This window comes from Ziziphus jujuba, chromosome 11 (genome assembly GCF_031755915.1).
Source record: "Ziziphus jujuba cultivar Dongzao chromosome 11, ASM3175591v1".
Taxonomy (NCBI): Eukaryota; Viridiplantae; Streptophyta; class Magnoliopsida; order Rosales; family Rhamnaceae; genus Ziziphus; species Ziziphus jujuba.
The window spans coordinates 5,767,714-5,836,149 of record NC_083389.1 but is presented as its reverse complement, the minus strand read 5'-3'; the positions used below and the strand labels follow the sequence as shown (position 1 = coordinate 5,836,149).

Sequence of the window (68,436 nt, the reverse complement as noted above, 5' to 3'; positions counted from 1 at the left end):
TTTTGGTCCAAATCATTGGTGGTTCATTTCCTTTTCTGTATATGTAGAGAACATGCATATTGAAGGTAGATAGTGGGATCTAAAAAACATTTTTTCAACATCATATCATAGATAAGAGACTGTTATCAACCATATGCCAAAACACTAATCAAGCAATTGACTTTAATTTTGCTAACACCCAATTAATTGCATCAACTTTTGGTCGAAATCATTATTATTAACTTCCTTGTATTTTCACCAACCAATTTTCTAATATTTCTGTTTGAATCTATGGATGTATTTATCATTGCTGAAAGGAATATAATAAGATCATACGAAAATTAAACATATATTGATCCATGGGGAGGGTTTATTTAATATATGGTGCTTGCCTTTTGTTGTTTTTGTTTTCGTTTTTGGTAAATTGGTGCTTGCTTGCGTTCACTGAATCGAGTCACTGCATTTTCTTTAGTGCCTTAGTGGGTCTATGATTATTGATCACCTCAAATTTATGGGTTTTATGTACTACTGAAATAGCCTCAATATATGGACCCCCAGCTATTTATGTAATCCATGAGAAATGAAGCCATCTTTTGCCAATCTTCAAACCTATCTATATCATTTCAATAGATGCATATATTAGTTGCTTTTCCATGATATTCAAAGCTTTAATATAATCAGAGGCACATAAGGTAATATATATAAAGGATATTTCTCAAGAATATTGCTTGAAGTTGATATTTTAATTTTATAAAGTTAGGATGTTTTAACCTTAATACTTTTATATGGATGTATTATATAATTTCGTTCTTCTTGTTCTTTAATGATTATTTGCTATTAATTTGATCAAAAATGGGTAAAAGGTATCTAAATTAGGTGACCAAAAAGGGGTGGCCTATCTAGGCTTGTTTGATGAGCTTCTTCCTCCTGAGATAGGATAAGATGTTATAGATGGTGTCATTATTAGCCAAGTCATGTGCCTGCTACCATCATTCTTATTTGGTACTAGAATGAGCAAAAGTCAATGATGCTAGGAGGTTTTGGTATACCATAGCTTAGGTTTTATCTTTTCTAGTAGATCTTAGTTCAGTGCACAATAGAGGAGAGGCATGCTTGCCTGGTCATCATTCTCTTTGAAAATTCCCAAATCAGTTAAAAAAAAAGAAGGAAAGGAAAAAATAGCTAAGCAGCATTTACTTCCATGAACATAGCTTTCCTACTATCATAGGTTTACTTTTATGCATTGTAGATTAGGGAAATTTTGGTCATTTTTTTCTTTTATGGATAAAACGGTGTAGGAGGGGTGTTTATCAAAAAAATAAAAAAATAAAAAAAAGAAGGTGTAGGAGGGGTCATCTCTGGTTTCCCAAAGTTATATCCATGGAGACAAAAACTCATATGGACTCTCCTTCCCCAAAGTACCATATTAGTTAATTAATAATGGTATATATAATTCAATCGTTTGCATGAAAACTGTATGGTTAGCGTATGGAAATATTTTTCAGTTTGATTGCATAACACAATAGAAGGAAGAAAATGAACAACATATATATATATATATATAAGTACTGCAGATTCCATGTACAGAACAACAAGTCAAAACAATTTGTAAGTAGATGATCTAATGGTATCTCGGAGATAGATTATTTTACTAATTATTATTAGTGACCTTTCAGCTGTTTGGTACTGATGAATACAAATCAAACAATAATGCTAATAAAATAGATTGGGGGGGGGGGGGGGGGGTGAGGTCCAGAAAGAGAATGTACTTGATTTAACAATCAGTAAAAAGCAAATAGGAACATGAAAAGACCTGGAAGTGTTAGTAGGGTTTTCTTCTCTCTCTCTCTCTCTCTCTCCTCCCCCCCACCCCAACTCTCCTTTTCTTTCCAGTTTCCACATCTAATTCCTTTGTGTATTAATAATGGTGATGATATGTCACTGTCTTATGGTACCATGATCAGCTGCATTAAGGGGGAAACCATCACCATGTGCTTGCCATTAGATACTGAAGAATTAGGTGCTGAGGCAATTACCAATTTTGGGAGATTGATAAGCAATTAAGCACTTTGAAAGTAACAACCATGATATGTAATAGAAACTTCTGGATCACTTGGGGAAAACTTTAATTTCAGCTGGGGGCTGGCTAGTAAAGGGGTCCTCTCATCCTGTAGCCAAAGGGATATCTGACTATCTACTCAATTTGATCAGCAAATGGGATATTATATTATATATATATACATGTGTGTGTGTGTGTGTGTGCGCGCGTGTGTGTGTGTGTGTTTGTGTATATTCTGAAGATGCTAAAGTACTATAATATATATATTGCCTTAGAAGTGTTAAGAAACTCAAGCATTGCATTAATATATAAATATCTCCGCCAACTCAATTTTGTTCTATATTTTTTTATCAGCATATCTTTTGCGTTTCAAGTACATATATGGGTTTCTTTTGATTGATATCAATCGCTTTTCTACAGGTTGTAAAGAGGAAATAGTACTGAATAGAGAGGAAAAGGGAGGGAAAATGAATGAATAAGCGTGTTCCAAGGTGTAAGCATTAACATGTTCCTCTCAACCATCAAGTAGTGGGCAAATGGCATATTAATTTGTTCTGCTCTTTTAACATCTTTCATCCACAAGTGGGCAAAGTGTGAGAGGGCCACTTTGAGAGATTATATCAAATTTTCTAGTCGTATGATTTGGTACGCGATTGTGATGTATATGAAAAGAGATTTATACATAACTAATAATATGTCTTATGATTCACCCAAAAAAAAAAAAAATATGTCTTATGCATTAGCAATATATATATTGAATATTAGAAAGTTTCTTGTACAGTACTGAAGCTCAATATATATATATATATATATACTAATACAGGTTTCATTTGAAAATGCTTTAGCTTAACCAGTAACATATATACTTTTCTATATACTTTGTGGGGATGTTCCCAAATTAATAATATTGGATCAACTCTTTATAACTTTTACCTTTAAACTACGTCTATAAATTTCTAAAGATTTCAAAATCTGTAACCATTACAGCTTTGAGGCAGAAGTATATATTTCAAGTAATGAAGAGACGAGAGAAGAAAATAACCATAAAATTATGACCTCATAGAAATTAAGCTGAAACTGATAATACTTGTTTCTTATATAACACTCATTTATGCAACTATATATAGTTAATATGATAATGAAGTCATGCATCAGAAGCTGCAGGAACAGTTGAGAAGATAAGTTTCAGTTTCACAAAGATATTATTATTTTTATTGATACTGGAGATGATGGAAGAATTCCAATTTAAATCATTGTTAGAGAGGCAGTAATTTTTACCACTGGGTTATGTTATTAGATGATGTTAATTAAGACCCACTAATCATGCTTCACTTTTCCGGCCCTTTCTTTTGAAGATCGATTCGACTTAATTGTGGCATGGTATAAATGTTCTAATTCACTCAACCCAAAGTTTGCCTTCACAAGTGGAAACATGAAAAGACCTCCCAAAAGTTGAAACTAAAAAGAGGAAAGAAGAAACAAATATATATGGGAATCTGATCAGCTTCCAAATATCATTTGAGTTTTATTTGAATGTTAATAACCAACAACTGCTTTAAAAAAATATGTTTGGGACTCTTATTAGCTTCCAAACCATATGAGTTTGTTTGAATGTTAATAACCAACAACAGCTTTCAATTTTCGAATATTTCCCCCCAAAAGAAGAAGAAGAAGAAGAAGAAGAAGAAGAAGAAGAAGAGAAAAAGGGAAAAATCTTTTCAATAATGAGCCAAGATCTGCCCACTTACTTCAAGATGGACCATACAAATCAATGCAACAAGGTTTTGAATAAAAAAGGTAATCCAGGCAGTAGAAATAAGTATCTAGTAGATAATTGTGGTCCATTCCACCTTCATGTGCAGATACTCACTTAGAAACCCTAAGAGAAGATACACGTGTCCAATTTCCAACTCTTGACTGGAAAAGGATTATAGGACCCCTCGTCCTTGAACTTGCCACATGGAAGTAAAAAATTTACGACCATTAGTTGGTGCCATTTCTCCATCACTTTTTATTTTTATTTTTTTTTCCCAATCTCTATAGAAAGAATGGCAATTACTGTCCCGTAATTGTTATTTAGTTGTTGTTTGCTTAGCCAAAGTTGGTCACTCTCTTTATGGAATATACAATGGAGGATGTTATAATACATAGCCATTCCCAAGTTTTTGAAAAGACAGACCCAGTCACTCTCTGTCTCTCATGCTATTAAATCATCTTAATTAGATATTAACATATAAGATGGTCAAGTTAGGCAGAGCGGATAACAAACTCTTCTACTTAGTAGCATAAATATGAATTAAGTAAATAAACATGTCACAGTAAAAAGTATTTAAAAAAAAAAACTGTTTTTTAATGGTAACATTTTGAATAAATATTAAATTGATGAATTTAAATATTATTAAAGTAAATATTTATTTTAAAAACTTTATAAATATTCTCTGTTTTCTATAAAAGTCATTATTATTTTTAGAAAAAAAATAACGTTAATAGAATTACAACTATTAATATCTATCAATAGCATTTTTTAACAATGTCATTAGAGAATAATTTTTAACTTTTAATTTTTAATTTTTAATTTTTAATTTAAAAAAAAAGAGATATCAACATTGTTTATATATATATTTCATATATAAAACAATTCATATGTGCACCATTAAAGATACTCTAAGCTTCTTCTTCTTCTTCTTCTTCTTTTTTTGTTGCCCCTAAGCTATTTGCAAGTGTTAACAGTGAAGTATTTTTTAACACTTGTGTTTAATTTGATTTTTTTTCTACGATTCGATTTTATATCTTGTGAACAACATTCTAATGCTGTGGAAATTAAGAAGGACGAATTGATGTCAAATCAGGTGGCATTTGCTAATGGGCCCATTAAAAAGTAATCTGTGAGTGTATAGGGAGGCCTATTTGAAGTCAAATCACATTGTTTCTCTGTCTTCCCCTACCCTCCATCATTACCTTCTCTGCTCACCAAATTGCGAAGGTCGTATCATATCACATGTCTTCCCATATATACACCCCCCACCACACCACCCCCCCGCCCCTCCTGAAGACTCCCCATTATTCTGTGTCTCCATGTCTCTTACATTTTTCTTCTCACTTTCTCACGAAGGGAAGGAAGGGGTTAATATGTAATTTGGCTTAAAGCAACAGAGGTGACACTTACAGATACCACTCCTGGAAAACCAAGGGGTGTTCAACTGATTGAATTTTTGGACAATGAACTTAGAAGCTGGCCCAATTCCCACGAGTCACCAGACCCAACTCAATTCTATCAACCATATGCCTGGGGCGTTGAAATCTTGGAGCAAGGAATTAATAAAAAAATTGGAATAATAAGAAGAGCTGAGGAGTGTTATGTTTTGTGAAGAGTAATTAATTAATTCAGTAGCCAGATTGGTAACAAATGCTTAGAGTTTCAAGCAGACTTTACGTCATTTTAGAGTGCATTGGGAAGGTTGGCAGGTGGGTTTAGTAGCTTGTAATACTTTTAAGTTGAATACGACAACTAATTACTACAGCATTTTGTATTTCCATGGCGCATCTGAAATTAGCCTTTATATTCTAAAATAGGAAGAATCATGATCTAAGAAAAACAAAATTTAGGACAATATTCTAGAGAATTTGTACTTATATCAGGGGGAAAAAAAAAAAAAAAAATCACAAAAAGAACCAACTTCATTGCTCACGGTCGTGTCTCAAAGGAGAGAGGGCATTGCGGAGAATGGAGAAAATGGAAATTATGGATCTTGAATTTGAGTGTAAGAGCTCCAAATGGAAAGGACCAAAGGGCAATTGCATTTATGATCCTGAATTTAGGTGGCAGAAGGTTCATTGTAAGCCAGAAAACATTCATCCATGGGATGCTTCTTCAACATATTTAGAAATATCTTCTAAAAAGTATTGGTAATTGAGGTTACGTGGAATTACAAACCTAATATAACTGTCTGGAAGCCAAGAAAAAAAAGAAAATAAAAGAAAATAACAAGCCAGATCCTCGCATATATTTTCCAATTCAATATCTATGACGAGGATGTTTCAAGGAAATACTTGTCCAATTGATAGCCATAGAGGCCAAATACAAGAGGGAAGTCATAAAAAACAAATATCCATCACTCTTCACAATCTAGTAGTCTTGTTTCTTTTACTACTTTAAACAGCCTTAAAAAACATGCTAACCACCAATTATGTCTCCACAAATTGGGGGACAATCTTCTAATCATAAAACAAGGTCGTCAAATTATCTCCACATGAGCTTAAGAATGCCCTTTTGCAATCAACCTCACTTGAACAAAAATACCAACGCTGATCCCTTGCAATTGTTCAGTCATAAATCTTAACACTCTAACCAAAACAGTTCAGACAACATGAATGACCCGATAAGTGTCTTTCCCAGAGAAAAATATTACCAGTCAAGGGCAAAAGAACCATACACCTCCCTCTCTAAGATTGGGAATATATCTAGTTTGAGAGATTAGTTGCATAGTTACCAAAACATTCATGGGAAATGAATGATTCAAGAATTAATAACAACATCGTGACAATAAAAGCCCAACAAGTTCACTGAATGATATACATAATTAAAAAGTCTGGTTTTGCCTATTCCAACAGTCTATAAAGCTTGGTTTTTCTCTTTTTTTATTTTTATTTTTTATTTTTTATTTATTTTTTAATAATTTAATAATTTTTAATTTTTTAATATAATATGTAGAAACGTGAGATATAAGGTCCAAAAGACTCTGACATGTATGCCATAATTTAAACTTCAAACTCCAGAAACTATGGAAGCCAAATATGTATATTGATGAACTCAAGATGAATGTAACTGATCCTTGTTCACGAGCATTGTCTTGAGTCATTAATGTAGACAAAGGGGGTTTATCTGAATGTGCCAGTCTTACCTAAGACTAAAATGAAACTAATTCATGAAACGAGAAGCAACAAGAAATAACGTTGGAGATGACAAATGACTTTCAATAATAAGATAAATTATGTCGTACAAATTTTGTTCAGTAAGGACTTTCTTCTCATAGCACAAAATAAAAGCCACATCCATCAAACTAGTAAAATTTCAATAGTGGCATTATTTCTACAGACAGCATGTCAAGAAGTAACAAGTTTCCAGCTGCTTCACCCACTTAAAAACATGATAAGATACAAAAATGACTCATACCTGTGTTTCCACTAAACATACTCCTTCATCTATCCATGACCTTAACTTAGGTCGTCTACAAGGCACGACCATTAAAAATTTTCATTTTTGAAATATAATCTGACCTTTATTCTTCCTATCAAGATGCAACACTTGGGGATGATTTCAACTTCTTTGGTGGCGGATTTCCTCCAGAAAGCAGCACATATGAGTAGAAGCACAGCATTGCAGCGCTGCAAGGAAAGAAGAAAACAACCAAAATGCAAACGATTAGATGGGCAAAAAAACTTAAAACACCAAGAGCAGAAAGCACCGGAAGCTATATTTCGACTACCTAATTGCAGCATAGAAGCCTGTTGGAAACACTTTTTTTGTCTGCATAGAAAACCCATAACACAGTTTAAACACAAGGAAGAAAATAAAACAAAAGCAACCATGAGTAAGAACAACTTTCTGCTAACAAAAGTAAGTGATGTTCTACCAATGAGTAGGTTTGAAAGTTCTTCCAGAGAAGGGCAGCCGCCAATGCTGCAAAATTGACAATATAAACAAAAACTTAAAAATAAATATATAAATGCAGAGCTCAAAGAAGGGTCATATTCAAGTTTTGAGAAAAAAATTGGGAATTACCTCCTTGTCCTAGAATAAATGGTAAACTGGATTTTCCTTGCCTCCATATCTTTAAGCTAAAAGTGCTGAGGGCCAACAAAGCTCCTCCATACAGCACACCAGAGCTCAGAGTAGAAAGATTTCTTGTAAAAATGAAACCAATAAGACCCCCACTTAAAACGATCCCACCTGCCACCATTCCCACCGCCATTGCAACAAGTATTAAGCTTTAATAAGAATACATCCATAACATATACATTAGTAGCAACTGGAAGCAAAACTCACCAAAGGGAATGCCAAAGCAAAAATCATGGATTTTGGCAGCTCTTTTCTGCTCAGCGACACCCAGTTCCAGCTGTGGCTCACTGGCAGTCCCAGAATTCCCAGCAGCAGCGTCCGAATGCAAATTCGCTGCTCTTTCAACATGGGGTGGTTTTGGCGCATCATCGGATGTGTAACTCAGAGTGGTATTGACATCAGAACTGCCTTCAAGGCTCATAACAACCCATGACTAGTGTAAAGAAAACGAAACTCCCCAGTTTAGCCCCATCAAACCGAACAATCAATAATAAAACAATAAAAAGCTCAAAACTTGGAAGTCAAACAGATAACCAAAAAAAAAAAAAAAAGGGTACCTGGGGAGGACGGGTTGTGCACAAAAGTGAGTGTCTGCGGTGGTGAAACTGCCGGTTGATTGCCGAGAAGCACGAGAGCTGCGAGGTCGTCGTCGCCGCCATTTCCGACGACCCTTTTCCCGGATCGGCGTTTTTGACTTCTTGGGAAAAAAAAACAAAAAAGGTCGGTACTTTGCGTGGGGTAGTTGGTGTGTATTCTGAATCCAAGAAGGAAGAAGATGAAGCATTGAGAGCGTGCTTGCCAGTCGACACAAACGACCGGGTCGTTTAACGGTCCGGAAAAGCCCAAAAATTAGTCCTCGTCATTGTTTGGGCTCAAGATTGGGTTGGATCGGTTTGTAATGGGCCTAGAGCTGTAGAATTAATATTATAGAACATTAGGGACGAAAACATAAAATCATAATAACAGGAACAGAGGGGCATCTTTTGCAAAAAAAAACAGAAAAGGACAAAAGAACACACGTGTGGGGGAGCAGTAACAGTGAAACATGGGAAACAGAAAACGACGACGTGGGAGACAAAAATATTATATTATATGTTGGTCAGAGAGGCAGAGATGGCGGAAATGGCGGTTTCTGTGTAGGAAATTCAAAAACCCTAAACGGAGTAACAGCAGAGGAGAACGGAAGGGAAGAGGTTTGGGGGGACAATATATTATCTGCCCAGTCCGAGAAACCGAGTTGTTGGCTGAAATGGCGGCTGTCATGTCCGTGTTGAAAATTAAAAAACCCTAAAACGAATAAGCAGTTTTGAATTCACAATTTGTTAACGTTGTGAAGAGAAAAACATGAAATTTTGGCTAAGACCTCCATTTGCTGTTAGTCAGCGTCTTCGTCATTGTCTGTTCCAAGGACCTCCACTTTCCTCTCTGCTTTGCTCCTCCTTATGCCAGGTCTCTCTCTCTGTCTCTCTTGCTTCCCTGGACTGTTTCTTTCTCTTTTATTTTTCTGTTTGCTTGATGCTTGTACTGGGGGGTTAATTTTTTTTTTTTTTTCAAGGTTTTGTCGATTTCTTCACCAACTGAATACATAAAACAACTGAAAAAACTGAGCTTGGGGTTAAAGTTGGTAGTTCTTAAGACAAAATGATTTTGGCAAGTGCTTAAGTTAGGTGATTGCTCAACTTTGGTTTTTAGGGACACGCATTTAGGAGTTAGCATTAGACCGGTTGGTGTTGGGACTGTAGTCCTATCTTGTTCCTTATTAGCTTTGGTTAATCACATCCTGTAAACTTCACTTTCGAGAACCCAAAATGAGCTTGTTTTCTTTTGGGGTTAAAGTTGTACTTTTTACTTTAGACAAAATGAGTTTTGCAAGTGCTTAAGTTAGCTGGTTTGCTTAACTTTGGTTTGAGAGGCGCGCACTTAGCTTCCAGGAGTTTTGTTGTCTCATTGTCGTGGATTAGACTGGTTGGAGTTGAGACTGTAGTTCTATCTTGTTCCTTTTCAGCTCTGGTTAATCACATTCTATAAACTTCACTTTCTGGAACCCAATAACCCGGTGGCTTGATTTTTGGGGTTTACATGGATCTATGCGGGACTGACTGTCTAAATTTATGTTGTTTAGTCGTACATCCAAAATGTATGCGAATTCTTACTGTGTTCTCACTCCTCAATTTCCCAATGGACTTGCAGAGTTATCACTTTTTTTCTTTCCCCATCTTCCCAATCCCTTTTTGCCACGATATTCAGACAACATGTAGTATTTGCTTTGCTTGCTATTGAACGACCCTCATCACTCAATAGCCAGGTGTTGCGCTGGTTTTCTTTTTCTATATAGCTTTTGGGAAAGCTTCCAGTATTTCGATGTTGTCGGTGACCTGCAACCAATTAGGTGTTGCAACTTCTGGACTTGTCAGCATAGAATATAATATACGGGCAAAGAGAATATATTATGAGGTCAATCTAAACTGAACCTATGCTCTAAGCAGATTTCATGTGAACCATAGCAAGGAATTTTACATGCTGTAATAATTTCATTTCCTCATTTAATCAATAATTGATCTCTGTGAAATCATTCTAAAAGAATATCTTCTTCTTCTTGTTTTCTTATTAATTTTATTCTTTTTTTTTTTTTTTTTCCTAGAAAGGAAGACAACGTGCAATCACCTTTTTTGGTAAGAACACCCATTGTTTTTCTTCCATAGGTAAAGAGTTCCTCGCTCTTGTCTCTGCTTTCCCATTCATTCTGAACTTCAAATCTTTAGGTCTATCACATTCTGTTTCTCTTTCATGGTCTATTTTCAGATTTAATTTTTTTTTTTTTTTCATTGCCAGTTGAAGTTTCAGAATTTGAACATGACGGCCTCCATGATGATGCCAGAGCAACAGAGAAAGATACTGCATTACGCTTGGCTCTTTCTCAGCTTGCCAGTGAATTTGGTGGAGATTCTATGTTGTCTTTGCAGCGTTTTTTTGGCTTCCGACGTGCACCTGTGATATCTACTGGATCATTAAAGCTTGATCTGGCTCTTGGAATTGGAGGATTACCAAGAGTGAGTACCATGCTAATTTGGCATCGTGAACTTTTTAACTTGGTATCTATTTACCAGTTAATTTTTAAATAATATTCATGTGGGTAATGTTTAGAAATATTGGAGTGTCCAATTCAGTTGTGTAATTTTAACTGCAAATAGATGAAAATATTAGCATACAGAACCTTGCTGATTATCTGCCTTGTCCTTTATAGGGAAGAGTTATTGAAATTTATGGGCAAGAAGCATCTGGCAAGACTACACTTGCACTTCACATCATTAAGGAAGCTCAAAAGCTTGGAGGTGTGTACTTATTTTGCTGTCTCATCCTTAGAGATGATAACTTAGAATAATTGGTTCAATTTCCGAATGAATGAAGTGTGGCAATTGCCTATTGATCCTTTAATTAATTTAGTAGGCTCATATTGCATGAGGTACTCGTGCCAGATGTCCTTGCTAGCCCAGTTATTTATTTCCAGTGTGGTGATTATAACGTTCTATATCCTGTCTCTTTATCAGTAGCCTTAATAAATTCTCCTTTCTGCAGGATATTGTGCATATTTTGATGTAGAGAATGCAATGGATCCTTCACTTGCTGAATCAATGGGTGTAAACACTGAAAATCTTCTTCTTTCACGGCCCAGTTCTGCTGAAAAGTTGCTCTGTGCAGTCAATACTCTGACTAAGAGTGGATCTGTAGATGTAATTGTGATTGATAGTGTAAGTAAATTGTTTATTTTAAAAGTCTTCTTTAAGAAGAAAAATTATATTTGGTGTCCTTAACTAGCTTGGGTACCCTTTTTGTCACAGATGTTATTATCCTCCAAGAGGGGTCTAGTCATTTGCATAGTTATTGAGAAAAGAAAGGCTATACATCATACATCATTTTGGATCAGAAAAGAAAGATGGACCTTTTATTCTCTTGTGCATATTATTGTTAGGAAATTCTCTTATTTAATGGTCATTAGATAGCCATTTATATTCATGGATATAATTGATCATAGATTGTCTCCAATCTGAATACCAAAAAAATTCATGTTCTTTTCTTGCATGTTGGCTTTTCAGGTAGCTGCACTTGTTCCTGAATGTGAGCTGGATGTTTTAATTGATGGTGCATATGGAGATGGACAATCACGAATCATGACCCAAGCCCTCCGTAAAATACATTATTCGTTGTGCAATTCTCAAACTCTTCTTGTTTTTATTAATCAGGTTGGAGTCAAGCTGCATGAACATTTCATTTAAAAACCTTTTAATATGGTGCAGAAAAGGATGAATGACTTGTACTAACTAATGATCTTTAACATCCAGGTTAGATCAGGTTCAAAATCTGGTAATGGTTTTGGACATATGGATGAGGTCACTTGTGGTGGAAATGCCTTGAACTTCTATGCAGCTGTGCGGCTGAGAATTAAAAGAACAGGATTGCTCAAAATTGGGAATGAGGTAAGCATATATTAGCTCTTAGGACATTTCAAGATATCCTTTCATATGGGCTAAGGAAATGGCACTTCAGTACCAGATGGAGGAAAATATCTGCTTCATTCATTCTTAATCATTTTCTTCAGTATCCTAGTTAGGGATTTTACTCCTTCAGTCTGCTATTGTGCCCTTTCCACAAGCTTTATCAAGCTGTTTAACCATTTTTGTTTCAGTCATCGAGTATTTTTTTTTTCCTTAAAAAAAAAAAAGAATTGTGAGAAAAGTCTTGTTCTTTTAGGTTACTGGGCTTGGGATTTGTGTGCAAGTGGTGAAAAATAAATTGGCACCAGCAATGAAAAAAGCTGAACTGCAGATAAGGTTTGGGAGAGGCCTTTGCTGTGAATCCGAGGTGTTGGACTTGGCTTGTGAACATGGAGTCATAGTGAAAGAAGGAAGCAACTACCTAATGGAAGGGAAAGTATTGAGTAATGAACATGAAGCAGAGCAGTATCTAGCTGAAAATCACGGGATTTTTGATGAGATAGTCGGCATCTTAAGAAGGCAGCTCTTTGAAGGAGATAGAATCTAAGGCAAATCCCATTACTTGTGTTTTTTTCAGCACTGATGGATGGACGGCTGCATTTCATGGCATGATGCTGATGAAGGATGAAGATCCATATTGCCGACAAAAGATGAAGTATATGTCAAGTTTGTGGATTTTCGTCTCCAGGTAGTAGTGTGGCTCATCTGATGTTCCCTTCATCATCGAACACCTTGCTAAGGGCCTCGTTGCATGTCAGAGATATATTTCTTCTCCTCAAGGTTTGTCAGTGAAATTGATTGTTCACTCATTCAACTTGTAAATGGAACCCGGATTGAGTTAGACTAAAGACCATTGTTATGCAAAGAGTAATGCCTCATGGCATAGAAGTCTTGCAGATAGGGATTTAATTGCTTCATGGCTCGGGATCTCTGTCTGTCTCTCATATTACTTTAGCCAAAACTGCATAAGATGGAGTGTTTCAAGTGTTGTGTGTAATCTGTGGTTTTGAATGTAAAAGAAGCAACTATTACCTAGTTATTAACATGGCAATTACATTGCTTTGCTATAATCATAAAGGGATACGATTTCCTTCCTGTACTTAATGTTTTTTTCATCTTTCTGTAGTGCAAAATATATTTTCATTTATTAAGAAATAATTAGATGTCAAGTAGAAGAGTAACCACAAAGAGAAATTGAAGCTTGTTACAATGCCAATGGGCCTCTACCTAGATTGATTTGGAATTTTAAAGTTCAAAAACTGACTGTAAATTTATTTCTGCTCTTCTACTCTTACAATAATTAGGATCAGAAAAAAAGTCTTGGAATGAACAGATTTGGTCATGTATTTGATTAAATATTAGGGTTCACAGAAATGCAAATATATCAATGAAGCATTATACACAAAAGCCTACCAAAACGTGACGCAATAATTGAATTAAATTGGTTTTAATGGGTCTTGCGTTTACTTCTACTTTTCCAAGTTGTAGAGAGAAAAGGCATGATTTACGCTTGTCATCCTGTGAAGTAGCCAAGTCAAGCAGCCTTAGCCATGCATGTCCAGACAACAACGAAATAAGATGATAAGTAGGACAAAGGAAGCATGCTGAAGAAAATAAAAAAATCTTTTAAATATGTGACAAAGGAAGCATGCTGAAGAAAAATAAAAAATTATTTTAAGCATGTCTTTAACTTTTACGAAAATTAACAGATATAATAAGTGGATTCAATACGGCTTTACAGATCTATTTTGGATGCATTAATTTGGCATATTCCTCTATCCTCACTAGAGATAAGGACTTTCTTTAGCTTCTTCCAGTCAATAACTTTCTGGTTATTTGCCATTTACTATTATTAACCATCATCAGTTTTTTGCAAGAATATTCACCATCTGATTTGGAGGGTACTTTTGCAGAAGAGCCGGTTAGCTTATGATATTATCAATTCAACAATTCTCTTTCCAATAACCCCATCTCAATAGATTTTTCGATCATATCTTTATGATTTCTCATGATTAGCCAGTAGAAATGTCACATGAAATAGAAAGATGTTTTTCTATTGAGGTTCAGAAAGTAAACTCAGAAACACATCCTGTACACTTCGTGATCTGCAAAGAATTTCCGAAAGTAGTGTCCAACTACCTCGGAAAACATAGTAAATTTTTTACAAGTTTCGCTCTCAATCGAGTGGAGTTACTAGATGCAATGCACATATATCTAATATCAAACAAAATCCATTATTAAAAAAGTCAATGTCTTATGTGGAGAAAAAGAAAGCAAGTTGATCCCTTAGATTGATTGCAGCCATCTTAGATATTCTTTGCAGAAATACAGGTGGGCTCCAGGAAACAACTAGCATGTTGGGAAATTAATGTTAGAGCAAACTAGTAAAAGTTTGTTTCATGGAATGACATACTGGCTATGTGAAGCCAAAATTGGTGCCTAGCTAAACAGTTCAATCACAACATTTACCCATTGGGTAGCAAACTTCTTTAGACCATTCAACCAAAGGTTTATGGTTAATTATGCAAGTTCTTGGAGCTTGTGGTGGAATTGTCTCGCTAAATGGCTCAAAATGTCTTTGTCGAGTTCTTTGACAAGCCTAATCTTGTATTCTAGTGTCCTTAAATTATTGAGTTCCCATACCTCTTTTTTCCCTATTAAAGGCCAGCTGCGTGAAAGCTTTTGAAGCAGAGTTTGCAATATCTAGCTCTTAGCTTTTTTCTATATTCTCTCAGCCATGGCTATGTCCTTATCAGTTGCCAAATCTCCTTCCATTTTTTCCACAATGCTGCTACTTGGCCTGCTCATGGCCACTAGCCTGGACAAAACTGGTCTGATATATTTCTCTCTAATCTCATTCTCATGCACAGACCATAACTGCATACGATCCAAAATTTGAATTAAAGTCAAATGGCATGACTTCTTGATCAGCCTGCCATGCAAATTAATATGTATATACAAGAAGTGCATTGCAAAGAATCATACATATAAATATATATATATATATATGTACATTTATCTATGGTATATTTTAGTATGACATAATTAACTGTATACTATATAGTTTGTCTTCCTTTACTAATGTATGTTTGTATATGCATGTATTAGTCAGCCAATTACATTAAATTAGCTTGTTGAATCTCATGAATGATTGGATCTAATATATGCAGATGCTCAAATTGGTGTATGTTATGGAATGCTTGGAGATGCGCTGCCACCACCAGGAGAAGTTGTAGCTCTCTACAACCAATACAGCATCAGAAGAATGAGACTCTATGATCCAAACCAAAATGCTCTCCGAGCACTTGGAGGTTCCAACATCGAGCTCATGCTTGGTCTTCCCAACCCTGACCTCCAAAGGATTGCCTCCAGCCAAGCCAACGCAGATTCTTGGGTCCAAAACAATGTCAGAAACTTTGGCAATGTAAAATTCAAATACATTGCAGTGGGAAACGAAGTGAAACCATCGGACCAGTTTGCACAGTTCCTCGTCCCTGCCATGCAAAACATCCAAAATGCTATTAACTCTGCCGGTCTTGGGAACCAAATCAAGGTCTCCACTTCCGTAGACACTGGAGTACTTGGAGAATCCTTTCCTCCATCAAAGGGAACCTTCAAGCAGGATCATAGAGCCCTTATTGATCCCATAATCCGGTTCTTGGTGAACAACAGATCTCCATTGCTGGTTAACGTGTACCCATATTTTAGTTACATTGGAAACACCAGAGACATCAGTCTTGATTATGCACTTTTCAGATCTCAATCAGTTGTGGTGCAAGATGGGCAACTTGGTTACCGAAATCTCTTTGACGCCATTCTTGATGCTGTTTATGCTGCCCTTGAGAAGTCTGGTGGAGGGTCTTTGGAGATTGTTATCTCTGAGAGCGGTTGGCCTTCAGCTGGAGGCACTGCAACCACAGTTGATAATGCAAGGACTTATAACTCCAACTTGGTTCAACATGTCAAGACAGGGACACCAAAGAAGCCAGGAAGGGCTATTGAGACTTACTTGTTTGCCTTGTTTGATGAGAATAGAAAGAATCCGGAGTATGAGAAGCACTGGGAGCTATTCTTCCCAAACAAGCAGCCAAAATATCCTATTAATCTAAATTAAGTAGTGAGTAAACTTGTGAGAATAAGGACACGTATACACCTTAAACAGTATATTTATATATATATATATATATATAGAAAATAAAGTGGAATTATGATCCTCCACATTCTCTAATGAATTGATTATCTTATGGTTATACTTGGTGTCACTTTAAGGTAAAGATTGGAGTTTATTGAATTATATATACCACAGGAAATGTTTTGCATAAGGCCTTTTTTTTTTTTTTTTTTTGGGTGCTATTGACTAAAATTAGTAGCTAATTATCCATTAACGAATTAAAACCTATATGAACTTCCTCAATGCACAATTTGGATTCAATTACTGGGAAATTGGATTCATTTAGAGCATGAAAGTGACTGAGGAAGAATGCTACGAGACCAATCCTCAATTTTTTCACTGTCCAACATAGTTCAGTAAAGCAGAGGTGCTATTGGGCAACTAAACTAATACTTCCAACCGCATTTATTGGTATGGTTTGCAGATCAAGTGGCGTATGGACTGTTTTGAGCCTCATTAGTTGACTACCACAAGTCTATAGTCTAAGCTCAGACAAACTAAGGCCCACTCTATTTATTTTGGCCCATCCAGTTTGTTTTAGGGAAGAAATGAATCTATGGAAATTAGTAAAATTGAAAAAGAAAAACCCAACTTTGACTTTTGATGATTTAGAAGTCTCAATTGCTGATTAGGTAGTGTGTAAATGAACGTACTTGAAAGGTTAATCATAGACATACATTTTATAAAGTACAAGCCTTGGAGTCGGAGGCCCTCCAATGTTATAACTTAAAAGCATATAAAAATCAAAGGCTTTTTAACACCTAGCTTCCAGCCCAGTCATTGAATATTCACAGGTCCAGAACACATTTTCATTTTTGTGTTTTAAAAATGTGGTACTGTTGCATTAGTGTGTTCCAACTCTTAACTTGGTAGCTTTTCACCAGTTAATTTCAAGTAATATTCATGTTGGTAATGGTTAAAATTAGAAACATTGGAGTATCCAATTCGGTTCTGTAATTTTAGCATCAAAGAAATGAAAATATCAATACACAGCAAAGATATTAAAATTTATGAGCAAGACCACACTTGCAGTTCACATCATTAGGGAAGCTCATAACCTTGGAGGTGAATACTAATTTTTCTGTCTCGTCCTTAGAGACGGGAACTTCACTAAATTTTTTCAATTTCCAAATGAATGGAGTCTGGTGATTTGATTGGCCACTGATCCTTCAACTAGAATTTTTTAGGCTCATATAGCATGAGATATAGCCATGTCAGATGTCTTTGCTGCCCTCAATAAACTGTTCTTTTTGCAGGATATTTTGCATAATCATCGAGAATCTTCGTTTCCTTAAAAGAACCATTACGAACAATCCTAATCTCTTAGGTTGCTGGGCTTGGGATTTGTATGCAAGAAAGTAAAAAAAAAAATAGCCGCCAGATATGAAAAAAAAGCTGAACTGCAGGTACGGTTAGGGAGAGGCTTTTGCTGTGAGTCTGTGGTGTTGGACTTGGCTTGCGAACATGGAGTCTTTATGAAAGGAGGAAGTAACTATCTCATAGAAGAGAAAGTTTTCAGAAATAAAAATAAGGCAGAGCAACACATTTGTAGCTGACAAATGATGGGATTTTTTTTTTTTTTTTTAAGACAATTCAAATGAGTTAGAATCTAAGGGAAATCTATGCTCATGGTTTTTTTAACACTAATGAATGGAGATGGCCGGATTCATGACCTGATAGGAAATGATTGAGAATAGATCTTCCTCTCCAGGTGGTTGTATTTCTCATCTGAAGTTTCATCCCTTATTGAACTCCTATATGTTATGAGGAGGGCTTCTGGCATGTCAGAGATATTTCAGCTCCTCAAGCTTTCTCTGGGAAACAAATAGTTCACTTATTCTACTTTGTGAATAAAACCTCGATAGAGCAGTGAAAATAGCAAAATGAAGTTTTTGCAGGCAAGGAATTAATTGCTTTATAAGTACTTAATTAAGATCTCTGTCTCATATATTAGTTTATCTAAACTGCATAAGATATCTGTAATGCAGATTTATTTTCATGTGTTAAGAAATATTTAGATCTTAACTATACACAGTACAGAAAAGGATTCGAACAAAACAAACAAAAAGAAGATAACAAAACGAAACAAATGAAGAAGCATGTTACCATATCAATTCTACCACTAATACATCATCGTGGCAACATCTTCGCACATTTACGTGACAATTTGGAATTTTAAATTTAACAAATTGATAATATTAATATTATGCTTCATTAGTCATCCATTAATTGAAGTAATCGAGTCTATGTCAAGCAACCAAAATACTGCAGGTCCAGATAACAATAAAAAAATTAGATCATGCGCATGACAAAGTCTTTTGAGTCTAAATTTTCCAAAAGAAGCATATACATAAATGGATTAGAGGAGGCGAGGACTAATACCATTTCAACACGACTTTTAAAGCACTATTTTGGATGCCTCAAAGATATTTATTCCTCAAGCCTCACTTAAGACAAGGATTTGAGCTTCTTCCGGTCAATATACTGGTTATTTGCCATTTACCGTTATTAACATCATTAGTTTCTTTGGAAGAATATTCACCATCCATCTGATTTGGCAGGTCATGATTAACTTATATTATCATTTTGATAGTTTTTTATTTCCCAATAACCCAATTCAATAGATTTTTCTGTCATCTTTATGATCTCCTATGATTAGCCAGAGGAAATGTCACATGAAATAGAAAGATATTTTCTACATTGTGGTTCAGAAACTGAAAGTGAACTAAGAAAAATATCCTCTGCACTTGGTAATTATCTGCATATCTATGAATTATGTCATTGCTATTCAAAAAGTCATTGTTTTTTTTCTTTTTTTCTTTTGGAGTAATAACAAATCGATATCCTATGGAAAATTGCAGCCAGCCATCTTAGATATGTTTGCAGAAAAAAAAAGGTGGGCTAAAGTGGCTATTGCATAATGGAAAATTAATGTTCGGAGAAAATTAATTAAAGTTTTGCGTCATGAGATGACGTATGAATATGTGAAGCCTTAATTGGTGCATAGCTAGCTAAACAGCCCACCCACGACAGTTACCCCGTTGTTTATACGGGGTCTTAGTGCTTGGATATTTCCTTTCAACTTTCGATGTGGCTCAAAATTTCCTCGCAGAGTGCTTGGCACTCCAAATTTTCAATTCTTTTGGTGACCTTGAATTCTCGAGTTTACATACTTGCCTCCTCTTTTTTTTTTTTTTTTTCCTATAAAAGGTCAGCTGAGAGGGAGGTTTTGAGGCAGATTGAGTTTGCAATAATGCAATAATATCTCTCTCTTAGCGCCTACTCTTTCTTTGTTCTACATATATTCTTTCACCAAATGTCTATATCCTTTTCATCATCAGCTGCGAAATCTCCTTCTTTGTTTTCCACCATGCTGCTCCTAATTGGGCTGCTCATTTCCATTAGCCTAGTGAAAACTGGTCTCTCTTTCTCTCTCTAATATGCACAGACCATCACATGCAATCCAAAATTTCAACTAAAGTGAAATAGAATCACTTTTAGACCATTTTCCAAGCAAAATTATACATAACAAGTGCATGCAAAGAACCATATACTGATATGATATATATTGTTAGCCTCGGATAATTAATTATACTACCATATAACATGTCTTCCTTTACTTCTTAGATATACATCTATGTATTTATGTATATATATGTATTTAATATGTGTGGTTCAATGAAACAATTATATCAAATTAACTTGTTGAATCTCATGAATGATTATGCAGACGCCCAAATTGGTGTGTGTTATGGAGGGCTTGGAGATAGGTTGCCATCTGCAGGAGAAGTTGTAGCTCTCTACAAGCAATACGACATCAGGAGAATGAGAATCTACTACCCAAACCAAGATGCTTTACGAGCCCTTCGAGGCTCCAACATCGAGCTCGTGCTTGATCTTCCCAAAGAGAACGTCCAAAGCATTGCCTCCAGCCAAGCCAATGCCAATGCTTGGATCCGAAACAACGTCAGAAACTTTGGCAATGTCAGGTTCAGATACATTGTGGTGGGAAACGAAGTGCATCCCTGGGATCAGGCTGCCCAGTTCCTCGTTCCTGCCATGCAAAACATCCAAAATGCTATTAACTCTGCTGGTCTTGGGAACCAAATCAAGGTTTCCACTGCCATTGACACAGGGTTCCTTGGAGAATCCTACCCTCCATCAAGGGGGAGCTTCAAGCAGGACTACAGAGCACTTATTGATCCCATAATCCGGTTCTTGGTGAACAACAGATCTCCATTGCTGGTTAACTTGTACACATATTTTGGTTACATTGGAAACACCAGAGACATCAGTCTTGATTATGCACTTTTTAGATCTCCTTCAGTTGTGGTGCAAGATGGGCAATATGGTTACCAGAATCTGTTTGATGCCATACTTGATGCTGTTTATTCTGCCCTTGAGAAGTCTGGAGGAGGGTCTCTGGAGGTTGTTGTTTCGGAGACCGGTTGGCCCTCATCTGGAGGGACTGCAACTTCAATTGATAATGCAAGGACTTACAACACCAACTTGGTTCAACATGTCAAGAGAGGGACACCAAAAAGGCCAGGAAGGGCCATTGAGACCTATTTGTTTGCCCTGTTTGATGAGAATCAAAAGAGCCCGGAGTATGAGAAGTATTGGGGGTTATTCTATCCAAACAAGCAGCGAAAGTACCCAATCAATTTCAACCCTAACTAAGCAGCACTGTACTGTGCCTATAAATAAATATATAGAAATAAAGTGGAATTAAGATCCTCCACATTTTATGTAAGCAAAAAATGGTGTTTATGAAATTACTTATAAGAAAATGTGTTGCATTATGCTTTAATGGTTGGTGATCTTGGTAAGTCGTTGACTGAAATCTGTAGCTAATTACCCATTAAAGAAAACTGATCAAGAACTTCCTCGAAGCACACTTAAACTTTGGATCCAAACACTAGAAATTTAGTTTGATTAATTTAGAGAGTAGTAAATATTAAATAAAAGAATTAGGTTTGATTAATTTGGAGAATCCAATGCTCAATTTTCCACATGTTTTAGCATATAATAAGTAAAATTATCAACACCTTCTTTTATTTGGTCATAAAATTAATCAAAGCATTTTGGGAGGTGCTATTTCGGCAACCAAGAAATGCTTCCTTGAGCATTGAAATATTGAATTATATGGTTGACAGGGTCATTTGGTGTTTGGGATACCACAGCTAGTTTGAGCCTATCACAAGTTGACTACCACAAGTCTATTCTACGACTTAATTTAGACCCATCCTCTTCATTTGGGCCATCATGTTTTTCTTAGTTAAGTAGGAAATACTGTGTGTGAAATTATTGGTGAAATTACCAACTGTGAGTTTGATGATTAGATATCACTGTGATTGCTTTAGATAATTAGGCAATTAGGTTGTGTATAAACGGATATGTAGGAAAGCCAAAGATTGATTATATGATAGAGCGAAAAAGCATGTGCTTTTCAATGGCATAAATCTTAATAGGGGATAATACTGCAGAGCTGGCAATCTTCTTTACAGAAAATCAAGTAGTGAAGATTGGTGCCGACCCATTATGAGATTATTCATGATCTTAAGACTTTTCAAACCAGTGAAGCTAATTATAAAAGCGAGTTCGTGGTAATTGTGTGCGCATGTGGTAGATTTTTCTTTTTCTATGACTCAAAATGTGATTTAAGTCCTGCTTGACCTGAAAATTTTTTAATTTATCTCTGGTAATGACCAATAAAAATATGTAAAAGGAAATGCTGAGAAGGAGCTTTGAAGCAGAGAGTTGTAACCTCTCTTAGCTTTTTCTTTGCTCTTTGGTTTACTAAATTCTCTTTCACTATGGCAGCTGCCAAAAACCCTTCCACCATTTACATAGTGCTGATACTTGGGCTGCTCATGGTCACTAGACAGGACAAAACTGGTCTCTCTCTCTGTATCTCACTCGTGCTATCATGCATACACCAAACATACATTTCCAAGATCTGAACCTAGAGTCAAACTAGACTAACATTATGATGAAATAGTCATGATTCTTTAACTAGAAATTTTTTAGGCCCATCTAGAATGATGTATATTCATGTCAGATGTCTTTGTTAGCCTTACTAAATTGTTCTTTGTGCAGGATATTGTGCCTTGTTATTGAGAATCTTCATTTTCTTAAAGAACCTTTATGAACAATATCCTAATCATCCAAGGAAAATTCCATTACTTATGATTTTTTCAAAACTGGAGATCGCTGGATTCACGGCATGGCACTGGAAAAGGATTAAGAATTGATCAAGTTTGTGTTCTTTCCTTTCCAGGCGGTACTGTTGCTCATATGAAGTACCATCCTCTATTAAACGTAGCATAGATTATGGTGCCTCAAGGCAATGTCAAAGATATTTCAGCTCCTCAAGATTTCTAAGGGAAACAATTGTTCAATTATTCTACCGTGAAAATCAAACCTTGATCAAGTTAGGACTAGACGCAATTGTTATGCAAAGAACAAATTAAAAAAAAAAAAGAAAAAAAGAAAAAAAAGTGGCAAAGTCAAGTTTTGAAGGCAGGGACGTACTTAATTAATTGCTTCATGTCTTAAAACATCTCTCTGTCTCTGTCTCTGTCTTTCATGTTTAGCTAATTCAGATAGACAAAGTATAAACATAGAGAGGAATCGAACATACGAATTGAAGTAGCCGAGTCAAGTAAAACAGCCTAAGTCCTGCTGGTCCAAGAGGAACATATACAAAACTAGCTAGTGGAGGGTTCTAAATGAAATTTATTCTTATTATTTATTATTGTTGTTGTTATTTTTCTAGATGATATCTCCATTTAATTATTATACCTAAACTACAAATTTTATGTTTCTCTGTTGGGAAGAAAAAGAATCTAATGGTTGTAAAAACTTAAAACAGTAAAGAAATTGAAAAACAGATTTTTACGTGGTTCGACTCAATGTGAGTCTACATCCACGGGAATGCCTGAACCGAATCTCCACTACCAACAACGTAACCAATACAGTAACGAAATCCAAAAACCGCAAACGATTACAATAATGAATGAATGAATACAATCGTCAACAAAATTAATTAAAAAATCCAGCTTAAAGGTGTTGATGGTGTTCGATCATCTTCTCCGCCTAGTCCCTTTAACATATGATGAATCAGAATCCAGTACCAAAAGATGGATCATTTGCATTGTAGTATTCTTCAAATGATGCGTCCAAGTCGGATAAATTCATATCAAGTAATTCATTCGCTTGAATATCTTCATCCTTTTCTACTTCAAGTACATGATCATCATGATCCTGATTAGCAGCAATATTTGATGGTGTTGCTAGTGAAGTTGTTCCAGTGGTAATTACCTCCTTGAATTCGGCATTATACTTGAAGTCGTCAGTAGAGTTATTCATCATCATCATAACTTCATCTAAATCCTGATCTGTTCCATTAAAATGATTAATGGCTTCCTGATCCGCAAAGAACAATTTCTCAATCTCAGCAATCACCTCATCACCATCAGCATCATCATGTACAGTAGTAGTTGTTGTTGTTGTTGCAGGCGATGACTTTTTTCTGTTGGTTTCCTCGGAAAAAAGTAACTCCTGCACCTCTAAAAGTTCCTCAATATGCCAATTATTATGCGAAACATCTTGAAGATTATCATTATAACTATCAGTGAGCACAGCTGCTTCTTTTTTTTGAATAATATTGTTGCTATTGTTGTTTCCTTTGGTTTCCTCGGAAAAAAGTAACTCCTGCACCTCTAAAAGTTCCTCAATATCCCAATTATTAAGCAAAACATCTTGAAGATCATCATTATCATTAATAGTGAGTACAGCTGCTTCTTTTTGTTGAATAATATTGTTGCTGTTGTTGTTTCCCAGATCGTCCAAGATTATTGAGGTAGTCTGATCAGCGATACTACTCCCAATCCCAAAAGCACTCCTGCTACTTTCAAAGTGGTAGTAGTCATGCATGGCTTCGTTGTTGTGCTGCTGATGATCTACTACTCGATGAATATCCTGATGATCAGAAGAATTCTGATCAGATAGCCTCATCTTCTTGTTGGTGTGGAGGAGAGGGGCTGTAGGGTGATGTAGATAAGTTTGATGGTGATGATGATGATCAAACTTGATGCTGTTTCTTTTCTTGTTTTTCTTGTTGTTTCCAGCAGCAGCAGCTTGATCATCATATTTCTTTCTGAGTAGGCAAACCACAAACTGATCAGAATTGGAACAGGACGTAGTAGTCCCAATCTGATCATAAAGACTAAACTCGTGCAAGATCCATGCACCGTGATGCTCAGGACATTCATCATTCTCGTATCGGAAGTGCTTTTTCACAGCGATTGGAATATTACTATTATTATTATTATATTGGCTTATTCTTGAAGCTGAAGCGAACATAGTTTCTGAATATGCACCAGACCACGTACCAGAACCAACCCTACGATTAATTCTTGAGCCATTGATGCTCACTTTCTTTAGCTTGGTGAAGAAGTAAAGATCCTGGTCACCACCTTGCCTCCTTCTCTGATTGTGATCTCGGAACCTGTTCCAGATATCCCAGGGTTCTTGGTCGCCATAAAGATCGTACTCGAATATCGACGACGTTGTTTGGGAATCCATTCGTCCTTGGATCTTGTCGCGTAGAAAATCCACCAGTTCCTCATCCGTTGGTAAAAACACGTACCCTACGGCTAACTCCATTGATGAACTACGTACGTACGTACGTACCTTCTTTCAAATTCGAGATGAATAATAATTCGTAAGTTTATTTTTCTTGATCTTATTCTTAATCGAATGAAGTTCTTGATCAAATTAGTAGAAAATAAACTCTCTTGGATTTCTGATCGATCACTTATGACGTGATGAAAACGCAAAGATTTTTTTGAGGATATGATATTTGGTGGGAATGTGTTTTGTGAACTTTCTTGAATATTATTTCTAAGAGTGTTATTAATTCTACGATCGATCTGCCTATATATATATATATATATATATGCGTACGTACCATGGTGTTAGCAAAGATTGACTTGCAAACTGCTTCTTTAGTACTAATAGGATTCAGCAAGTGTAATATTGTAATCAGAGAGGTTGTGTTTGGCTGAAGTGCATTTATAGGAGAGAAACGTAATTTCACACTTTATTATCATTAGTGGATCCACATGCTATGTTGTAATTATTTTCTATTAAATTTTTAACATAAAAAAACATAATTAAATGATAACAAAATAGAAAAAGTATAGTAAAAAAATCATGTATTTTTTTTTTAAAAAAAATTGTAAAATTCTCTATTAACATTATCTGTAACTTAAAATAATGTTTTCAATCCAAAACTTAATAAAATATGCAAAATCATGGACTTACGATTGTAAGATATTCTAATATTGCTTTCCATAATTAAAACAAGTAGTCAACAAATCTCTTGTGTCCAGAAAGAATAATGGCAAACCTCACCACATTCACTATCCCTAATCTGAACATCAATAAGGTAGGATGTCATACAATAATGTTTAAAATATATATATATATATATATTGTTTAAAAAGTAAAATTATGCTAAAATTATACAAGGTTCAGTTGCAGAATTAAAGCAACGTACATCCTCGGTAAGAGCATCTCACAAAGAGACTCATGCACTATGAACTAAACTCAAGATTTCACATTCTTCTCTCTTCTCTTGTACCGTCTCTATGAATCTAACAGGCCCTAATTTATATGCAAAATAACTGAAGTAATCAACTTATCATAACTAACTCACGTGGCCTGAGTATCTGACACGTGCATTAAATAAAAGCTTAAAAAAAAAAAAAAAAAAAAAACTACTTTTAACACTTGATCTCGGTCTTTGCTTTGCATCATCACAGTTTCAACTAGTATCATTTCTATAGTTCTCTTTAAAATAACCCAATTATTGACATTTTTTATGTTTTGGTTCAGAATCTGAAAGTGAACTAACATAAGAAACATACATCCTCTAAACTTGGTATAATATTCTACAAGATATTTCCAAAGTAATAATGTCCATATCTCCCTAAGAAAAATTCATTAATTTCTCAACAAACTAATCTACCTCATAATTAAGAGCTATCTCGAACTGTGCTATTCAAAATAAAGAGCATATTAAACATTAATTTTGCCATTGGTATTCAAAAATTCATTGTTTTTTGTGTAGGGAAAACAAAGTGATATCCATCAACCATAGGAAAATTGCAGCCATCCCAGATATGTTTGTAGAAAAAAAGGGTGGGCTACAAGTACAATGATGGGCTATAAATTGGTAAATTAAAAGCAAATTAGTAAAAGTTTTTTTCATGGATGACTACCTACTCACAAGCATTACTCCATTGTGGGGAAAAACTTCCTTAGACTATTTAAGCAAATTGAGGAAAGTCAATCATACAAAAGGTTAAATTTTTAGTGCTTTCGGTGGATTTATCCTTTCTATATGGCTCAAAATTTCCACGTGGAGTGCTTAAAACTGCAGATTTTATAGTGTTTTTTTGGGTGTGGCCTCGAAATCTTGTGTTTACATGCCTCTATTTTTTAACTATAAAACGCCAACTGGGAGGGAGATTTTTGTGAAGCCAAAATTGGTGCCTAGCTAAACAAATAAATACCCCATTGTGGGGCAAACTTCAAGAAATGCATAACAAATGATTCAGTGAAATAATAAATATTACATCAAATAAATAATAAATGTTCTATGCAAATTAATATATAACAAATGCGTGCAAAAAAAACCATATATAGCTTATCTTCCTTTACTTCTTATACACATGTATTTATGTGTATATATATATACGTGTATGTATGATTCAATGAAATAATAAAATATTACATCAAATTAACTTGTTGAATCTCATGAATCAATGGATGCTAATATATGCCCAAATTGGTTTGTGCGATGGAATGCTGGGAGATCTTCCCCCGCAAGAAGTTGTAGCTCTCTACAACCGAGACAAAACCAGAAGAATGAGACTCTCTATGATCCAAAGCAAAGTGATCTCAAAGCACTAGGAGGCAGCCTCCAACATCGAACTCATGCTTGACTAGATCTAATCAATCCATTGGCAGATTCTTGGGTCAAAAACAATGTCAAAAACTTTGGCAATGTCAGGTCCAAATACATTGTGGTAGGAAACGAAATGCAACCCAGGGATCAGGCTGCACAGTTCCCTCTTTCCCTCTATGCAGAACATATCCAAAATGCTATTAACCCTGCCAACCAAATCAAGGTCTCCACTGCTACACACGCACAATGGTTCCTTGGAGAATCCTACCGTGCATCATGTTGTGGTTCTCTGACCACGTTAGAGAAGAAATATGAGAAGAAAATAAAAAGAATTCTATTACTCTCTTGAAATAGAATACAAAAATACAAAAACTTCTCTCTCTTGGATTCTCACGTGGAATCTCTCCCTACACCCTCCAATTCTCTCTGGAATTGCTCACTCTTCTCTCAAGCTCTCTCTGGAACTTAAACACTCTCTCTCTCGGAGTTTTCTCTCAATATTCCTCACTTGGGATAATATTGAGCTTTGCTCACTTGGCTTAGTTTTCATGCAACGGGAAGGAGCCTATTTATAGGCTTACAAGGCCACAATCTTCAACAGCTTAGCCCACAATTGTTGATCAATTTGGAATTCGGTGCAGCAATGTCCATTTGTCAAAAATGGTGGCCGTGGTTGGTGTGGCTGTGGTTGGTGCGGCTGTGGTTGGTGCGGCTGGACTTCACAATTCTCCCCCTCCAGCCGCATTTAAACTGATGGTCATCTGCCATCTATTCCAGCTATGTCTCTGCATAGCTTCAGCTTCTCTTGAGCAACAACTTTTGTTAGCATATCTGCTGGATTCTCTTTTGTGTGGATCTTCATCAGTTTCAGCAACTGTTGATCTATTACTTCGCGTATCCAATGATAACGGATGTCAATGTGCTTTGTACGGGAATGATACATTGAGTTTTTGCTCAAATTCATGGCACTTTGGTTATCACAATGTATCTTGTAGTCTTCTTGCTTGATGCCCAATTCTGTGAGAAAACGCTTTAACCACAACATTTCCTTACCCGCTTCCGCTGCGGCAATGTACTCTGCTTCAGTAGTGGATAAAGCAACACACTTCTGCAATCTTGACTGCCATGACACAGCTCCCCCTGCAAAAGTGAAGAGATAACCTGATGTAGACTTTCTATTATCAGGGTCTCCGGCCATATCTGCATCTGTATAGCCTTCTAAGATTGGATCACCTCCCCCGTAGCACAAGCACAGCTTCGATGTACCTTTAAGATACCTGAGAATCCATTTGACTGCTTCCCAGTGTTTCTTTCCAGGATTTGAAAGAAATCTGCTCACAACACCTACTGCATGAGCAATGTCTGGTCTGGTACACACCATTGCATACATCAGACTTCCTACCGCTGAAGAATATGGTACTGAAGCCATCTCCTCTATCTCTTCTTTGGATGAGGGGCACATTCTCTTACTCATCTTAAAATGATTTGCAAGTGGAATGCTGACCGGTTTGGCTTTATCCATGTTGAATCTCTTTATCACCCGTTCAACATACTTCTCTTGAGATAGCCATAACCTTCTATTCTTCCTGTCTCGGATTATTTGCATTCCCAAAATTTGTTGAGCTGGTCCTAAGTCTTTCATATCAAAGGACTTAGATAATTCTTTCTTTAGCTAACTAATCTTCATTGCATCTTGTCCAACGATCAACATGTCGTCCACATATAGCAAAAGTGCAATGAAGTTTCCACCTGAAAATTTTTGAATATAAACACACTGGTCTGCTGCAGTCCTTTTATAACCTTGACTCACCATAAATGAGTCAAACTTCTTATACCATTGTCTTGGTGCTTGCTTGAGGCCATACAAGCTCTTCTTTAGCTTGCATACGAGGTTTTCTTTCCCTGAAACCTCAAATCCTTCTGGCTGCTCCATGTGGATTTCTTCATGTAAATCACCGTGAAGAAATGCTGTCTTCACATCCATCTGTTCAAGCTCTAGGTTTAGACTTGCTACTAAACCAAAAATGACTCGAATTGAAGTCATTTTTACCACTGGTGAAAAAATCTCATCAAAGTCAATTCCTTTCTTCTGAAGAAATCCTTTGACCACCAATCGGGCTTTGTGTTTCACCACCTTTCCGCTGCCATCTTTCTTCAGCTTGAACACCCATTTATTCTTTAGTGCCTTCTTTCCTGTTGGAAGCTCAACTAACTCATAAATATGATTTTTCTGCAAGGATTCCATCTCATCTTGCATTGCTTGCAGCCACTTTTCCTTCTCTTGATGAGAAACAGCTTCCTGGAAACTCTCTGGCTCCCCCTCTTCAGTAAGCAGAATATACTCAGATTCTGGAAATCTCTTTGATGGAATTCGGCCTCGCTCAGATCTCCGAACTTGTAAACCACTGGTTTCAGGAGGTGTACCATCATCTGACCGCTGTGATGGCCCTGCAGCTGCTTGAGAGGATTGAGTCTCCCCCTGCTCAATATCCCCTTCTTCCTCCTGGTCTGCTTCTGGTATATCTTCATGCACCTCATTATCTTCTGTGGCTATTTGTGCTGGTGCTGGATTAGGACAAAAATTCTCGGCACTAGAACTACAATTAGGAGACATTCTGGGCTTTTCAATGTCTTCCATTTTCTGATTTTCATGGAATACTACATCCCTGCTTCTAATAACCTTCTTTGTTTTCGGGTCCCATAATCTGTATCCGAATTCTTCATCTCCATATCCTATAAAGACGCATGGAGTAGATCTTGCATCGAGCTTCTGTCTGAGCTCCTTGGATACATGTACATAAGCTAAACAACCAAACACTCTTAAATGAGAGTAGGAGGGAATCTTACCCGACCACATTTTCTCCGGAATTTCAAAATTCAACGGTACTGACGGTGATCTGTTGATTAAATAGCAGGCGGCACGAACAGCTTCTCCCCAGAATGGCTTTGGCAGCTTAGCCATACTGATCATACTTCTGACCTTTTCCATAATGGTTCGGTTCATTCTTTCGGCTATTCCATTATGTTGTGGGGTGCGAGGGACCGTCTTCTCATGTCGAATGCCGTGTCTTCTGCAGTAGGCATCGAACTCCTTGGAAGTATACTCGCCTCCATTATCTGAGCGGAGGCATTTAAGCTTCTTTCCTGTTTCACGCTCTACCATGGTATGAAACAGTTTGAAGTAATCCAATACCTGGTCCTTTGTTTTCAAGAAATATACCCACACCTTCCGAGAAGCATCATCAATGAAGGTCAGGAAATACTTGTTGCCACCTAATGATTCTACCTCCATGGGACCACAAACATCAGAGTGCACCAGACTAAGTAACTCTGATTTTCTCGATGCAGAGGAACTGAAGGAGACTCTATGTTGCTTACCAAATAAGTAGTGACTACAAGGATCTAGTGCAGCATCCTTGCAAACAGTGATAAGCTTCTTCCTTGCCAAAGTGGACAATCCTTTTTCACTCATGTGACCGAGTCTCTGGTGCCACAGATTTTGAGACGCCTCTCCTTCTGCAATATTGAGGCTATCTGCACATATCTTCACATGAATCTTGTACAGCGTTCCACAAATATGTCCTCGGGCGACAACTATGGCACCTTTTGTCATTTTCCATGTGCCTTTGCTGAAGTAGTTGTCATAGCCTTGCTTGTCTAAGGCTGCTCCCGAAAGTAGATTAAGCCGAAGATCTGGAACATGACGGACATCCTTCAAAGTGATTGTACAACCAGCATTCGTTTTTACCTGAATATCACCAGTTCCCATAATCTTTGCGAAACTGGAATTTCCCATCTTTACCGTACCAAAGTCTCCTGCTTTGTACGTTTTGAAGAAATCTCTGTGTGGAGTGACATGGTAGGATGCTGCAGTATCGACTACCCACTCAACATCTTGGGTTGATATATGAAGGCATGTCTCTTCTTCGGTGGAGCAGAGCGCCACTTCTCCTGTAACAGTGACTAGTGTCTCTCCATCCTTCTTCGGCTGATTACCTTGGAGTCTCTGCTCTCTCAACAACTTTCTGCAGTTCTTCTTCATGTGACCCTCCAGGCCACAATGATAGCACTTATATGATGATTTTCTACCGTCTGTAAATCTGGCTCTGCTCTTGCTCCTGCCTCTCCCCCTATCACGACCACCTCTTTGCTGTCTTCCTCTCTCTGTGACGAGGGCATGTGACTGATCCATGCTAATGTCCTTTCTCCTGGCCTCTTCATTAAATAGGGCATCCTTAACCATAGACATAGTAAGTTTGCCATTCGGGAACGAATTGCCTAGAGAGACTACCAATGTCTCCCAACTGTCTGGAAGAGAGCTTAGAAGTAGGAGGGCTTGATCCTCATTCCCTAGTTGATAATCTACAGTAGATAGTTGATTTACCAAGCTCTGGAACTCACTGGTGTGCTCGGCTACAGAAGTTCCACTCTGTAATTTTAGATTTACCAATCGCTTAAGCAATAGGGCTTTGTTCCGAGCAGTCTTGGCCTGGTACATGTCCTCCAATTTTGTCCAGAGGGCATATGCATCCGTTTCCTTTGCTACATGATGGAAGACACTGTGGTCGATCCATTGCCTGATCTGACCGATCATTTTCTTGTTTAATTTCTTCCATTCTGCTACTTTGCTGGGATCGGGTTTTTCTCCTTTAGCTTCTATAGGATCAAACAGATCCTTACAATTGAGGAGATCTTCCATCCGAGGTCTCCAAAGTGTATAATTTGTGGCAGTGAGCTTAACCATAGCTCCCGAAGATGATTCTTCCATTGACATTATGGCTTGACCAAAAATGGAGCTGAATTTGGCAAAACGGAGTTAACCGTTGCGTCCGGAACGGCCGAAAATGGTGGACTTGACTCTTCCGGGGTCAAACTATAATTACCAGAAATTTTGGGGCAAACATGTAATTTTATAAAATTTCTGGGTCAACCTGCAAATACAGAAACTACAGAGGTCAATCTGTAATTTCCAATAGTTCAGGGGCTGTACTGTAATTTCAGAAAACTACAGGGGTCAATCTGTAATTTTCAATAATTCAGGGGCTGTTCCGCAATTTCAGAAAATATTAATGACGTGGCAGATGGTGCTGACGTGTCAACACGTGGCAGATGACGTGGCTGACGACGTGTCGGCTGGCGTGGCAGATGACGTGGCAGGGGTGCGCTGACGTGGCTGCTGACATGGTCGTCTTCAACCTCCATACGGCGCGTGCGGCGCGTGAGGCGCGTGACCTGTTGCAGAAAACTTCAGGCGGCGCGTGCGGGCGCGTGAGACGCTGTCTTGCTCTCCGGCGAACTTAAAGCATAGATTATTGGTGTTCTCCTCTCCGGCGAAGTTTTTGGTGTTCTACTCTCGTCGGGTCTTTCACCTGGTATTGTCAAATTAATTATTTGAGCAACGTTTCAAAACACAACTTGAAGAACAGTAGCTTTGTTTCTTCAAATTTTGAACCCAAAGCTCTGATACCACTTGTTGTGTTTCTCTGACCACGTTAAAGAAGAAATATGAGAAGAAAATAAAAAGAATTCTATTACTCTCTTGAAATAGAATACAAAAATACAAAAACTTCTCTCTCTTGGATTCTCACGTGGAATCTCTCCCTACACCCTCCAATTCTCTCTGGAATTACTCACTCTTCTCTCAAGCTCTCTCTGGAACTTAAACACTCTCTCTCTCGGAGTTTTCTCTCAATATTCCTCACTTGGGATAATATTGAGCTTTGCTCACTTGGCTTAGTTTTCATGCAACGGGAAGGAGCCTATTTATAGGCTTACAAGGCCACAATCTTCAACAGCTTAGCCCACAATTGTTGATCAATTTGGAATTCGGTGCAGCAATGTCCATTTGTCAAAAATGGTGGCCGTGGTTGGTGTGGCTGCGGTTGGTGCGGCTGTGGTTGGTGCGGCTGGACTTCACACATCACTTGCTTTTGTAGTTCTAGTAGGTGAGGTAGTTTGCTTCATGTCGATCATCCAGTGATGTGTGATTCATTTGGGCATATTTTTTCAGACGTTTATAATGTTAGAATGAGAGTTGAGATACGCAAGGCAAAAAAGCCGAGCGTGTTGTACCCTGCTACGGTAATTGGAACAAATCCTGGGGACAAGGACTACAAAATATAGAGTAGAATACCATTGGTTTTATATGGAAAAAAAAACAAAGAAGAACAAGGAATTACGAATCTCAAGGAAGAAGTGGTAAACCATGGGAAAGTATAAGTGACTATTGGGAGTTAGAGAGTGAAGCTGCTTTGCCATCGGTGGGAGGCCTTGGTTTAGCTGTGGATGCTCTAGTGGAAGGGGGGTTGGAAAGCGGTTAAGATAGTGGCTTGTCATGGAATGGGTTTTAAAATGGTGGAGTTTGAAAATACCACCGCCAGAGTATCCACTATTTCCGGACTCCAGAGATGATATTTCACATTTCTTATCTCAGACTCGAGACGCATGTGCCACTCTCTCTCTCACTCACTCTTATTTACGATTTGGTTTTATTTTTTATTTTTTATTTTTATAATTTATGAATGTATAATGCATGTACTCCAGTTTCAATTTGATGTCTTCTTTTATTTGTTTGATGGCAGAGGCAGAGCACCATGATACCTGAACAGCCTCCACACCACGGCTATATCTATCTGCCCACCACTACTGCTGCTGATGATGAGCTCCAATTGGCAAAGTTTGTAACATTTTGATTTTTATTCTTTGAATATTTACTATTAGACTGTCTAAACTTCTAATTATGAGACAAATCCTGTTCTTAATCATTAACTAATGGAGCTATAAGCTAGTTTAGATATGCAAGTTGGTGCTCTGTGCTCTGTGCTCTGTGCTCTGTCAAGTTGGTGCTCGCTATAATATATGGTCATGATCCTTTAACTACAATTTTTTAGGCTCAAATGGCATGATCTATAGTCATGTCAGATGTCTCTGTAGCCTTAGTAAACTGTGCTTAGTCATTGATAATCTTCATTTTCTAAACAACTTTTAAGATTTCTCTGTTTTTCTTGACTAGGACTATGGACGATGACCACTTTCTGAATTAAAGTTACATTTTTTTCACATCTATATATTATGTGGTAATTTGTTTGATTAAATATGAAGAAGGAAAAATGTAGTTCTTTCAAAACCAACCATCACTTTCATTTTCTGGTGAAAACAAACCATAACTTTCACTGCAAACTTTCTATGCCATATAATTCTTTATAGAACTCTACTGTGTTAAAAAAATAATAATAATTTATAAAAAAAAAAAAAAAAAAAAAAAGACAACCCTCACCAAATTCCCTCACAACAATGAAGAAAACAAATTCGCTTATAGATCAGTATGACTCAGTGTAACAGCAATAAGATATTAAGATTTTGTCCTTGGAAACTTTCTTACCTTCGAAGATCTCCGTGATCTGAACTTCACTGTCAACCAGAGTGTAACAACCATTAGAAGATGTTGGTTTTGTGATCCTGACACTGTAAGTTGAGAACCATATATGATGACTCCAATTTAGTCTTCATAATATTGATTAATGCTTGAAGATATCTTCGGGGAAATACCATGTTTCCAATTGTGGCTAACTGATGCACCATCATAAGAAGACCAAAGAGAGATCCCATTTCTATGTTGAAAATTGTGATTGAAGCAACCTTCTCGAAATTCAACCCTTTGTCTCGGTGTGCTCATTGACCTGGTCTTCGTCTGTGCAGATTCAGTCATTGACATGTTTGGTCTTGTCTTTGCCTTTGTAGTTTCAGTTAGAGCCATGTAAGTAGGAAAAACTGGTGAGCTTGGCATCAAAATGTCTTCTCCACCTGAATTCCGTTCTTCATGGCAAAATGAACTCCTTGAAAGGGGAAATTGTGAACTCAATAATTGTAATGAATCACTGTTTCTTGCACTTTTCAGTTTAACTTGTGTCATTCCAAGCATTTCACTATCAATCAGATTTGAATGAACTATTGGTTTCAAAGTTTCCAATTCTTCTCTATCATATGCCACTTTGTTTTCCCATTGTTCTATCCGGCTGCTTCGTGTTCCAGATTCCTTTTTGGTGAATGAATCATCCAGAATGTGAGTGTTTCTTCTCTCCTGAAAAAGTATCCAATTCCTAGCTATAAGAAAATAGAAAACTTGGTGCTAAACACAGTCACCGCTTACAAACACAACCACTATAGGTGAAATTGGAAGTGTTTCCAAACAGAATGATGGCAAATTATCAGTGAAAAGAAGAACAGAACATGGAAGAAAATGTTTGAATCAAAAGTCAGTACCCGGTGTGAAAATGAGTACTTCTTCATTCGTTCTCTTTTCATCATGGCTTCCTGCCTCTTTAACCATGTGTTTTGTATGTCTTCTTTAGAAAGTATACTGCAATCCCACCTTTCCTTGCTGCTGCATTCAAGCTGCAAACCCATATCAAAATGGGGAAAATCAAGTAAAGCACCATAATCAAACACTTATACAAATTTAATCTAGAGTCTCAATATATAAGGATCTATTTAGTAGGAACATTCAAACCATGGATCTTTCAATTGTTACTAACATCTACTTGACACTTAGCTCAGAAAGTACCAACAGAATGTCCTCTCATAAATAATGAAAACTAAGAATAGCTGCTTAGATTGTTCCTGGTTTATCAATGCTCATCTTGTCTAAAATTACTAGGTACTTGATTAATCATCTTTCCTACCTTTAGATTATTTTCTTCCAACTCCTTGTTTGGCCTTAAAATCTGTTTCTTGTTTCCATCTTTGAAGCATGTATCTTTAGTAGAAATAGTTGTTTCCTGGACCACTTCAGACTGCCTACTGCTGCTGGATGGTAAACGTTTTAAAATGTTGACTATTTTGCGTCTTACAGCTCGACCACGAACTATTGCTTGAAGTCTCACCAGTCCCTTCAAAGCTCGTAATGCTTTCCTTGCCTGTTTCACTTGAAGTTCAAAATCATGCTAGACTAGAGTGGCAATATTAATCCATCAGATTATATCAAATCCTTCTTTTAAACTGATATGTATAAAGTTGAGTAAGTTTTAATTCAAACAAAGGGATCAAATTGAGATGGTCTTAAATTGATATGGAATTTTTCCTGTTATACTAGAAGTGAGACTAAATGAAAGTGCAAAATCAAATACCTTTGGAAATCACATGCTGAAAAAGTATTATAGGATCTGTAAAGGCTACTTTCAAAAACTTTTTTAGAAGTGTAGTGTGTGTTCACAGTTCCAATAAAATGTAGATGAATTCTAAGGCTACCAATAATTGATAATCATCACGAAGAGAAAAAGAATATCAAGAAGCTCACAAGATGTGCCCTGTAAGCACTTTGTATCTTAGTGGCAGCTAAGTTCCGATCTGACTTTGAGTAATTGAGGCAAGACTTCGAAGCACCTGTTAGCCGAACAACTTCAGCTGCAGCTTGGGCAGCTGCAACTGCAGCCTCGGCGGCTGCTGCTGTTGCTAGGGCAACAGTCAAAGCATGTTTTTTCTGCTCTTCTGTTGCTTCATTCAGTGTTCTCTGTGATGCTGTAAGTGCAGGGTATTGCTTAAATGTAAGCCTTCCCAAATCCCATCTCCAATCCTTTGATTTCTGAAAATGATGAAGTTTAAGAGTACTAATTACCCAAGAGGGTGCGTGAATTGGTCGCTTAAAACAATCAAAATGGTGTGAACAAATTTGTATACCTTTGCTTTTGGTTTAAAAGCAATCAGCCTCTTGACCCAATTAAACCAGCACTTTGTCTTTGCCATTGAACAACTATAGTCATATTAATTTTCATGTATCAAAGACCATCCTTTATTTCTCAAACAATCCCTACAAAATTAGGGGACTCTGAGGATATTAAGAAACTTTATCAAAGTAAGAACATGGAAAAATAAACATGGAAGAAGTGATTTGATTACTTTCTTGACAGACCACAGTTCAAAGTCACATATCTTTTACCTATCCCTGAGTTATAATTTTCAAGCCCATCCCTCTTATTAGTCATTACCCATTTGACCACCTTGGAATTATAAACAGCAGAAAATTGTAAATCTCTCAGCAACTTACTTTTTCTCAAGCGGACCATCATGAGTGAAAAATAATGAACATACCCATATCCTAGAAAGTTCTTTATCAATAAACCAAGAACAACATCAACAAAAGGAGTACCTGAAACTTGAAAGCAGCTTAGAGTGACAAAATATGGTCTCTATGATATTGAAAAGCACTCAAAAAACCTGTTGAAAACAGCCATCATTTGTGCCTTTTTTCATGGCATGTTGTGGTCTATCACTGGCATTTTCATAGCTTGTTGCTTTCAAACACAAATCAGTGGCACAATGAAACTGAAGGAGTGGGAAAACAAGAAGTGTAAAGAGAGTGTTGGTATACCCATTATTCGTCCTAATGGCTGCAACTAGCAGACTCTTTGGGGTAACTGATGGCTTGGTGGTGGTGAACTTATTGAGAGCAAGTTTGTTGGAATTTCAATGGGACCCTCTTGGCTTATAATCTTCCCCGATCTCTCTCTTCCAATTGTCAATTCCACAACTGCCACTGACCTGTTCAAATGTCTGTTTTTCATTAATTTACTGATATGACCGCGGCTCTGCTTTATGGTTCGAGAAAGTAAGGATATTTGGCACAATGAGTGCCATGTTGCTAATGTATTTATGAATAATATGTCAACCAGTATTTATTTCTTGGAGTTGGAAGGGTACACCTTGTTCTCCTATGAATGCAGCATGAATTTCAATTTGAAAAAACTGGGATTTTCAAAATTTAAAACCTTATAAATTTAAATTATTGTCTTTTAATGGCTTCACCATCTCCCATCTAATTTTGTATTTCACTGTCTTCACATTTTAGCTATTAATTTACTCTTCTCAATTGTTTATAATAAAGTTTTTCATCCAAAAAAAAAAAAAAAAAATTGTTCTCTAAAAGTTCTGCAGGACTCTACTTTAAGTTTTGAAACTGCTGATGACTTTGGCTAGTGCATGCATTGAAATTAGGGTTTAGGGTTAGAAAATTCTTTTAGTCAACTTAGACAAAGAAATAATAATAATGCAAAAATGGGAAATTGACAAGTAAGCCTTGTTTTGGTTGAGCCTGGACTAGACGAGCATTTACTCTCTGTTTGAATTACTTTTCTTCCCTTTTAGTTATAGGTACAAATTCATTTTAGGATAAAGAATGCACATGGAAATTAATAATCAAGAAAATGGGTTTTATTTAATTCAAATTTCATATTATATGGATGAGTGTGAATACATATATATTACTTCTCTTAGAAAATGCTGCACAAGCAAGCTAAAGTATCTCTGTTTAGTCCATTTCATCATGAAATTTTCATGCCTACAAAAACAGCTTTTTGAAGATCCCCAAGAAAGCATTTCTTTATAAGGAACTCTATTTTGAGTATATTTTTTTTATAAGGGGTGTCCTAAAGATTGATCTAAAAAATTTATAAGCATTGATAATCTAATATGGTTAATTAGGCCTATGATTTGTATTTAAAGCCATAAAAAGCTTGGTTCTCTCTCTTTGATGAACCATGTTTAACAAGTTTTTGACTTGAAAAATGAAGAACTTTAGTAACTCCAGGCTGCCAATTTGTGGCCAGCAAAGTGAGAGCAAAAGTGGCTTTTGAGCTGTTTCATTTCAAAGAACCAAAAGTTGTGAATACTTGAAAGATGAAGAATTGGGTTGCCATGAGTTGTCCTAATTAACAACAGGATATAAAGTGGCTTTTGAGCTGTTCAATGGCCCTTCTTCTCAGACTCACTATTCCAAGAAAATTTATGAAAAGTTTCCTTAATACCATATGAGATTTCCAAATAATTTTGCCGACCAGTGTTTCACAAATGGATCTGGATTGAGAAGAAACCAAAGTTCTTGAAAGAGATTTTCAATTATAGTCTTTATTTATGATTGATGATTTTGATTTTTTCTGTTTATATAAAATTGAATATGTCTCTAGATGCAGTGAACAGACAATTAGCCCATAATATGATGTAGCCATCACTTTACTATAAAGAAAACTCCTTTTCCTAAGTTTTAAACTAAAGGAAAAATGATGAGAATAATCTATGCTTTAAGTTCTTATAATAATGAAAGTTGCTTTTCAAAGGATTTAGGGAATTTGGGTCAACAAATCATCACCATGAAGCAAAAAAGAAGTTGACCATGTAAGCATGACAATATTGAAATGAGTTTGCATATGCATGGTTTGATTATATACAATCAGATTAGCTACTTGTCATAAAAAAGAATCTATGATTTGTTACTAAAAAGGGAAAAAGAAAACCTTATATGATAAGGTACCATCAGTTTGGCAATTATTATACACACACCTTGCATTTGCTAACATCAATGCATTGCTTCACTTGATTTTTTTATTTGATTTAAAAGAAAGAGAACAAAAACAAATTGGACATGTCATTATTATGCTTATTTCTGGAATTTGCTTCAATTAATCTAGTCTTTTTAATCAAATTTTTGTAGGAATCGGAGAGCAGGTGAGAAACAAAGCTATTTTCAATGAGGGGTCATAGAGGATGCATTAAAGATAAATGTTGGCTTTATAATATGCAATATCAAACAACCATTTTCCCCCTTCATCATCTCAAACACCCCAAAAGGGGGAAAAAAGCAAAAAAGAAGGAAAATACATCATTATTTTCCTTTTTGATTAATCATGCACCATGAAAATTATATCCATTTGAATCAATAAAAATTTGTAATTTTTTTTTTCTTTGTTACAGATTTTCATTGTTTCTTAAGTACTTTCTTCCACAATTAATGAGCTCTAGACCATTATATTAGTTCTTCGAGACGAAACTTTTTAGTCCAAGCATTAACTTGAACTTAAACCTGCAATGTATGTTCGATGCAGTCAATGGGAATTAGCTGATTACAGAGCTTGAATTTGACACTTCATTCTTTCAGAGAAGTATTTTCCCTTTATCTCAATTTTGTCATATAACTGGCTTCACTTGTTCATGGAACTCATTTAATTCTAAGAAATCAAAATAATTGAAGTGTTGAAGAACTGAAACTTATCGCATAATGGCGTTATTAATTCATTATTTTCCATACATACATATATACAGCTGGTGAGACAAGATACTGTGTGGACACACCTCAAGGACTCAAGACAACTTCACTGTGAACAAGACCATTTTCCATCCTTATCCAAGATCTAATAGAGAAGGGCTGCTGAGAGATTTCCATTATTCTAGCTCCTCTAGCCCAGTTTCCATACCCACCATATCCAGTATGCCTAGCAAAGCACAACCAAAGTTCCTTGTAGGGGCAGCACCAGTCCAGGCCATGGTTGTGTCCCACAAAAACTGCCTGCCACAGTTTTGTTTTTTTTTAAAAAAAAAAAAAAAAAGGAGAGGAGAGAGAAAAAGTGCTTATGAATTCCATATGTTCGCAAAGCTATGCGTTCCAATGCTACAAAGCAGTCACTCAGCCAATTTCACCAAAAATACTCATATTTAACATAGATAGTAGGAAATTGGTTCGTTCAATGCAAACCCAGAAGGGATGCCCCTTTTTCTTTTTTTTCTTTTTTCTTTTTTTTTTTCTTTCTCTTTTTTCCATGAAGATGCGAAGGCAAAACCTATAAACAAGGTTTTAGAAATGGTATATAAAGGCCCTTTTGACCTCACCTTAACAGAAGACCTTTCAACAAGAAGTTTCATGATACCAGTTTCGGCCTCTTGAGCAGCAATCTCCTCCTCGTTGATTGAACCCACACAAGGCTTTCTTATGCGGAAAAATGGGGCCACTTTTTTATACGCTTTACTTGGTATATGCCAGAAAACTATCTCTGGCACCCTGCCAAACAAGGCATTCTTTAGGTAACAAGAAACGTCATTAGAGAAAAAGCAGATTAATAACTTACTTTAATATGGAAATTGTTTTCCTTTAAGAAAGATTATATTTTTATAAATCAAACTCAGCAACCAATACAAGAAGTAATCTTATACTATTTGAGTAAATTTCCATTTTAGCCATATCTGTTTAGCTGCTACTACCTTGAGTCAGGGTTATTATGTTGAGATTTATTGTTGAACCATTCGGCTTGAGCATTTGATATATCTCTGGATAGGAACCCCCACCAGAATCAAGAAAGTAGAGAAATGCCACGGCTGAATGTGGATATTCTGATGATGAGAGTTGGAGGACATAGTTGGACACACTTGGCCAAAGTTCTTTAGGCCCATTTCTTGAATGTGACAACCCATTAAGCTCAACCTCATTTTTCATCAACTCCAATCTTCCTGTGCCTCTGAATCTACAGTCTTCTTCCCCTAACATTAGAAAAAAGAAAAATATGGCATTTAGTCACTAACTTTTGTCTATTTGGCTATTGCTACTTCAACCTTTAAGAGAATGAATATATATAATTAGTTACCAAGGTTTTTCAAACTTGATCACCTGGGCATGAAGAAGTGTTTGAAGGGCAACGAAGTGGAGGAATTCCAGGAGGTGAGAACCACTCTAATGGCCATTCAAATGGGGCATCATCATGGTTTCCAAACACACTTGCCCATGGAATCCTTCTGGCTCGAGTTGGAGAGATTGCTTGGTCCCAATACAAGCTTGCGTTTGCAATTGCTATGTTGCTGGCCGTGATCACATCTCCAAGGTACACTACAAAATCTGCCAACAATATTTGCCTTATTTTTACAACTTTCCAAATAGTTTTTGTATGTATAGCCATACAAATAACATCAACAAATTAAGCGGTTTCGGTCATTTAATTGAATTGGTAAGAGTGACCAAAATGCCTGATTTTTGTAATCTTTAATTTCAGAAGTAAAAAGCTCATTTAGTTTTGTCCCAACATATTCTATTTTGTGTCATTTCTTTCCTTCACCATTAAATTAAAACAACTTTTTAACACCAAAGAGTGAACATAATTTTATGATTAGTTAGAAGCAAATCTGCAATTTCTAAAATCCAAACATTAAAAAAAAAAAAAAAAAAAAAAAAAAAGGAGTTTCAGTACTATTCAAGGATTTGCACCAATCCACTAGCCAATTATAGTTTAAAGAATATTCAAAATTTATTTATTTTAATTAAAAAAAAAAAAAAAAAAAAAAAAAAAAAAAAAAAGAGTAAAGGAGAGTGAAGCTGCGGAGGCTACATGTGAAAAGTGCTGACATAAAAAAGAAAAACAGAGATTGATAAGTTCACCTGGAGTTTCATCGTCAAGTACACTGGACATGACCTTGATAGAGTTGGCATCTTGTGTGGGACCCCAGTCTGTCGACGCGGCCTCTCCAAAATGCAGGTCAGCAAACAAGGCGATCTTGAACGATGCACCCGGCCGTACCTGAATCTGATTCTCCGGTTCCGTTCGTAAATCAAGGAGTCCAACGGTGGAGGTGAGCTGCAGATAGAGGACGACACAGTCGACGAACGAAATTGTCTCAAGATTTTTGGTTCTGAAACTTTTTGCCATTCTCGATAGTCGATACGATCAGAGAGATGAAACGTTTAATGTAACATAAAAGCAGGAGAGAGACAGAGACAGAGACAGAGACAGAGACATAGACATAGACATAGACAGAGACAGAGAGGGGTACAGCTACGTCGTTTTGCTATCGGAGCGTTTTGGTGGGAACATACTGAAATGACGCCATTCTCCCTGCCTTCAAATTTGCTCATCTTCGTATGAATATATTTTTTATTTTAAATTTTAAATTTTTTCAAAATTCACCATTTGCAAAATAATATATATATATATATATATATTTACGATGTTTTTCTATGTATTTCTTTTTGTTGATTAATCAATATGGAGCCTTTTCTTTGGTCAAATAGTTATTACCATAAGATAATAATTAATATGTATTTCTTATACTTTTTCTTCTTTCTTTTTTTTTTTTTTTTTGGGGGGGCAATAAACATTTTCTTACACTTCAAACATGGGCAAATAAAATGAACCTTTATGGTATTGTACTATTTTCATATTATTATTATTATTATTATTTAGTAGAAGGTATTTACCATTTTCAATGGGTGAAAAAGGCAAAGGGAAGCTCAAACGTTTTGGAAACAAATTGGTAATTTTACTCATAACAATTATGAGAAATATCTCCTAAAAGCAAAGTATCCGGGTATATTCTGTGGCACGTAACGGGGATTTTGCCCCAATTTTTAATTTGTATTGTATCCTAAGGAACCATGTTTTCAGGAAAACATAAATAAATAAAAATAAAAAATAAAAGTTTATATGTATAAGAGAATCAACGTATAAATGTAAAAATAAATAAATAAATAAACAAATCTTTTTTTTTTTGTTTTTTTTTTTGGGGGGGGGGGGTGGGGGTGAAGAAACAAATCTTATTTATATGCATAATTAATGATCATTCTCAAAATGGATTGCACATTATTATATATATTATTATATTATTATGTGTCTCCTAATAAAAGTTACCACAAATATACAAGTAAATTTTTTAAAAAAAAAAATTAAAGTCTATATGTATAAGAGAATCAACGCATACATGTTATAAAAAAAATTAAAAAAAAAATCTTATTTATATGCATAATTATTGATCATTCTCAAAATGGATTGCACATTATTATATATATTATTATGTGTCTCCTAATAAAAGTTACCACAAATATACAAGTAAATTTTTAATGAGTTGCCTTTTTTATTTTATGTTTTTTGTTTCCTGCTTCATGTTAAAAAATATGTGAAAAATCTGGTACATCATCTGAAAACAAGTAATATAAAAATGTATATATTGGGCCCATCGAATCAAACTTTATCCTTGCGTGCATGTAGAAGCGAAGAACCCATTAGTCTGTACTAAATATTGGGCAAGAGAAGAGAAATTATTTGTTAGCATGAGGCCCATCCCCAAATATTGGGCCGATTTTACTTTAATTTATTGTTTTCTATTTTTATTTCGATGGTATATTTTATCTGTTTATTTAAAAAAATTTGAAATTCTTTGTGATTTTCTTTGCTTTAATTTTAAAAAGAATTAAAATACGAATCCATTTTAATTTCAAATCCTCAACCAAAAACATTTATAATCTACAATAATATCAGAGATTTTAAAATATTTATCAAATTTATTTATAAAATAATATGATAATATTTAATTAGTTTATTTTAAATTTTATTTATTTATTTTTTCAAAAAAAATATTTATTTACTTAATGGTTAACTTTTTCTTAATTAGATTATATAAATATATTAGTCAATTATATTTTAATATATATTATTTAATAAACATTTTAAAATTATAATATTACCGATAAGCTATTCAAATACTTTCTTTAAAGATTGGTTTTGAATGTGAAATAGGAATACCAGCCTTCAAATTTTCCACAATAAAAGAAGCTTTATTGTCGTTCTAATAAATTTAATTAAAGTATGACCATAAAATTAAAAACTAGTCCAAATTCATTGAGAGGTATTTCAAAAAATGCATGAGAGAATGTCTTTTAGAACAAAAATTAAGGAAAAATGTTATTAAAATAAATGGTAAAAATCCTCCAATATTTCTTTCACAAATTCCCTGTTAAAAGCTTAATCAATTAATTAATAATTAAGTTTTGAATGGCTTGTGATGTTTCCCTTGCCTTTGCACAAATGGTAACAGACTGCAGACTCCATTTACAGGTAAATTTAAAAGGGTTAATATGCTATGATCATATAAAATAAAGATTTTTTCTTTCACCCAAAAAAAAAAAAAAATATATATATATATATATAAAATAAAGATTTTACACTAAAATTTATTTAAATTATTTTTTGAAAAGAGGAATTTATATTGCACGCTCCAAAAGTTGGCGTGGGCTTGTGTAAGTTGTTTAACCTCCAAAGACCCCGAACGAACTAGGAAAGCAGGATTTTATTTTTATTATTAAATTTTAAAAAATAATAATAATAAAAGTAGTAATTCAATACCAAAAAAAAAAAAAAAAGTGAAAAGAAAAAGCCAAAAACCAAAAACCAAAACCAAGTGCTATAAATACTAAAATAAAACCAGAGGCTTTTATTTATTAATTTTTTTATTTGTTTATTTTCTGAAAGAAACAGAGAGCGCTCAAAAAAGGAGTTTCTCAAACCTCGGAATTTCTTTGTTTGATCACGCTGTTCAACCGCCTCTGTCTCCTCTTTTAATTCTTTCTTCCGCCAATCACATCCTCCTCTTCAACCTCCTTTTCCGATCCCAGTTAAAGATTTCTGCAACTACCCATTTGTCAAAAATCCTCTGAAATTCTTTCACACATATATTTGTTTCTCTGGTCGAAAACACCAAAACCCAGGAAATTTTTTTTTTTCCTTGTTTTGTGTTTATTTTCTTGAAAAAGATTCGTTCTTGGGGTTGTTTCCCTCAGTTTTCTTCGTGTTGAAGTTTTTTTCCCGGCTGCTGATGTCAATGGGTGGCTGGAGGAGACGACAAATTGAAAGTAATGATCAAGATTTTCATGGGACTAGATCACGGTACAGAAGGCCGTCTCAGGGTATGTATACCTTCTAGATTTCTGGTTTGCTTTTATCTAAAGCTGTTGTACGAACACTAGTTTGTTTTAATTCCCTTCTCAAAGTTTTAATTTTTCTTTGATTTTGATATTACAACCCTGTTGACAATTCTTCAAATATTTACTGTTTTCTTATATGATCTTTTTTGCTTTTGCTTCACTTGGACAGCTAATATATGAATGATGAATTATGATGTGTTTCTTTTCTTAGAAATGGTTTTTGGTTTGGATTTTGTTTTCTTTTAATCCCCATATTTTAATTTTCATTATTTGTTATTATTTTCGTATTTAATCTAGAGCATGCACGTCTAAAGCAGAGTAAACGCGGTTCCCCTAGTCCAAAATTTAATATTTATGGTGTTTCGTTCTGGGTATTTTGGAAGTCGGTAGGTTTTTCTAGCGTTTGCAGGTTGCTTAGTTTTATAAATCGCTGTTTGGTTTTTATTATTATTATTATTATTATTTTTCATTTGTTATGATGATAGAAGTTCTGAGTAGTTCTGGTTCAAAAGAGGCTGAGAGGTTTAGGTGATGTTTGAGTTGACAGCGAATTTGCATTTGGTCTTGTTGCAAAGACAGTGAGTTTTCGAAGAATCTTTCTGTGTTGCCCTCCAGCTATGGCTGGTTGAGTATGTCCACGGATGAGGATTTTATACTTTTTTATTTTGGAAAATAAATTTACTTATAACTTAAGGTGAAACTATTTTATATTCGAAAGCTATTTAGTATGCCTTCATATTGATTTGATGAGTTTAGTGATGAATCTTGGTTTGAGATGCTAGCTCTCTTGGGCAAAATCTATAGAGTTTCCAATATTATTTAACAGTTTGTTTCTCTTTCTTCATGGAATGTTCCTTTTTATTTTATTTATTTCTTTATATGTTATAAAGGTGTGTTATAACTGAATTTACACTCTTTTTTGTCCTCAGAAAGTTGGCGGTCAACTGTGCCTTCATGGGAAAAGAAATTTTGCGCTTCTGTAGGGTCAGTTCCATGGCGAAAGCTCTTAGAAACCAAGAAGTACCTGTATCTATATGATAATGTCATTAAATGGGATGATTCTGCTGGTGAAGAGGCCTTCATCAATGCAAAGAACCGCTTTTGGGCAGAAATAAATGGTTTTCCCTGTAATATATCATTGCCTGATCCCAACATTTATATAGATGATGTAGACTGGAACTCCAGCATTGATCCTGATCTTCTTATGGACTTGGAGATAGAACCTGAACCCTCCATTGACAAAAACGAAGATGAGAATGTAGTGATTTTGGATAGCCCTCTTCTTCCAAATCAGCAATTTTCATGCTCTGGATGGGGAGAATCAGATGAAGATTTTCGGAAAGCTACTGACTTATGTCGGAACCCCAGATATGGGGATTATGGCTGGAATGTGGATGACAACAAAAATTCTTGGGAACAAAATTGGACTGATCACAATGAAGTCGTTAAAGATAAAGGACGTAGTTACCATAGGAATCAGTGGGAGACTAATTTCAATGAATGGGATAGGAACTACAATGGGGCAAAGAATGTATATGGAGAAAGAGCTGACAGAGATTTTCAACCAACATGGGGTGGAAATAGCTGGAAGAAAGATTGCACTGGTTGGTATGATTCAAGGTATAAAACCTCAAGATTTCATGGCAAAACAGATCACGGGTGGAGACAGAGGAAGAAGGAAGAGAGCAAATTTTGCATATGAGAAACATGGTATGAGGCAGTGGAACTTGAAATCGTGTGGACCTCTTGGCCATCATGAATCTGGCAAAGGAGAAAACACATGGAATTGGGAGAAACAAGTTTTGTGAAGATCGGGTAAAGTTAATAATATATATTTTCTACTTTTGAGATAAAACCAGTTTTGTGAAGATAAAAAAGTATGATTGATTTGTTATGTAGTCGAGTATGTTATATTCATTTTTAGCTATCCATGAGATAAGCGGATAGTATATAATCGTTGTTAGGCACCATGAGCTTAGCTTAGTGATCAAATTCGATATAAGGCAGTTCCTACTGCATTTTTTGCAGTTTATGAAGAAGGTTTCCATTGCGATTTCGGAGGTACCACGTAAGTCGGGACTAATGAATGGTGCACTACTTTGTTAATATGTTTGTTTATTGTGTATATATATATATATATATATTACATAAAGAAAAATCAATGCTGAAGATTATTTGGCAGATTTCGTGTTTTTTGTCAGGGTTGTTGTCCATTGCCTTTTGTCTTATTATTATTATTATTATTATTTTATTATTTTTTATTTTTTCCCTTAGCCTCCATTTATATATATTTATCATGGAATATTCATTTGAGATAAATGCACTTGAACAGATCTGGTTTGCATTAATTCTGATAAAGATTAACTCACTGTTTTTAACTAACTCAGTGACTGTGAAAGACAGAAGCCTAAAATGGAAAGGTTCTTTAATTATAGCAAGCCATGTTGGTTTAGTAGTGACTCCATGAGATTTAGCCTGTATTTGAAGAACGGCCTGCACTCAGATTATTTAGTTATTCTCCTTTCCCATGGATGAATTAAGAAAGACTGGCACTTCTGGAAAGTCTTGGACTTAGCCAGATTGACTGGTAAATTGTCCATTACCATATCCAATAAGTTGAGGATGAGATTCCACATTCTGAAATGACCATACTTTGTCAATTTCTGGAAAAAGCACTAAAAATATTCTAAGAGACCAAAGACAGCAAAAACGTAAACGATCTCTTTGAACGTCAATTTTGAATGATGTTGTAAAGTTGCTTTCCCTTTAAAGTAAAAAGCAATGTTCTGTGACAAAAAAAATTTAAAATATATGAGATATCTATATAGACTACACGTTAGACTCGCAAATTATCATTACTAATCTTGGTAAATATAATATTATAGTGATCGTCTTTAGACTTTTGTGTCAGAATACAAACGGGTCCATGGAAAACCACATATGAAAAGGATAAGAGAATGAAATAGATGGTCGACAAGAAGAGCCAGTTCTGTGCCAATTTTAATTTTCTTCTCTTACATCATATAATAATGATCCATGCGGGCCAATGGACAATTCCCAACAACTGAGAAACTTTTCAAACTTTTTGAAGTTTTCAAAAGAGTAGCAAAATTTCGAATAGCTTTTCAATTTCTCACCTACCAAACAAAATTCCCAGAATTACGTAAGCCTCCCGTACAAAATTGCCACCCATGTTGTCCAATAATGCTTGCGGGGCCACTGTCAATAAAGCCCATTGTTTCAGAACTTCACCACCTTTGGCCTTGTGAATTTTCCCGTGGATAACAGAAGTCATCTATAGTGGCTATGGATATGAGTAGCTGTCCAAGTAACTACAGCTCGAGTACAAGGCCAATAGGGCAATGATCACTACCGGTAACATCAGGGAGAATGTAGGAGTCGTGAACCTTGTCCGCAATGGATTCTGATACAAGGAAGTAATCGAGCCGCCACCCTGTTTTTCCAAAATCAAAACATAGAAAAGGATGACAGCTAAAGTAATTAAATGATCATTTTCCACGTTTAAGCATTAGGAAAACAATCATACCTTTGTTAGTTTTGCGTCCGTTGTGTCTATAACCCCAGTAAGTATATCCTACAACACCAGGATGTTGTCTCCTAAAGGTATCCACAAATCCCTTAGACAAGAAGTTTGTCCCAAATGATTGCCTTTCTTCATCTGTAAAACCAGCACTTCTTTTGTTTCCCTGTGGATTGAATTAAAAATACAGTTAAAGTTTATTGTAGAACTAGCAAAGAGACATAGTACTGCTCCTATAATTTCCTTCTGTCCATTTGCACCATCTTCCATGGCGAAGCCATTGGTTATCGACCAAGGATCTACACTTCAACCAACTCATAATGAATTATATAAGATTTGAAACTCATGACCTTCCTGACCTAATAATAATGGCAAGGCTTGGAGTGAGATTGGAACATTTATGTGGTAGCTTTATTCAAGAGTTGCCCAGATTCTTGGTTTGGATTTGATTCCCCAGGTTTAATTACCAATAGAATGATGAAAAGTTCACTTACAGCAGGGTTAAATATGTCTATCTCTTCATGAGCACAATTCAGATCACCAGTTAAAACAACAGGCTTTGACTTTTCGAGTTCCTATATCAAGCAAGGAAAGTGTCATAAAAATTGGGCTCAACCAGACGAATGGCATGTCAACTATGCCCTTCCAAAGCATAAGAAAATAATTTGAAATTGAAAAAAAGCAACATTAAATAATTGAAATAAACAAAGTAGTACACCTGCATGATCCATTTTGGTTGTGCTTTTTAGGGATTTATAGCATTTACGGATTCCAAGGATATATATATATATATATAATCTAGGCATACTTAAAAATACATAACTTTCTTGCTATATGATTGGTGAGCACTTAGAAGTGAAAAGACTTTCTGGCTATATGATTGATGAGCACTTAGAAGTGAAAAGACTTTCTGGCTATATGATTGATGAGCACTTAGAAGTGAAAAGACTCATTACACAATTTGAAACCATCGATTCAGGTTAAACATGCCCCAGAACTTTGATCCAGTTCGGAGGTCATTGTTTCCATACATCCCATATGATTAGCCAACAATGTTTCTAGAAGCAGGACAGAAAAAAAAAACCACATGCAATATGAACGAAATATTACTGATGAGGAAAAACATAATGGTTGACTTTTACAGCACATTCAGAGAGACAAAACAGAAATATACGTACTTTCATGTAATTGCTGAGGGATGTATCCCATTCTGTGACCCTGTATGACTACAATTGAAAGCAAAGCTGTTAGCCCAAGAGGGATCCCCAAAAGGAGAAAACACAATTGAAATGATAATTACTGATACAGAATGAAATAGAACAGGAACATAATGGAAGATGGTCGATGTCAAATACCAGTCTCTTCAGACCATCTCCAGAATTAGGAACATATCCACTAATCAGATAAAATGAATCAAATTCAGCTGTCACTAGCCGCCCCTCACTATCATGATCTGCTATGCCGAGGCCATATCTGACTGAAAGTGGCTTTATCTGTCAAACGATTGCCAATATCACTAGTAAAATAAGAAGAAGAAAAACCACAGCAAATGTTCTCAAAGCTTTCTTGAAAGTCATTCATGAGGCTAAGATATTAAATAGAAGATATAAAAAGAAATCGCTCATAAATTCTAGTAACACAAAGTCAACAATACTTATGGAACCAATCATCAACAATCCAATAGAAGGAAGAAGCACGAATAAACTACCCTAATGGGAAAACAACAAACATACCCGTGAAATAATTGCAGTTCCAGAATAACCAAGCTTGGAAACACTACACGTCCAGAAACTATTTTCATAGCCATCTATCAGACTCCGCTTAATTCCTTCAATATCCTTTTTCTGTTCCATATATATATATATATATATATAATTAAAAGAGTTGAGTAAAACAAGATACAGGTAACAAACGGTAACCACTTCCTTTCCAAGAATGTCTAGTAGAAAGGGACTTAGATGCTTGCCTGCAGTTTGGTCTCCTGCAAGCATAATACATCAAAATCCTCCCTTTGAGCAAGTTCCAGTGCAGAGAATCCCTCTAACTTCAACAACGCTCTCAATCCATTGACATTCCAAGACATTAGCTTCACAGACTTTGTATCACCATTAAGAGGTGGAGGCCTCATGGTTTTAGGATTATAAGGAATCCAACCTTTCTGAGGCTTCTTGTGGGCAAGAACTGTCCATGGTTCAGATTCCATTGTGGGTGTATTAACTTCCTCATCAGTCTTAACACCAACAGTAGCACTCTCGGAAGATACTTTCCTCTTTGTCCTTGAGAGCTTCCCGCCTAGAAAGGTACCAACAGTAAATATCTTAGATAAATAAACTGAATCAAAGAAAACAAATTATAACCACTTTGGAGAGAACCAAAACTAGTGATTCTGGAAAGTATTCATATTTTCTACAGCACCTGAAACCTCATCAGTTTTAGCTGACAACTTCTGTCTAGTTGTTACAACCTTATATTCAACTCCGGATTGTTTCAACCTTCTCTTACTCCGTTGAATTCCATGAACCTCTGAAAAAGCGCTGACATTTTTAACTCCATCTTCATCATATAAATTTTCATCTTCCCTATCCTCTGAAAGGCTTTCAGCAGAAATGGACAAGATTTTATCTTCTGTCATTTGACAATGCTCACCTGCAAATACAAAGTAGTTTCTAACTACCACCAGAGAACCAGGGAACAAACCTTGAAATGTTGCACAAATTTTCTTCATTTTGCTCTTCTCAGCAATTTACATGAACAAGTAGTACATGAATATTGCTTAAGGTATACAAAAAAGTTACCATTTATCTTCTTGGCCGCATACACCTTCAAGGCCGATACAAGGTCACGTTTACTACCTTTGGCAGGAACCCCAACCCTCCTGACCGTTCAAAACCATTAGTCTTAATATCTACAGCTCAAAACAATTTTCCACTTAAAAACGTTAATAAATCGAGAAATACGCGGTTCCACTCCACAAAGTATTAAAGTTTCAATTTTTTTATTTTTTTTATTTTTTATTTTTTACCTCAATGTAGTTCTCAGTTCCTGAACTGTCATTTTCTCAATGCTTGACGGGTCATCCTTAAAACTCTCAAACTCATCTGAACTGCTCTCCGCTCTATGTTCCTATAAACCAATCAAGAAAAAGTCAATCAAAAGTAGCCGAACTGCTGAAAAAGACTATCATAAACAGACAGGAAGGTATTACTAGTAAAACAAATAAACCGACCTTAATAACAGGCTTCTCGAGATTTGGGTTCGTCGCCATCAATCCTTTCAAAGGTTTATCTTTTTTCTTGTCCTCGGAGATTGCCAAAATGGGTCTCGAAGAACTGGAAATGGGTCGTCTAGAACCCATGGCGCTCTTGCTCACCCTCAACGAAACCAATGCTGCGATTCTGAAACTCCCAGGAGCTACTACTGCATAGCTACAATATTTTCAGTCATGTATTAAGAGCAGAACTTATAGTCCTCATAAAATTGATTTTTTTTTTTTTTTTTTCCTCTTAGAATGCTCGAGAAAAGGGGAAAGAATGACTACATAAATAAAGAAGAGACAAAAAAATAGGTGAAAAATAAAACCTTTTGTAAAAGCCTTAAAACCTAATTGAAATGATTGAATTTGATTCATGGTGGCTCAGGACGAGGACGGCGTACGTTAACATGCAACGCCGGCGCAGGTTAGCACTCTGGCAGCAAGGCTTGGGAGAACAACCGCCAAAAAGTGTTTCACTGTCTGTTTCGCTTTTGAGCAGAGAGGCCCTCGTCCCTGCGCAAGTTAACGAGTGGTATGCAAGTGTAAGGCACGTGTGATATTATGGTGGGAACGCTGGACCTTAGCAGCCTCCAAGGCCCACCAAAAGCCCAAAATAACTATGTGAAACGACAAAATTGGAATATTACATTCCATCTTTAAAATGTCAATTTTTTATTTTTTATTTTTTTCGTGACATAAATTATATTAGATTTTTATTTTTTCTTTTTATCAAATTGAATTTGGGGGTATTCTTCTATAATAATAAAAAATAATAATAATAAAGAAATAGAAATTTTGGGGTATGCTAGTCATGGTTTTAAGTCGCTAAAATTTTGATTTAACAAAGCACAACTTTATATGAAATTTATATTATAATTTTTATCCATTGCAAGTTTTTAATCTTTGGAGTTTTTGTGCAATGGACATAATCCACTCTCATCATATAAGATTAAGCTGTATCCCAAACGCTAAATGCAACATATGAATCTTGAACCAAAAGCAAGCTTTTAAACTAATATATCTGTTTTTTATTGAATAATCAACTGAGAAATTCATATGTGGAGAATGAATGAACCTAGTGATGTTACTTCTTTCTGACTTGTATAAAACAAACAAAACATAAAACACCAGGGAACGCAGATTACAAATCCCAGGCAACTTATCAAGAAGATGGCATTTTCAAAACAAAATGCCATTCAAGACTGAATTACACAGAGAGACTATCTGTAAATCATACTAAATGAAACCTGCAACCAGAATCCCGCTCTCTACACCTCTCTCTACAAAATCTAATCTATCTTCTAAACCTGAAAATGTACACCAGCGCTTGGGTTAATGATCAAGATGAACCCTCCCCCATAAAAACCGAACACTGAAAAAGGCCCCCACCATGAATGCAAAACCTGCCTCTCTCCCTTCAAGTTTGTGTTTTTATGATGATGACAATGATAATCATCTCAGATGCTTCTTCAAATGGGAAGCAAAAAACTATCAGGGAAATGGTCGTTTTGTTGAAAGGGAGAATTAAATATGCAATCTTTGAAAGTCTTCGGAGCCTGGAGGAGATAGAGGTGGGATTGCTAAAGGAAGAGTAGAATTATAAGTGAATTCCAAGATCCTTCTAGCAGTTGTTTGAGAATCTCTGTTAGCAAACTTTCTTGAAGAAAACACACCAGATTTGTTTGCTTCTGCAGAGTTGCTACTGTTGATTGATGATATGAACTGGTCTTTGGAGAGACTTGGTTTTGTAGCTGATTCAATTACAGAGGTAAAAACACCAGATTCTCTCAAGTTTTGAATGATTACCTGTAATATAATGAATAAGTAGGCGTCAGGATTCTACAAGTAAGGTCAATTTATGGCTAAGGAAAATGTAGCAGGAAAAAAAACTGATAACAAAATATAAAAGGAGTGTGTATCTTGAACTAACCATAGGTGCATAAATCCGAGTCAAGATGCCCCTCCTCAAAAATTTCAAGATCAGGGCTCTGTCAGTCCAAACAATGTGCTCACGGTACCTAAGGCAACAGGAGCTTTGGGGTGAGGACACAAAAATAATTACAAAACCAATCCTGAAAATTGTTACATATTTCAATCATAGTGCACCTCATGTTAAATGATTATCATTATGATCCTATAATTCCATGTTTGAAGGATAAATTATCTACCCAATTCACCTCCTCTATAACTAATTTTACAGAATCAGCTTTCAAGCCATCCAGAATAATTTGGCTTAATGCTCTTGAATATAGGAATAATCTCTGCATTAATGATTTACATTTAGGTGGCTCTTATATGTTAACTTCAAAGTTTAAGGAAAAAGATGGTCGATATCAACGTGTTAACATCGAAGAGATTTCCTGCCAAATGCATGTCTCGTGCTTGATTGTCGTTAGCCACTATTTTGTATTATTTTTTCCAATGTCATGTGTAATTCTCCCCCTAATTGACTCAGGACATATATTTGTTTATGAGAAATTATTACCATTGAAGCATTTCCTCATCCGTTGCAGTTGAAGCAATTATGAATGCCTGCAGAAGAGAACAGGAAAAAACTGTAAGCCTGATGACAAAAACATGACCAAGTGTCCAGATAATTGAACCACAAAGGGGAAATTGCAATCTTAATCATACTAACAAAATGCAGATATTAGAACTCACAGGTCTGTCAAATTCCAACATGAAGCATCTTTTAACATCATTCCTAGTAGGTTTGCATCCACACCGATCACGTCTGGAAGTCAAATCAGAAAACTTGGGATATGTATAATGCAATACAGCAGCCTCCTCAAATTTGATCTCACTATCAAAAATTCCACAGACGAAAAGTGAGCCTTTATATGGCTAGAACATCCACTTGCAACAGATAAAAATTAGAAGAATACTGATACAGAAATGTGCAGTAAAAATGACAAGTTTCATCAATAAATAATGTATAAACAAACATATTAAAAAATATTTCCATACTTTGGTGGCTTCATATAGTTGTGCCATCTGTGTGCACCATTGGGGCGGAGGTGATCTTGAATTCGAGCAGCTGATTTCCCATTTCCATAGGTCAAAAAGTAGTTTGGATTACCACGAGTTGCTTCCCTGTAATTGCCAAAATATACATCTTTTGGAAGATGGTCATAGTTCTTCTTGAACATTGAGACCTGTGGCAACATAAAAGGCAATTTGCATGAGTTAGAGTCTCCATGCATATGCGGGTATACTAAAACATGAAACATAGAAGGGTACACAAATACATGAAACATAGAAATTCAACAAATATTGACAAAAGATAATAATGGAAGTACCAAATTTCGGAAGTAGATAAGAAAAAGAAGAGCAAATGAGAATTCAAATTTGTCCAAGCAGAAAACAGTTTTTTTCTTAGTACTCAAACAAGAAAATATTTGATGGGAGATATTATGAGTACCTCACTGAATGGTTCCTTGATATCATCCCGCTCAACACTACTTTCCTGCAACAAACAAATATGCCCGCAATTCCAAGATAATTTCCATCCAAACTATCTACAGTAATGTTAAAACACCAAAAACAGACTAAACTTGAAACAATATCTTCAAAAGCACCAACTAGCTTAGATGAGAGAAAAAAGAAAAAAAAGTCGAGACCCAGGACTAATCCTACATCTAGAGGACGAGAGACAGCTATCCATCACTTTGTGGTTAACCAGCCGGCCGCTAATGCTCCAAAACGACAACTATCCTACACCAATTAAAGTTGTTATGCTTACATAATTGGGGAAGATAACCATATCAACATTTGCAGGAACATCTGACAACAATTGTCTCAAGGAGTATTCCTGAGTGCTAGTGCCTGCTGGATGTATTAGCTCATCAGTGTCAAGATGAATTATCCAATCCATTCCAGCCTCCTGAAATTGGAAAAGGAAATATACAAGTATTATATGACTATACAACATAAGAATATATACTGTGTTATGCAATACTTGAGCAGAAAAGCCCTACCCTTGCCATGACAATAGCCATCTCCATATTAAGGGATTGCTTCACAAACAACTCATAATTACATGGTTTGTAGAAGAAGCTAGCAAGCCAACTCTCATTCCAAATCCGGCTGATAACCCATGAATCAAAAAATTAACAAGTTATAGGGGATGACATAATAGCACAACTCATAATTTAAGACTAACAGGACCATCATCATGGCTAAGATACAAAAGCAGGGGAATAATCTCCATTACCAAATCACAATCCTGACACTATATAACACTGAAGGCACATTCAATATGTTCTATATTAAAGGTAATGTGTGTAATTGTAAAATTATCAATGACCAATTAAAAGCATATTCAAAACAGAATTTTCCTACCTTCTAGCTTGCTGCTCCTCTAGTTCCCTTGTTCTGAATATAACTTTCACGCCCTGATTTTTAGTCCATGCAATATAAATTTGAATGCTTAAGGATTAGAAGATAATAAAACTGAAAAATTAAGCATATGGAGAATCATTAGGTGACTTTGACTCACTGGAATGCTTTCTAAAACTTTAGATACATTAGCAGAGGCTGCCTTTCCCTCCACAAAGAGGAAAAAGTTTGTAACTCCTATAACCTTGTGATAAAATATCCACGGCAAAGTTTGCTCCAAACCAGCAGACGTACTCGTTGTTATACTTATCTGCAATAATAGGAATTGTTTTCAATATTTTCTACACAAGGGAATCACTAAAATATTTGCACAAAGTTAAGCATTTAAAATTATTCCAAGCTAGGCATTACAATATATCTTAGAAAAAACGATCTTGCATATCACCATAAAATTACAAATAAGTGAATCCATGTCAAACAGGTTTAAATGATGATTCAAAACCAACAAATTTTAAACAAGTGAAACACTCTCTGCAGTCTGCAGAATAAGATTCAAGGTCACATTCTATCTTTCAAGAGAATCAAATGATTGTAGCCAAGGAGTAGAATATTAGTTAGTATAACCAAATTCAAAGTCAGTAACAAAAATGTCAAACTAGAATGATTTTAATATGTCCCACATTCTCTCAGTGTGCATACGTTTCTTCATTGGCGTCAATATCGGTAAGCAATATTTGACAAAGATTGATGAATTGAACCAATTAAAATAACGTAAATCATATAAAAGAGAAGAAGGCAGGCTTAAGAATTAAATTATTCAAAAAGAAAATCATCAAACAAATCAGGATAAAGAGAAAAACGATTGGTTTTCTTCACCACCAAATTAGTGATGCACAAAATAGACTGGTGAACAGTGCTCCACTTCAAAAAATTGATGGTGCAGATCACATGAGCCAAAAAAACACATTGAAAAAAAGATCAACCCACGAATCAGACCAGTAACATAAAAACAATAACAACTCAATCAACCCAAGAACATTAATTTCAATAAAACATGAATTACAAACCCAACAAATACAGAACAAATAAATAAATACACTTGCCGGGCAATAACAACACCCCACAAAATCATGACATTTCAATTGGGGAAAAAAAATAAAAAATAAAAAATCAAATGGACACACAAAAGGCGGTTACCCTTGGCCTTAGATCGGAGGTGTAATCAAATTTCCAGTCCAGAAAGTAAGGAAAAGAGGGAGAGCGACTCCGAGCCAAAGGATCCACACAATCCGATTTCGACGTACGAGAAGTCCGGGATGCATCGAAGGTAGTCATACCAGGGAACTGAAGGTTGTCGGGCGACCATCGGGTAATGGGGTCATTGAGACCGCCCCGCCATTGGAGAATGAAAGCGAAGCAGGCGAGAGTCAAGGGTAGGACAGTCAGCAGCAATACGATTCGGGAAGTGTAAGCCTGAGACGAAAGCGATGATGATGAAGAAGACGAAGAAGAAGAGGAGGACGAGGAAGGTCTAGATAAAGAATGTAGACCCGCCATGAGAGGCTAAAGAAAGAATAATACAAAAGCCTGGTTCATTCATATATATATACATATATGTGATATAGTCACAGAGAGACAAAGGACTTGAAAACTGAAGGAGTTGAAACCTGAAGAAGCCGTTTTGTCGTTGACATATAGTTATTGCCGACTTTTCATTTTATTTTCTTTTAAATAATATATATATATATACATACAGAATATATTATTAAAAGAAATATAAATAAATAAAAGTAAGAATGAGAAAAACTTTATGGAAAATTCAAAAACAGTAATAATCCTTTCCGGATACTGTTGAGCTGTCTGCTACTTTATTTTTCCAATACTTACCTTTTTAATCCCCATATGTTCTTCCATTTGATCATACCCAAAAAAATTTAAAACTTTTAGATACATTTCCAATTTTTTTTAAAAACATTTAGATATGTGTAATAAAAAAATAAAAAATAAAAACTTTTATGTACGTTTTTATGCTATTTACTCTTTTTTATCTGTTAAAATACTCAATCCATTAGTTCTCACGTACAACAATCAAGTTGGTATTAATTTTATCTATTATAACGCATGTTGAATTATATTATAATAATCTAAAGTCAAATAATGTTAATTATGCTATATTAAATTAATACAATATGAATATCGAAGAAAAATCAACAAATTAATACTATATGATTTATACTTGAGCCAATGTGTTGTCTATTATGGAGACAATTTATAGATAATCCTATGAATTTTTTACCATTTTTTTTAAGGTTGGTGGAATCATACATAAATGATTTATCATTCATATATTTTTAAATTGTTTCCATTTGTTACTAATTAGGAGGTATGTAAAATGAAAAGTAGTTATTTGGTAAGATTTTTTGCCTTATTTAACTAAAAAAATGTCTTTTATTTAAAAAGAAAAAAGAAAAAAGAAGTTTTTGGAAAGCATTTTATTGAGGATTAGAAAACAATCTTGATGAAAACTATAACTTTCCAACCATAACTAACAACAAATTACGAGTGAATGGTTCAGCCTCAGCTCATCTCTATTTATATATTTTTGTGCCCAAAATTACATAAAAATGTTACACCTATCAAATTGTTTTTTCTTTTTTTTTCCCTTTTTTTAAGACATATTTGATATGTAGAATAGCATAGAAATAAAATAGTTATTTTTAGGTTTAATTATTTTTTTTCATATCTTTTAAATTTCAGAAATATCTATACCATAGGATTAGAATTCTTTTATTTCAAAGAAATAACTATGCCTTTTAAAAAGCTTAAAATTTATATTATTTCATTTCAAAGATAAACATACTTATCATATTTAACATATATTTAAATGTAGATTTGTTATTATATACTAAAAGTACATAAATAACCATAAAAGTTGACTTTTTATTAATATTTACCAATTTCGATATTTTTTGAAAGAAAAAAAATATTTATAAATGCTAAATATTGAATTTAATTCAATATGATAGACCAAATATATAATAGGAAACCATTCTTTTTTGCTTTTTTAATGCTTATAAATAAGTATTCTTCTATATATCAAACATGTCATCATTTATTAGAAAATATATATATATATATATATATATCTCACAAAGTTTCTCATAACAATGCTACAGAAATATAAAAATAAAAAAATAGAAAAAAAAAGTTGAAAAGAAAATTAAATTAAATTTATAAATAAGATGTAGTTGGGAGGTGACAACTTTGTCTATACTCAAATTCTTGAAAATCATAAGGGAAGCTTCAAAGGGAAGAAAAGCTTTGTATTTTTAGGTAAAAAGGAGAAGGCTTTGTATGTTTGCTTTCCACATAGATTACGTAATGTTACCAGACTCTGGTTCTATATATTATGCACGTATGCAAGCCTTATTCCAAAGTCTTTCTTTATATAAAAAGACCGGTCCTTACTCCTTATATTAGCTCTTAATATATCAGCTCTAAACAATTTTATTTAAAGAGAGAGAGAGAGAGAGAGAGTATATAAATTTAACGGAACACAAAACTTATGCTGAACATCCCTAATAAAACTCATTAATTTCCATATGGAAATTTTTTTTTTTTTTTTTTTTCATGTATGTGATTCAACAGTTTTGTCTCTGCTTGGTCTCACTCCTTATAGATAATTATAGAACAACAATTTATCAAAAGAAATAATTAAGAGGTGTTTTTCTTTCTTTCTTTCCATTTTCTCGTTGCGGTTTACACTGTTAAGGTATTACTAAGATTGATTTTACTTTTTTAAAAAAAAAAAAAAGGAATCTATGATGAAAATTTTGAAATTTATTCCACTTCATCCAACATCACACACAGACAGCAGAGCCCCATTTAGGCTTCTAAGCAAAGCAGTGCACGTGTTTTTTCTTTTGAATTGCCTTTTAAAAGGATAGGAGAGATACAGATGTTCGCATAAGACGCATTATGAGACAGGACAGTACCATTATTTGTTTGATAGTCATGTCTTTATTGGACAAAAGTGCCACCTACAAAGCCCTTTCGTAAATTTTTTTTTTATTTTTTATTTTTATTTTTTTGGCTTGAAGCCACCGACTAAGCTTTGGACTCAACACAACAGGACCTCATAGTTAGCTAGTACACAAGGCCAATGGCCAACAATTGGCATTTCCTATGAGAAATGCTGCCTTGATTTTCTACCGAAGGTAATTGTTTTGAGGAAAAATCCAACCTTTTTCTACATGTAACATAGTAGAGTGGTGGATTACCCTTCTTCTTCTTTATAGTACAAGAATATCATTTAATAACATTACGCACACAAATTGTAACTGAATGTAACTTTAAAAGAGGAAAATAATTAGCCACATGTTCCCCAACAATGTGAAATAAAATCAAAGCAAATGAGTGAAAGAATATTTTGGAAAATTAGAGTTTATTAGTGCCTCTTTAATGTATATCACCTTCTTAATAGCTTTAGCACATCTCCAACCAAATGCAATGACCCAGTAACAAGAACCTGCAAAATCCATTACCAAATAAAATATACTGGTTAGCAAAAGTATAGCAGGATAAGCAGAAGTTTATAGTAGGTTATGATCTTCGTTGAAAGAATAAGCCACTGTCTCAATGACAATCATACCTGAAGTCTCAGTGAAGGGTTTTCCTTAACACAATCCCTCAGCCATTTTATTGTCAATGGCAATGAAGGCATAACTGCACTACAAGCAAAATGATTATCTGTAGGACTTCAATGAGTCGCATCCTCGTAAAGGAATTCGTGGGGTATAATTTTAGCATGGTCCATCTTCGAACCATTGTCAAAAGCAGTGTCTACATCTGCACATGAAGAGAAGAATAAGACAATATCCTGGTCAGGTTGCTCTTGAAGAGTTTCAACAAAAACAGCATCTTCAAATGTATAACATTCTTGAACCAATTAAAAAGGACAGGAGTATACCTCTACCATGAAGAATCCTCTCCCAAAGTCTCTGCAGATGGAATTGCCAGGACAAGTCTCTGTTAAAGTTATCCAAAGGAATGACTGAAGCACCGGAAGTAACTTTGTTATATGCAGAGATACTTGGAACAAAAAGGGCCTTTGAGAAATGAGTCCCTGAGCAAAAGTATAGCATCGGTTCTCTAAGTTGCATAAGCATACATGAATACTTTTCAAAAGAAAAATAGAGAGAAGGAGGCGGGAAACTAATATATAATAGCACCCTAGCATTTATCTTTGATGCCCTCCCCCTCTAAGAGGAAGGAATTCAGGATCTTTCTTTTATGAAAAGCAGTATTATCACTTCCTACACCAAGTTTTGCGATCTCAGTCCTAGAAAAGTAAATAAAAGGTTTGCCATACCTGATGAGGCACATGTACTCACAAGTCGTGGGAGCAAAATTTGAGGGTCTCTAACATCCATGCAATTGAATAACAGAATCTACAGGAAGGTAGAAACACTGTGCATGAGAAACCAATTACTGTATCATACATAAAAAATAAAAAAAAATGACAAAAAGGAGCATCTATGAAACAAACCACAAGCCATATAGTTACATCGCCAAACACTCTATTAACACACTTCAGGGCATTTGATCTTTAGAAACTACATCTGGCAATCCTATGGGTTTTACCTGCTTTGACATTTTGCAAGATGACTCCATGTTCTCCCTCTTGTGTTGAAGGTGACCATTCCCCCAAATTCCCTCCTCACTTTCAGATGAATTCTTATTTCCCTTAGAAGCACTAGAGAACCATCTGCCACAAACCTCCATGCTTTCAGGACTGTGAGCTCCATCTAAGTAGAAAATCAGATCTCCACAAGAACTTCCTGATACATGGGATGAACTGTAGGATGTTGGGTAAGTGTCATGAACAATCTGAGCTCTCCCAGAAATATAAGCAGTTGAAAGACCTCTAAGAAAGGCATCTGGTAAGTCAGCTTCCAGGATATCCTGATTTTATATTTCACAGTAAGTTATCACAACTAAAGAAAGGAAGGAAAATAGATATGTGAGCAAGCTGCCAAATGTAAAGGTTGAAAACTAATAGTATAGTTAGCCTGGATGGATCATGGATATGCAACTAAAATGCACAAATGCAGATTACTTTTTCTAAAAGTAACTATCTAAAGAGACACGTAACTTGATCATGCCGAAATATATCTAAATGCTTCACTGGAATTAAGGGTATCTGGCCCAATATGATCTAGCCCACCCCACCCTCTCTCCTCTCTCACTTCTCATTGGCCAAAAAGCAGGAAGATCCATAAATTCAAAAGCTTCAATATCTTTCAATAAGCAATTTGCAAATAAAGAATAAAGCAAGGGTATATGAAGCTTAACCAACATTTTTTAATAGCTTTTCCCAGTTTCCCGTTCTTTGAAGCCAACATTTACAAAGGGAAACAGCAAGACCAGCATTAACAAACTGATGATCACCAGCCAAGCTAAGCTCTAATCCCTTTAGCTTTTTATGGTCAACTGGTTGTGCCACCTCCAATGGAACCTGAAAAATAAAATAAAAAATAGGATACATGAATTGGCCATGCAACCAACAATTCACGAATTCCCTCCATATGCACATGAATGCATAATTTACCTGTTAAAGGCCAAAACGATAAACAGATAAATATTTTATATTTATATGATCTATGTCAAACCATGGGACTGAGCAAGACAATTACCATCAGCTGACAGGCTATCTCCTGAATAACATCCATTGCTTCCAAAGATTGTGATACTGTGAATGCTGGAATTTTAGGCTTCAGGATCAGGGAAGACATCAACCCAATTCAGAAAATACTTGAAAATGAAAACTGCCCATTTGAGTAATCAAAACAGAAATATTGAAATAAATTACTCGATTTTCAAAGAAATTAACATGCATCCTAGTTTGAGTAGCTTACACAGGAGATTTATACCTTGAAAATCCCAGCCTTGTGTGAAGCTATCTGCCCAAGGGTATTACCTATATATAATATCACAGTTAATTCCCAACATAAGCAAATGAAAACTTTAATTTTTATTTTTATTTTTTATTTTTCCTTGTTGTCACTGCTACATTACAACAATTATAACTAGTTAAAGAAACTTCAAACCTGATAGCAAATAAAAAAAAAAAATGAAAAAAAAAAGCATTGCAAATAAACTAAATCCATAAAAAATACGAAAATATCTCCATACTGACCACTGAATAAAATGATATCAATCAGAAAACTTAAAGATTGAAAAACTTATCCAGAAAACCCACCCAGTACATCCGTATGGTCCATCCCCAGAGAAGTAATGCCACAGACAACAGGTTCATTTATCTGCAAGGTTTACAACCAAGTTCCATAACCATCATATGAATATACAACTTTTTTCTTTTATTTCTACAAGTCTGTTAAAGAAGTAAATAAAACTTCAATTTATTTTCTCTATTCCTAATGATGTTTCATGGACTGGTAAATGAAAATAAAACAGTCCTGCACATTGAAAACTTCATGAAGACATATTTGGTACTTCTAAAGTTAGATACATACAACATTTGTGGAATCATTCTTCCCCCCCAGGCCAACTTCAATGATAGCAACATCAACCTATAAAAGAAGACATTTTCAGCAACAATATTTAATGGAAAAACAAGGGGAAAAGCCCCAAAGAATAACAAAATACATCAAATCAGAGTATAATTATCTACTATGACTAATTGCTGGAGCAAATTAATACCATGAAATAAGAGAAAAAGAAACAGAAGGTGACAGCTAGAGCTGTCATTGAAATATGGATGACATACTTGTTCAGAAATAAATATTTTGAAAGCCAATACTGTGAGGAACTGAAATAATGGAGGCATTGGTAGATCCTCAGTAATATTATCCTACAAAGCATAATACATATAAGTTGTGATATTCAATACATAAAGAAGTAACCACAGACTGAACCACTACAGATCAGAATTCCAAAACAGGCACAATCATAAATTTCAAGGTCCTGAATCCTCACAATTTGGAACAGAAAATATACAATACCTCCAGCTTGCGCCAACATTCCCAAAAATACTGAAGAAATTTATTTTCAGTTATTTCCAACCTGCATATAGAATTCAAACTCCAACTTTAAATTCAGGCACAAATATTTATATCAACAAAGAATATAGTTTTCAATCTAACAAATTAGTGCACGGTAAACATGAAATTCATGACTCAACTTAGTGAAGGCTTTATTATAGAAGATTTACTATAATTACATAGTGAAAGCTCATATTAACTTTATTTCACAATGATGGTTTTTTAAGTTTCACATTAGACGACTTGATAGCTCATAACAATAAATTTTATGTAACACAGACAAGAGAGAGAGAGAGAGAGAGAGAGAGAGAGAGATTGAGATTAATTTCTAAGTAATAATCAGTGTAATGAGTAAAAACCATAAATCCTTAAATTAATACAAGGTGATGCAGTCAAATACTGACCCATCTAGACGGAATCTTTCTCTCACATCAACTAGGTGAGGGGAAGTGAAGAGTCCCGTTCGAAGACCACACTCCCGCAAAATAGCCTCGCAGAATGTGCATGTTGAACCCTAACATAAGAATCCAAAGACAATACAGTGATGATTTCAGAGAAAAAACTTACCAATTATATAACTATTTTAAGTTATAGAGAAAACAAAGATATCTAACCAAAACTTGAGAGACTAAACCGATCTACAGTACGATAACAAATATAAACTAATGAGGCACTAACAAAGTTTCTAATATCACCACATTAAACAACTTGTATAAAGTATCAAACATCCATATATGCAGAGGCACATAATTATATAGTTTACAAATTTCCGTATTTCAGCACATGTGTCTATGCCTTTTCTATTTACAATATCAAATACTAACATTAAATTGACATTTTAAGAGGACAACTGGACTGAAAAAATCTGACTCCCCAGAAGAAAATATGAATATTTTCAGTGGATGAGTACCTTCCCCTTTGTTCCAGCCACATGAATGATTTTCAGTCCCTCAATATGTTCCTCCAAATCTAGCATCTGAAAAAAAAAAAAAAAAAAAAAAGCATCATGGTATCTTCTGGCAAATTTTTTTTTTTTTTTTTTAACAGAGAATTAATATTGATCAGACTATATAAAGATGCTACCACAATAAAGCTCCTTGCAAGGAAAAATAGGAGGAAAGAAAAAAAGAAAGAGAAGAAGAGGAGAAGGATGAAACCAATTACATAAGCTGTATACTGTAACTATTAGAATCACCTTAAGATACATTGACATCCTTTCCAATTTTCCATATTTCCCACCTATGGACGACCGTCCTCCACGTTTCTGACGTGTAATAAGAGAGGAAAGTGCTTCCATGGCAGATTCATATGATGATGCAAAAGGAAAGTCTTCTGAATACTCTTTGACCACCACATTGCTTCTCATTTTTTCAACAACTTGAGATGACATCTTTATATATCCACAGCCTAGAAGATTAAGGCAACAAAAGTAGCTCAGAATCTTACAAGCTTATTTTTTCACCTCGTAACTGTTAGCCAACTATTTGCGTAAATGTAGTGATTACCACGTGCAGTGGAGTCCCGTATGCCTAGGCAAGCTGGAAAACTAGTTGAGCTCCATCTTCGTTCAAGAAAAATATGACAATTTCTCTTGTGGAAGCATGAAACCTCAAATATCCCACCCTTAAGGTAAGTCTTTGTATCTATGAGCATCAGGAAAATCAACCCTACAAAATACAATAAAAGGTCAACTTAGAGTACCAAGGTTGATTGAGTATAGTGTCCTATAAATATTCCTACAAATGTTGTATATAAAAGCATAGTAACCTTTAGCCCACTGAATTAAAATATCAAGTCAGGTTCAGATTAAAGTAGTCAAGTTCGCAATAATAATATTACAATCAATTAATGACTTCCATTTCCATGCCAATTGCCAGAGGCAATTGTTCCAATATAAGGGCATATTCATAAGTAGTGATTTTTCCCTTATCTAAATGCTGCCAACCGAAATTCCAGAACCATACATTTGCCATGAAAAAAGAAAAAACAATCACCCAATATTCACAAGGGCATGAAATCCAAATTCATATTTGTTTAATACATTAAATTTGGAACCAATCGAAATGCTGAATTTCACCACTGTTTTTTTTCCATTTTTTCTATCGAAGAAAAGAAAAACTGAGTCAAGGTTACCAACTGAAACGAAAGAAGCCCATTAAAGAAGATAACATTTCCTTTTACTTTAAGTCCCATATACTGGAAAGAAACAAAACATTAGGAACTTCACTTATTCCCATATATTCTCACCAACCAAACGAAGCATTCTTCAACAGTAGAGAAAATCTCATTTCCGAGCCTTCTTCAACATTTAGAGTTTGTAGCAAACAAAAGTATTACAAAGCACAAAACTTACACAAACTAATAAAAACCATCAAAGATACAAACGCAAAAGAGCAAAACAAAAGGTCTTTAGAGAGAGAGAAGAGAGACTAACATAGAAACAGAGAGGAGGAAACGGCATGGTGTTGCGGGTCGGTTGCCGCTTCTCTCTGTGCCCTGTCTTTCTGGTTCGTTCCTAGATTTGTGGCTGTGGCAGTGGCATAAGTACAACCACTCAAATACCAAAAAAGAAAAAAACTTTGTTACAGAGGGAAAGTACTACAGTCAATATGACATACTCTTCGTGCTTCCTTCTTCTGATTATATATGGCAGCGTACACCATCTTTGAAGCCAACCAATCCGAACGAGTCCAATAACAAACCACAAAAATATATATAAATAAATCATTAAAATTAAAAAAAAAAAAAAAAAATCTTTTCCCTTTTTCATTTTTTGGTAAATGTCAAAAAGAAAAGTTTGTCTTTCACGTGATCATGATTTTAGGGTTTAGTGGGCTCCACTTTTTTCATCATACGTTTTCCCAACTAGAAGAAATGGGAATTGAACTCTCTCATCAAGTCTCAACTTTGCTTATTTTTTTATAAAGAAATAAAAAATAAAAAAAATAAAAAAATAAAAAAAAAAGAAAGAGAAAACTTTGCTTATTTTTCACTTTTATTATGCCCTTTTTGTTACTCTTCAAGTTTTTTTTTTTTTTTTGGAAACTTCTTTTTTGTTTTTTGGTTAAATACTCTTCCAAGTTTTCTGGCAACAACGTTTTGTCTAAAAGACAGCAGAAAATCTTCCCAGAAAGCTTCTGTGATGCAGAAAATCCTAGAGGGAATTACCAAGGAGCAGATCTCAGGCTCTCATTCCTGTCCAGATCCAACTCTGGTCCAA

The 68,436-nt window shown here is 35.3% G+C and overlaps 10 protein-coding genes across 21 annotated transcripts; 4 read left to right on the top strand and 6 right to left on the bottom strand.

Annotated features, from left to right (window-relative positions):
• Window positions 1-6,991: 6,991 nt before the first annotated feature.
• On the bottom strand, window positions 6,992-8,629 carry LOC107431636 (protein FATTY ACID EXPORT 1, chloroplastic). The gene is made up of 6 exons (XM_016042604.4): window positions 8,435-8,629; window positions 8,085-8,310; window positions 7,821-7,988; window positions 7,672-7,718; window positions 7,525-7,565; window positions 6,992-7,423 (listed from the first exon to the last, which is right to left on the bottom strand). The coding sequence occupies exons 1-6, from the start codon at window positions 8,534-8,536 to the stop codon at window positions 7,330-7,332; spliced, it is 678 nt and encodes a 225-aa protein (XP_015898090.3). The 5' UTR covers window positions 8,537-8,629; the 3' UTR covers window positions 6,992-7,329.
• Window positions 8,630-8,889: 260 nt separating this feature from the next.
• LOC107431635 (DNA repair protein recA homolog 2, mitochondrial) lies at window positions 8,890-13,469 on the top strand. 3 transcript variants are annotated; one of them, XM_048465379.2, is made up of 8 exons: window positions 8,890-9,326; window positions 10,519-10,549; window positions 10,710-10,927; window positions 11,122-11,209; window positions 11,454-11,626; window positions 11,972-12,118; window positions 12,218-12,352; window positions 12,627-13,469. In XM_048465379.2, exons 1-8 carry the CDS (start codon window positions 9,222-9,224, stop codon window positions 12,915-12,917), a joined length of 1,188 nt encoding a protein of 395 aa, XP_048321336.2. In that variant the 5' UTR covers window positions 8,890-9,221; the 3' UTR covers window positions 12,918-13,469. The 3 variants fall into 3 exon arrangements, with proteins under 3 accessions (XP_048321336.2, XP_048321335.2, XP_048321337.2); XM_048465378.2 differs by having other exon boundaries at window positions 10,519-10,579; XM_048465380.2 differs by lacking the exon at window positions 10,519-10,549.
• Window positions 13,470-15,041: 1,572 nt separating this feature from the next.
• Window positions 15,042-16,620, top strand: LOC125419265 (glucan endo-1,3-beta-glucosidase, basic isoform). Its single transcript, XM_048464846.2, has 2 exons — window positions 15,042-15,201; window positions 15,541-16,620. Exons 1-2 carry the CDS (start codon window positions 15,108-15,110, stop codon window positions 16,482-16,484), a joined length of 1,038 nt encoding a protein of 345 aa, XP_048320803.2. The 5' UTR covers window positions 15,042-15,107; the 3' UTR covers window positions 16,485-16,620.
• A 3,150-nt stretch (window positions 16,621-19,770) lies between these two features.
• Window positions 19,771-21,351, top strand: LOC107431577 (glucan endo-1,3-beta-glucosidase, basic isoform). Its single transcript, XM_016042537.4, has 2 exons — window positions 19,771-19,960; window positions 20,272-21,351. The coding sequence occupies exons 1-2, from the start codon at window positions 19,858-19,860 to the stop codon at window positions 21,219-21,221; spliced, it is 1,053 nt and encodes a 350-aa protein (XP_015898023.3). The 5' UTR covers window positions 19,771-19,857; the 3' UTR covers window positions 21,222-21,351.
• Window positions 21,352-34,634: 13,283 nt separating this feature from the next.
• On the bottom strand, window positions 34,635-38,230 carry LOC107431576 (protein IQ-DOMAIN 12). 2 transcript variants are annotated; one of them, XM_016042535.4, is made up of 6 exons: window positions 37,664-38,230; window positions 37,195-37,267; window positions 36,815-37,099; window positions 36,201-36,434; window positions 35,782-35,913; window positions 34,635-35,599 (listed from the first exon to the last, which is right to left on the bottom strand). In XM_016042535.4, exons 2-6 carry the CDS (start codon window positions 37,258-37,260, stop codon window positions 35,018-35,020), a joined length of 1,299 nt encoding a protein of 432 aa, XP_015898021.2. In that variant the 5' UTR covers window positions 37,261-37,267; window positions 37,664-38,230; the 3' UTR covers window positions 34,635-35,017. The 2 variants fall into 2 exon arrangements, with proteins under 2 accessions (XP_015898021.2, XP_024922235.2); XM_025066467.3 differs by having other exon boundaries at window positions 37,195-37,324; window positions 37,664-38,229.
• Window positions 38,231-40,539: 2,309 nt separating this feature from the next.
• LOC107431607 (probable inactive purple acid phosphatase 16) lies at window positions 40,540-43,038 on the bottom strand. Its single transcript, XM_016042575.4, is given in 6 exon segments — window positions 40,540-40,852; window positions 41,173-41,341; window positions 41,542-41,605; window positions 41,608-41,817; window positions 41,945-42,169; window positions 42,707-43,038. Coding segments are annotated over 6 exon segments (1,149 nt in total). The 5' UTR covers window positions 42,975-43,038; the 3' UTR covers window positions 40,540-40,639.
• A 2,449-nt stretch (window positions 43,039-45,487) lies between these two features.
• LOC107431594 (uncharacterized) lies at window positions 45,488-48,221 on the top strand. Its single transcript, XM_016042553.4, has 2 exons — window positions 45,488-46,003; window positions 46,951-48,221. The coding sequence occupies exons 1-2, from the start codon at window positions 45,913-45,915 to the stop codon at window positions 47,721-47,723; spliced, it is 864 nt and encodes a 287-aa protein (XP_015898039.3). The 5' UTR covers window positions 45,488-45,912; the 3' UTR covers window positions 47,724-48,221.
• A 649-nt stretch (window positions 48,222-48,870) lies between these two features.
• LOC107431641 (DNA-(apurinic or apyrimidinic site) endonuclease, chloroplastic) lies at window positions 48,871-53,351 on the bottom strand. Of its 8 annotated transcripts, none has more exons than XM_016042608.4 (12): window positions 53,163-53,351; window positions 52,789-52,987; window positions 52,585-52,685; window positions 52,358-52,437; window positions 51,978-52,208; window positions 51,529-51,854; window positions 51,296-51,406; window positions 50,918-51,055; window positions 50,741-50,788; window positions 50,057-50,137; window positions 49,569-49,728; window positions 48,871-49,475 (listed from the first exon to the last, which is right to left on the bottom strand). In XM_016042608.4, the coding sequence occupies exons 1-12, from the start codon at window positions 53,222-53,224 to the stop codon at window positions 49,354-49,356; spliced, it is 1,659 nt and encodes a 552-aa protein (XP_015898094.3). In that variant the 5' UTR covers window positions 53,225-53,351; the 3' UTR covers window positions 48,871-49,353. The 8 variants fall into 8 exon arrangements, with proteins under 8 accessions (XP_015898094.3, XP_015898096.2, XP_015898097.2 ...); XM_016042610.4 differs by having other exon boundaries at window positions 52,789-52,979; window positions 53,142-53,350; XM_016042611.4 differs by having other exon boundaries at window positions 52,789-52,976; window positions 53,142-53,350.
• Window positions 53,352-53,820: 469 nt separating this feature from the next.
• LOC107431602 (glycosyltransferase-like At2g41451) lies at window positions 53,821-58,852 on the bottom strand. Its single transcript, XM_016042569.4, has 11 exons — window positions 58,351-58,852; window positions 57,314-57,463; window positions 57,157-57,209; window positions 56,793-56,901; window positions 56,558-56,698; window positions 56,237-56,281; window positions 55,783-55,970; window positions 55,477-55,618; window positions 55,301-55,347; window positions 54,746-54,833; window positions 53,821-54,621 (listed from the first exon to the last, which is right to left on the bottom strand). Exons 1-11 carry the CDS (start codon window positions 58,708-58,710, stop codon window positions 54,340-54,342), a joined length of 1,605 nt encoding a protein of 534 aa, XP_015898055.3. The 5' UTR covers window positions 58,711-58,852; the 3' UTR covers window positions 53,821-54,339.
• Window positions 58,853-61,295: 2,443 nt separating this feature from the next.
• Window positions 61,296-68,018, bottom strand: LOC107431592 (folylpolyglutamate synthase). Of its 2 annotated transcripts, XM_016042551.4 has the most exons (17): window positions 67,651-68,007; window positions 66,722-66,883; window positions 66,412-66,623; window positions 66,127-66,192; window positions 65,621-65,730; window positions 65,178-65,238; window positions 64,943-65,026; window positions 64,689-64,745; window positions 64,415-64,475; window positions 64,086-64,132; window positions 63,849-63,926; window positions 63,512-63,670; window positions 62,797-63,117; window positions 62,525-62,603; window positions 62,123-62,278; window positions 61,805-62,001; window positions 61,296-61,681 (listed from the first exon to the last, which is right to left on the bottom strand). In XM_016042551.4, exons 2-16 carry the CDS (start codon window positions 66,867-66,869, stop codon window positions 61,913-61,915), a joined length of 1,728 nt encoding a protein of 575 aa, XP_015898037.2. In that variant the 5' UTR covers window positions 66,870-66,883; window positions 67,651-68,007; the 3' UTR covers window positions 61,296-61,681; window positions 61,805-61,912. The 2 variants fall into 2 exon arrangements, with proteins under 2 accessions (XP_015898037.2, XP_048321640.2); XM_048465683.2 differs by lacking the exon at window positions 64,943-65,026 and having other exon boundaries at window positions 67,651-68,018.
• Window positions 68,019-68,436: the final 418 nt, after the last annotated feature.

Coding starts and splice junctions, on each gene's coding strand:
- LOC107431636 (XM_016042604.4), bottom strand. CDS start 8,536: ATGGCGGCGACGACGACCTCGCAGCTCTCGTGCTTCTCGGCAATCAAC. Junction 7,719..7,820: donor ATTTATTCTAGGACAAGGAG/GTAATTCCCAAT, acceptor TCAATTTTGCAG/CATTGGCGGCTGCCCTTCTC. Junction 7,424..7,524: donor GGCTTCTATGCTGCAATTAG/GTAGTCGAAATA, acceptor CTTTCCTTGCAG/CGCTGCAATGCTGTGCTTCT.
- LOC107431635 (XM_048465378.2), top strand. CDS start 9,222: ATGAAATTTTGGCTAAGACCTCCATTTGCTGTTAGTCAGCGTCTTCGT. Junction 10,928..11,121: donor GAATTGGAGGATTACCAAGA/GTGAGTACCATG, acceptor TGTCCTTTATAG/GGAAGAGTTATTGAAATTTA. Junction 12,119..12,217: donor TTCTTGTTTTTATTAATCAG/GTTGGAGTCAAG, acceptor TTTAACATCCAG/GTTAGATCAGGTTCAAAATC.
- LOC125419265 (XM_048464846.2), top strand. CDS start 15,108: ATGGCTATGTCCTTATCAGTTGCCAAATCTCCTTCCATTTTTTCCACA. Junction 15,202..15,540: donor CACTAGCCTGGACAAAACTG/GTCTGATATATT, acceptor TAATATATGCAG/ATGCTCAAATTGGTGTATGT.
- LOC107431577 (XM_016042537.4), top strand. CDS start 19,858: ATGTCTATATCCTTTTCATCATCAGCTGCGAAATCTCCTTCTTTGTTT. Junction 19,961..20,271: donor CATTAGCCTAGTGAAAACTG/GTCTCTCTTTCT, acceptor ATGATTATGCAG/ACGCCCAAATTGGTGTGTGT.
- LOC107431576 (XM_016042535.4), bottom strand. CDS start 37,260: ATGGCAAAGACAAAGTGCTGGTTTAATTGGGTCAAGAGGCTGATTGCT. Junction 37,100..37,194: donor CTTTTAAACCAAAAGCAAAG/GTATACAAATTT, acceptor CATCATTTTCAG/AAATCAAAGGATTGGAGATG. Junction 36,435..36,814: donor GTGCTTACAGGGCACATCTT/GTGAGCTTCTTG, acceptor CAAGTGAAACAG/GCAAGGAAAGCATTACGAGC.
- LOC107431594 (XM_016042553.4), top strand. CDS start 45,913: ATGTCAATGGGTGGCTGGAGGAGACGACAAATTGAAAGTAATGATCAA. Junction 46,004..46,950: donor GTACAGAAGGCCGTCTCAGG/GTATGTATACCT, acceptor TTTTGTCCTCAG/AAAGTTGGCGGTCAACTGTG.
- LOC107431641 (XM_016042608.4), bottom strand. CDS start 53,224: ATGTTAACGTACGCCGTCCTCGTCCTGAGCCACCATGAATCAAATTCA. Junction 52,686..52,788: donor TCGAGAAGCCTGTTATTAAG/GTCGGTTTATTT, acceptor ATTGGTTTATAG/GAACATAGAGCGGAGAGCAG. Junction 51,407..51,528: donor TGCAGGAGACCAAACTGCAG/GCAAGCATCTAA, acceptor TATATGGAACAG/AAAAAGGATATTGAAGGAAT.
- LOC107431602 (XM_016042569.4), bottom strand. CDS start 58,710: ATGGCGGGTCTACATTCTTTATCTAGACCTTCCTCGTCCTCCTCTTCT. Junction 56,902..57,156: donor GAGGAGCAGCAAGCTAGAAG/GTAGGAAAATTC, acceptor ATGGGTTATCAG/CCGGATTTGGAATGAGAGTT. Junction 55,971..56,236: donor TCAAGGAACCATTCAGTGAG/GTACTCATAATA, acceptor ATGTTGCCACAG/GTCTCAATGTTCAAGAAGAA.
- LOC107431592 (XM_016042551.4), bottom strand. CDS start 66,869: ATGCTCATAGATACAAAGACTTACCTTAAGGGTGGGATATTTGAGGTT. Junction 63,927..64,085: donor ACAAGGCTGGGATTTTCAAG/GTATAAATCTCC, acceptor CTGATCCTGAAG/CCTAAAATTCCAGCATTCAC. Junction 63,671..63,848: donor AGATAGCCTGTCAGCTGATG/GTAATTGTCTTG, acceptor TTTATTTTTCAG/GTTCCATTGGAGGTGGCACA.